The following is a 72,089-nucleotide window of genomic DNA, read 5'->3' on the forward strand; positions in this document are numbered from 1 at the left end:
AGGCACTTTTCCAAGTATTTTCGGCTTTTTTATGAGGTTTGTTAGCCATTTCTGGTAACAATCCTTATCTTGCACATACGATATACTTTATGGTACCCGAATACTGCCGTTTCTAGCGGTTTCTGCACATGCGCACTGAACATTATGGGCTGGATTCCGTCATTTTGAAAGTCACGCACAGTGTTGCAGAATCCGTCTATGGTTGCCAGAAATTTCTCCACCTTTTCATGAGAAAGACCATGTTTGGGAGCAGTTAGGTACAAGTGTGTCGAGTAGGTACTGGGAGTGAACCGTTGCGTATGTGAGATTTGGAAGCAAACATAGAATTGAGGAATTTGGTCTTGTGTGCACAATCGGCTGTAATTCTATTCAAAGTGAGGAATTGGATGGAGGAGTAGCATACACCGGATGCTTTTGAGGAAGGAGACAAGTTTATTCGGTAAACCTTGAGGTTACCCAGATGTTTTCTGGCTCTCTTACAGTTGACTGGGGCAGCTCGAGGAGGGCAGAAATTTGACGAACTGACTTGTTGGAAAGGTGGCATCCTATGACGGTGCCACGTTGAAAGTCTGAGCTGTTGAGGCAACACTCTCTCTTGTGGACACACTTGTTGCAGGCTTTGTGGAGTGATCTGTTGTTGTCTTCAGTCGGATTTGCCTTCCATGAAGAGAAGGAAAGTTGTTTGAATGTAACTGTCCCATCGCAGGATTCAGTGCACCAGGGGAGATAATGTGTATGGTAGGTAAATGCAGATAAATTGGGATAAATCTGTGCATAAAGTTTTGTGGAATAACTCCCATGCAACATGAATATCAAGTGAGGTGGAGATGGAACACCAGTCCTGAAGTGAGAGGGCAGCTTACAGTCCTTGACAGTCAGCCAAAGTGAACTGCCAGACTCTTCAGCGCTGAGGCAACACTGACAATAGCCAGAGATGTTGACTCTCACAAGCATGTGATCAGATGAACCAATTGGATCAGTGGAGGAACAAGATACGTAAAGCAGTCATGAAATTGGTTGTCATGAAATCCAGAAGAGAGGGATTTGCCAGAAGCAGAAATTCGCATATGACATAAAGATGAACTGATTCAATTTTAAATTGAACAGGTCGAAGGTCATGTGCCTTTTGAAAATCATTTTGCAGACCATAACTGGAGTTAGAAGCATCTGATGTCTCTTTCTCTCTCTTACACACACACACACACACACACACACACACACACACCACACCACACCACACCACACCACACACACACCACACACCCCTGGTGTTGGCTTAACTGCGAAGGTGGCTGGCTTAGGGGGTCCTGAGTTTGAGCCTCTGCCATGCTGTTTAATTAACACCAAGTGGGTTGACTCAGCCTGTCATCTTTCCAAGGCTTACTGGTAACGGGGGCACTGCATCAGCGGTACAACCACACCCCAGAAAATGATGCAGCCAAGCAGGCACATGCTGCATACGAAACCAACACACACACACGTAAGAAATCCAGACACATCAAAACAAGAAAACAAAAACATGAAATATTAGACATCAAAACAAGAGAACTCCTTGCCATCCACAAAATGGTTTTACAAAAACCAGTGCATCCCGAGACAAGAGGGAGGGCGTGGCCGGATGGAACTCAATCAGTTGCACAGAGCGACGAGTGTAGGACTAGCTGAGTATGTGAAATGCTCAACTATCGGATGCAATTTGTAAACAAACGAACACAGCAAACCTGAAAAAGTATCCCTAACGCACCTTGCAAAGAATTTCCAAAAACAGGTGTGAATAGAAGATGCCGCACAGGAAAATTAAACAGCAACAAATACAGCCCCAACAATTGCAAAAAAGACAAAATAAATTTAAAAAAAGAAATATCAAGAAATATACACCAACAACTGGGAGAACGATAAAAGAGCAGGAAAATCCAAAAAAGAATTGGACAAAGTGGGGATAGACAAAGAAGGCTCATTGGAATGGTGAAGACGTCAGCTCAACTGGGATGGCGAACAAATCATCGTAAATGCCCAAGATCAAGGACACTAGACCAATGGATTTAAAAAGATGGTGGGATTTAGCCAGACGGGCAAGTGTAGATTCTGCAAGACAGCAACAAAGTACTAGTCACCTGATCTCGGGATGCAAAAAACTATCAGAACTTTACACACAACAGCACAACAAAGTATGCAAACTGATTCATTGGCAAATCTGCAAAAGTTTAAACATTCCAGTACCAGAAAACTCATGGAAACACAAACCAAGGGCAATCATTGAAAATGAGGACGTCATGCTCATGTACGACCTGATGATTCCATCGAGCGTGAACATAGAAAACAAAGCATTGTGTCTGGACATTGTACTCGGGAACAAAAAGGAAAAGACAGCATTGATGATTGAGATACCAGTACCCAACGATTTTGGCCTAAACAATGCAGAAAGCAAGAAAATGACTAAATCAAATGTACCAGAATCTCAAAAATGAGGTTAAGAGATCTTGGAAGCTGAAGAACATCGAAATTGTAGCAGTGATAATTGGAGCAACAGGAATGATGAAGAAGAACCTCACTGATATATAAAAAAAACATCCCCGGGAATATTACCACAACTTAACTACAACTGGAGGCAATCCAGGGTTCGGTGATGATCCTGAAAAGAGAACTTGGAACAAAACGATGAACAAGTTGAACAGTTTGATCCATGAACCGTGATCCCTTACTGAAGAGGAGGACACTTTGGGTCCTGGGAGTACTCCGTTCCACCTCCTGAAACCCACAAATGTAGATAAAAACCAACCATACACAGACGCTCTCTCTCAAGGGAACTTTAATTGAGATCAAGCATGACAGTGGTTAGACATCTAACTTTGGCGAAGCCATGTCCATCGACGTATCTGCATCAAATTCTACTTTCTAGTTTTTTGTTCCCCTCTAGTAACTGATGGCATAATCATCAGCTATTCCAGGTGTCATTTTTTGAATGGTAATCGCTTCTTCTTCTTCTTCTTCTTCTTCTTGTGGACCTTCTTGTTGTATTGTTATTTATTTAGTATTGTTCAAATCAAATTGTTTACTATTTTTAGTACAGCAGATGTAGATGCAGATGCGCTTGCAGATGCAGATGTGCAGCAGATGTGCTTATTATCTTGCACAGCTATCCAAGGGTAAGTTTATGCACTCAAACATTATAAACTCGATGTCAATCATATGTCTCACTTGGGATTACAAAAGGGAAGCCAATGCCAATTACTGTCTCATTGAACATGACTGAAAATACAAATATCAATGTTTCTGCTGAGGCCGAGGGAACTTGTGTACAAACCATGTATTTTGAGATTGCCTGATTTTGGTGGTGAGTACAAATACCTAGGACAGGTGTGAATCTAACTTTAAAAGCTTTTTTCCCCCATACTGAATCACATATATAATTATTTTGTAATGTAAACCATGTATTATTCTTATTATTTTTTTTTGCAGCTAGTTTGTTGGTTCCTCTCTCCGTTTTGGTGCATTGGGCAGGAAATCGTCTCCGTTGAATCCGGTTCCAAACCAGCTCTTTTGCTCTGCTCTAGGTGGTTTCTCGTTCGGTCTTCTTTGAAGGTATGGCTCCAAGTCTTTTTTGGCCTCCCTCTTTCTTTTCCCGCCAGGTGAAATCCATTAGTGACTAGCAGGTCATCTCTCGGGCAGTCGTAGTACACGACCTGCCAAACTCAGGTGCCGTTGTCCACTCTGTGCCAGCACATCCTCATTGGTGGTGTGGTCTCTCCAGGTGATGCCCATGATCTTGCAGAGACATTGCTGATGATACACGTCCAGCCTCTCTGCCACATTTACTGTCCTCTTTTTGCAACCACAAATACTGATATTCTACTATCCTGGTTGTCCTCTAGTTGAAGACGGACCATTCACATATGACATGTGATAAACATGGGTACAGGGATTTGTTTATAGTGTAAGAGCTGCTGCTCAGACAAGAACCACACTGAGATGGGGACAGTAGATAAGGCTGTATTGGCAGGGTGTAAAGCAGTGTAACCTGGTGTTGAGGGATCGCTGAGAATTTCTCATTTTGTGATGGAACCCTGCACACATTCTCCATTGATGGAATGACTTAAAAGATGAATGGGGTGTCTTTCCCCTCGCTTCCACCCCACTCCCCCCCCTGCCCCACCCCCAATTTTTTTTAGTGCACTGCAGATGTCCCCAATTCATTTTCCCATACTAGGGGACCCATTGGTCCTTTGGACCAAATTTCATTTATCTTCACCGCCTTGGAGCACATCTGTCTGCCGGACTCGGGGAAGGAAGGTCTTTTGGGTCCTCAGAGTCTTTTGGGTGATCGGGGTCTTTTGGGTGCTTGGGGTCTTTTGGGTCCTCAGGGGACTTTTTGGTCTTTTGGGTCCTCTTGGTTTCTAGGTGTATTAAATATCTTCGGGGTCTTAAAGGGTCTTCAAAAGTCAAAGGGGTCTCAGCAATCTAAAGAGTTAAAAGGTACATTTCAATAGTACGTAATTAATTAACAGACGTATGTAATTAATCGCCATACAAAGTATGACACACACACACACACTCTCTTAACTTATCCATTTATAGTAGATAGTAAGGTTTAGACACTTTTCTCATTTAATTTGCATGTTGTATGGACAAGCAGGAAGGACAAAAGTTTTAATGATAATGGGTTATGATCCATTGTATCTACCATTTCTTTACAATAAAAGGGGAAAGGAATGTTACAAGACACTCCAGGACACCACGCTCCTTCCCTCTCTGCACTGCCCCACTCTCCTCCGCCCCCACACTGTCCCTTCCTCACCCCACCTTGCAAGAAGTTGTACATTATAATGTCGGTGAGAATATGAAAAACTTCAAAGTGATCAAACGACTGGTTCACTGGAGTGGTTCTACAGGAGTATGTTTGAAACGAGAGAAATAAGGATTCCACCTGTTCCTATTATTAACCATTACAGGGCTCGATATGCAAACTTTGCTTTTTTTTGTTAGTGTGTGTCCATAAAACGTCCAGGGGATTTCTTTTCATTGGTATAATAAAAACAAAGCGATGGAGGACGAAACTGTCCCTTAGAGACGCAGAGGAAGCATCGATGCTTTCAGGGCAAACATCACGCCTTTCCCACCCTTTGTCATCCGAAACAATAAGTTGCCTCGGCTCCTGTCTCGATGACGTCATTATGCATTGTCGCCCAAAGACGAATGGCGTGTTTGCCCTTTGAGGGTCATGGCCCTTAACGCTGCTCCCTCCCTGTCGTACGCACTCCGACGACTCGACGCTTTGCGTGCCTGATCTTTGTTTTCTCGGGCCTATGAATTGTTTCTATGGCTTGCTGTTCCATCAACTATTCACAACGGGCCTACAAAGTGTCACCTTGGTGCTGCACAAACGAGCAGGGTTTTGCATCATGGACAATGCAGTTTGGCAGAGGAGACGTTAAAGCTTGTTAGTCTAGTCGTTCCTTCTTCAGATGCTTTTCAAGGAGTAGACCATTTCTTGCCTCATGCAATCATATATTACTGCATGACTGTCAGTGGAAAAGCAATGGTGAGCATCCCTTCACCCTCTCCCTCATGGTGTGTTCCTTACCACAAGACCGCTTGTCCCTTCGTAAAAAGAACAGAACACTTGACCAGCAGGAGACTCCATCAGAGTTCTGGAAGATGTTTTTGTTATTCCAGAGAATTTCTCCAAAATAACCTCATAGGGTGGGTTCCGGTGCCCGTACGTCCGTTAACATTTGACTAAAACATCTTCTCACAAACTAACCGACCGATTATGGACCAAATTTGGTACGATGCATCAGTACAGCAAGGTCTCGTGGGGTTGTGCTCCCCAGCCGGATTCGCCCCCTATTAAGGGGGGTTTTGCCCCAAATATTGATATTTAACCCAAAAGTCTTCTTAGAAACTGCCAGACAGATCCAGACCAAACTCACCACGAAGCATCAGGACCATGCCATATTGCCATAACCTTAAGTTGTACTCCCCTTGACCGTATGTATCTCCCCGAGAAAGGGGGGCTATGGGCTCCCTCCCCAAATCCATTTGCACTAAAACATCTGCACAGCTATCTAAGTGATACGGACCAAATTTGGTGCCATACATCAGGACAGTAAAGTCTCATAGGGTTGTGCTCCCCAATATGATCCACTTATTTTAAGGAGGTGAAAGGGGTGGTTTGCCTCAAATATTGGTATTTCATTCAGAAATCTTCTTCTCAGAAACTACAAACCAGATCCAGACCCAACTGGGCATGCGGCATCGTGACCAGGCCCTAACCTTAAGTTTTTCTTCACGTGACCGAATCTCCCCTGGAAAGGGGGTCACGGCTCCCTTCACTAATCCCTCTGATTCACTAAAACATATTTTCCTCACAAACGACATGACCGGTATGGACCAAACTTAGTATGATACATCAGAACATTAATGTCTCATAGTTAATAGTGTTCCCCAGCCGGATTCTCAGAAAAAATGGGGGAATAAGCCTCCGTTTCGGACTAAGTCCAATGGGGGCTAATAACCGTAAGTCCCCCAAGGAGATATTTTTTTTATTTTCAACATTTCATTTTCAAGGCTCGTGGAAATTGTACGTGCAGTTAGAAATAAAACTAACTCGTCGGGTTGATTGAAATAATCTTGCAAATGGTAAATAGAAGCTCACAGGTTCAGGTCCAAATTGGACAGGCAAGTGGAAGTGCTGTGTGTGGTCATGTAGATTACCTTGAGTCTGTTGTTCATGATGTCATGGCCAGCTAGGTATGGGTGTCCACAGTTGCATGCAGAGCTATCCTCGGATTTCCACTTGTGGAGATGTGATGATGGAGAGTGGAGATGCGGTTTCGTGTGGTTCATTGTTTTTGGGGGGTTAAAGGGGAGGTTAAACCTGGGGGCTCCTCTGTGGGGTTGCTGACCAGTTCTTTGTTGGCAATGTTGGTTTTTCCCCAAATATGACGTCGCTCTTCATTGACGTTGAAACCTACATTGCTCAATATCTTGGTGTAACTCCAGAATGGTTGACATGATTTGAAAATAAACTAAATGATGATGGATGATGAAAAATATCTCTAGGTAATGAAATCACAGTTAACCACAAAACTACAAACCAAACACCACCTGATAAAAACAACCACACATTTATTACATCACATGATAATCAAGGCATGGATAAGATAGTGTGATGATTATTGTCACAAATAGACAGACAGTGATGAACATATTGTTTATAAGACTGTAATGATAGAAGCCTAATTTTAACCAATCCGTCGGGCCATGAGGTCTGCATAGATCCAGAAGGAATATTACTGGTATTTATGAATACAGGTGTGGTGCAGTATTAAATATGTTGTGGTGCGAGATACATCAGGTGTGGTGTGGTGCATGTGGTGGTGATGGGTCATGCCATAACAGGCTCACTTTGTGGGTGCTATCGTTTCTTCCTCTTGCTTTGCCCAAGATTTAAATGTAACAAGTCAGGCTTGATGTAAAAATTAATTATACTCAAGAATTGTTGTTTTTTGTAGAGGGAAATATCGGTGAGTGCAGGAGCTGGAAGGCAGATGGTTCGGACTGATACAAAGATTGACAAAAGGATCAGAGGGGGAAAAAAGACATCACACATGAGTGGCAGAAAGTTAGGGGTCAAAGGCCAGTGATGAAATAAGAGTCATGTCGTTAAATAACACTAGATGGGTTGACTCAGCCTGTCGTCCTTCTGAGGTCAGCTATACAAGTACCAGATGACTGGTTATTGAGAGGCAATCCATCAGCGGCAGCCGCACCCCAGAAAATGATGGAACCAGCACCCACAGGCTGCACAGCATCCACCACCAATTATATTTCCATAAGAGATTCATGTCATAGAGAAAACTGACATATCTGCAAAAAACATCTCCAAGAGGAAGGTGCCAAATTGAGTAAAAGAGGAAACCAAGTTACTGAGCCTTGAGTAATGGTAACAATCGAAGGCATAGGTGTGAAGTGAAAAAAACGTTTGAGCATTTATATTTACAAGAGGTCAAGGGTCAGGGAGGAGCTACATGCCAAAGGAAGACATGCCATCACACAACAGAGCAGATGGAAAGGCAAAAAGAGCAAAGGGACACACAGTCCGTCCCCTTCAAATACAAAAAGGCAGATGGACAATACGACAAATGAAAATAAGCAGCACACAGACACCTGTGACAATTCAACAGGTGAAATCCAACCCAAGATAAAGGTTACAGGTGGCCAGAGGGGAAAAAGTCAAATGAGAATAGAAGGGTCATAGGTGCAAAGATGGTGCGTGGTGCGTCACCAACTTAAAGGACCGAGGGAAGAGAGGATCAATCGATGCAAGAGATTACCCAGATGGAAATAAAAAATGAAGGTGCACAGTGAATGTAGATTTGGGAATGGTTGGGTTGAGGGGGTTACTCAAACAAGATCTGGAACTTGTGCAAACCAGTCCTGAGAGCACAAGGTGAGATGAGAGTTGTCCAAGAAGAATATCATCAACGGTATGTGTGGCAGATGGCAGATCCAAGCTGTGTGGCAGATCCAAGAAAAGAAGTAACTGGAATAGAGTTCGGGCAAACAAGGAGCGCCATTACTTAAGTGAAGAAGAGCAGTTTCAGTGCTTTGAACACGTTTAAAATCCACAAAACACATCGAGTGGCGAACGCCATTTCAGTTGTGTTAAATGTTCACCAATCCTTGTCTCGAGAATCTTGGACGGAAAAGGAAATTGCTAAAGAGAAACCAAACTGGTTTGTAATGCTGAAGGACCCTGCACTCACGTGACCATTGTGTCCCCCTGGCTGTGGAAAGCATTGCCAAATGGCAGGTGGAGAGAAAGGAGGTTATCACGAGTGGGTTTGAGAGGAAATATCCTGGAACACTATACGATGTCCAACAAACTGCCTTTTGTGGACAACGTGAGAAGTTCCAGTTTTCGAACAACCATGACTGAGGAGTTTGAAGAGTTGCATGGGCCCAAGGATGCGCAACTCACTGTTGAAGGATTTTTCCGATTACATTTTTTTAAATTTTTAACAAGTCAAAATTTGACACAGTTTGAATATGCCACTTTGCAAGTGCAACATTTTCAGGAATGGTGGCTATAGGAGAGTTATATGGGTTTTGAAAGTATTAGATCAGTTCTTAGAGATTGGAGATTGGTTGAGAGGGGCATCCAAAGAAAATGTATGGCTTAGAGGACAAGTGAGCAGGTAGGAATTTGTGAGATGCTGATGTGGTATCGTAGCACGAAGACCCTGCGCCTCCCACTTTTGAATGAAATCAAATAAATAAAAATGTAAAATACCAATGTAGAACAAGTCCAATAATGCACTCACAAAAAAAAAAAAGATGTCAACGGTCATTATGAATCCAAATGTCTTTTTGAAAGTCGACAACACCATTGTAACTGCAAGACATGCTTCAGGCATAGCAAAGGATACCACCTTCCTTCCATCCACGATGCAGCTGCCACATCTCCATATCATGGTTCTGGGCTCTTTAGGTCTTCAGCAGAGTGGCGAACAGTAACACTGCTTGAGGGCAATAGAAGGTCCTCCATAGAAGTGGATGAGCGTATCCGACTGCGGGCAGCATGGCACCGCCGCCTACGCCCAGCTAGACGTGCCAAGTCCTTTGGGGGCAAATCCAGAACTTCAAATGACTCGCAAGACAAAATACTGTCCATGCTTCCTTTCAAAAAGCCTGCTCCCTCTATCTCTACCTCGTCAACTAAATTATTAAGTGACAAAGAAGGTCTCTTGTTTTTCTTTTTAAATGACTCGCTGCTGTAAAGATCTCCGTAGCTACACCTACGGCTGCCAATAAATTTATCATCACCCTGCCCAAAATCATTTGCTGCAGTGTTCGTTTCCTTGGATTCCAAGCGCTCATCTGAAGTGGAACATCCCGACTTGGCTCCAGGTGACCCTTTCTTCAAGATACCTTTGCGTGGTGCTTTAGCTGTACTGTTTTGAAATTGTTGAGGATAAACACTTCCCCTGTGTTCTGGCACTTTGTTCTTAAGTGCTTGGTCTTTATCACATCCGTTTACACTGTTCTTGAGGATACCTTTGGGAGTTGGACCTTCACAGTCTTTCCAAAACTTCACTCGAACGTCGCTTGCCCGCTTTGATTTGCGAAGCGAGCTGTGGTTATTTAAACCTCTGGACCATGTGGCATGGCTGTTTTGTACACCTTGCCTCGATAGGTTATGCAGAAGCGGTGTACCATGCGGACGACTCTGACAGTCACAGGCTAGCTCCTTGTAGCCCTGGTTTACCCAGGGGTGATGCACCACATTCTCTGCTGTGGCACGATCCTCTGGGGAAACGCAAAGCAGCCAGCCAATGAGATCACTCGCCACTGGAGGGAGGGATGGGGTACCGAGGAGACCATTGGTTTGGCTATACATATGAATGTATATTAAAATTTTGAAAACAGTGCTCCAACCAAAATTTAAACTAAAAACAAATAGGCTTGGTAAAAAATAAGCAATTTCGATTTGTCCACATCCCAAGCTGTCATGCTGTGATCTTTTTCTTACTCGATTTGTCATCTGGTTCACTGTATTCTCCATGGGAAATTTGCTGCAAGAGGGTCCTGTAGTCTTCTGCGATGAAAGGCAGAAAACCGTACACCAGCGCATAAAGAATAACACCCAGGGACCAACAGTCAACCTGTCAAACGGCACATGGACGCTTTGAATTAGTTACCACCAGGAACCAAAACCTTCGTGAGGAACCTGATGGAGCAATGTGGAATTTTAAAATGGAGCAGCAAATGCAAACTGGGCCTACTGGTCAGGTAAAGGCCTTTCACAAAACAAAATTAGATACTTGGCTTATCTAATTACAAAATTAGATACAAAAAGCATTGGCTTGAGTCACTATCTAGTTGAGTGTGAAATAGAGGAACTTAATGTTCTAAGTCAATTGAGCACAAGCTATACAAAAAATTCAGTTGTCCTTCACAAATCCCTTCACCAAAGCATCATTTCCAGTGGAATTAGCAATTGTAATTGCCTTTTTAGTCGCTTATTTATTTATTTTAACATTCCTGAACTGAAGTTAAACTGGGAAGGTACTCTTCGACGTTGCGAGGTTGACAAACATGTCTTCCCCCCACATTATTACATCATTATAATACTTGTACCAAGTTTGATTTAAATCCTTTCAGCTGTTCTCAAGTATCACATTTTACCTGACATGACCTTTGACCTTTCTGGGTGAAATGTAATCAGTTCATCTTTGCATCATAATATATGCTTGTACCCAGTTTGGTCAAAATCCTATTACTGGTTCACAAGTTAGCACGGTAACAGTCTTTTTACCTAACTGGACCTCTGACCTCTGACTTTTGACCTCTTGACCCATAATCTAAGCAGTTCATCTTTGCATCATTAAGCATACTTGTACCAAGATTGACTTAGATTCCTTCAGCCATTCTTAAGTTATTGCGGTAAAGAAAACCTATCACGGATGCATGGACAGCCGGACGGATAACCTGAAAATATTGTTGTGTTTTGGGGTAGCGATGAAATACCTAAGTCAAGATCGAATCGTGTAGGTTTAGAATGCTCCGTATGCCGCGAAGCCACCTCGATGTAAATTATGTTAGCCCAATTGTCCGGGTAAGATCATATAGGTGTCTCCACACGGAGGAGTGGAGTTGTGCTAATAAATTATAGGGTCTGTAAGGTTAAATTCCCCTATAAGTGATTGTCTCCCTGTGGGTTTTCCCAAATGTTCTTTTTACATTCGGTCAGCCAGGAAATCAAAGGCTCAATAACGACAATGATCGCACTGTAAATGGACTCATTCGCTCACAACGCCGCCAGGTCCGACAAACCCGGCACATTTGCCGATCGGCATGCAAGCCCCGCCTCACGGCCAACGACGTCGTCCGAACATTCTGGAAGGAGATTAAACTTCGCCCTCGTGGCGGGGAGGCCACACCCCGGCCTTCATGATTGAGCAGTGCTCGGTGATTGGACAGAGTGTGACGTCATTGTGGAAGATTCGAGAGTGAAGGAAAAAGGACGCGGTCACGCCATCTTGCTCTCTCTCGTTCTGGCTCTCGTCGTGAGCGTACGCTGTGTTTTCGGGTGCGCTGGTGAGGAGACGTGTCGGGGATTTGGGACTGTTTGCAACGTGGAAGGAGGAGGTGTTGGTTGACGGTGGTGCCCTGCGGAGAAGGAGGGGTCGCGAGTGAAACAAAGAGGGATCCTGCCCGCTTGCCTCATGCCGGCGGCTGGCTGTGGGCGCCATTCTGCGCCATTTTGTGCATTTCCCGCGCGGTGGTTTGAGGCGACGACCATCAGCCTTTCCAGCCATTTGGGGACGCCTAGCTGTGTTCAGCCGATTAGAAAAGGGATTTTATTTTTACTCTCGTTTTCCCTTTGTATATGAGTCTGAATGGAGACGTCTCGATTTAGGAATTTTAGTTTTACCTCACATTTCATTGATTGTTACTTACATTTAATTTAATCAAATCGTTATTTGTCGAATCTTACTTTTCTTGTATTGTGGATTTTGCTGTCCCGTTTCTGTGTCTGTGGGGATCAGATAACCCCTGCGTGTGTTCCCGATCAGGTAAGACCTCGAACCTTCCCGTGTGTGTCACCACTGCCAAGTTGGGTATACGCCTTGGAGTTAAAGCTCGTTTTGGCCATTCGTCCTCTTGGGGTCTTAACCCCGGGGACACGACAATATAATGCTTTCATCGGTGGAGGCATCATTAAAAAAATAGAGGGTTCATGGAATACCTTATCCCACGTATTCTTGTAAAAAGGACATGAGAAGGGTTCCTCAGAGGAAACTAACCCTATTCCTCAGAGGATTGGTGGGGGCAGCAACTTTAGGATTACATTTAATTGAGCAAAGGATCACATGGCACTCAGTGAAGGCATGTCAAAGGCAGTTCCATTTCTAAGAGAGTTTGATAAACAAACCTCAGTGACAACATGCATCATAGAAGGAATTCATCAGAAGGATACTTTTATATAAGTGCATATTTTTTCCTTCAGAAACATGATTTTTTTTTTGTACACCGCTCCTTTCCTATTCCATCCCCAGGCGCTGCATGATGTCATCGCCAGGCACGGAAGGTGGCCCGGCGATGACACGTGCTGAAAGGGAGTACTCTGTTTTCACTCCGGTTGTTTGTTTGTTTGTTTGTCCGGGCGATATCTCAGCCATCCTTTGAGCTTGGAAGCTGACATTTGGGCACAATAGTGAGCAAGTACTTTGGCAAAAACTGTATTTTTGTTTATTGATTAATCAATTAATTGATGAATTAATTATTATTATCGATAAATTAAATACTTATTTATTTCCTTTCTCATCTGGCCAATATCTCAGGCACCTTTTGAGCTAGGAAGCTGATATTCGGACACAACAGTGACCAAATGATTTGGCTAGAAAGGATATTTTTGATTTATTGATTAATCGATTAATATTTATTGATTAGTCAATCAATTATCTATTTAATTTTTTTGATTAATGGTTTATTTAATTAATTTTCAAAAAGTTACAGCTTTGGATGAAACACTGGTGGGTGAGGTATGCTATTAGCCAATTGATTAAGAAATTATTTTACGGTTTTTATTTATATATTTTAATTATGCAATTAATGAATCAATTATTGTAACCTCTCTCTCCGAATACCGTCTCTATGTGCCGCACTGGAGGATGTCATTTATTTATTTGGCATGGGGGCGGTTTACTTTGAATGTATCTGTACTTGTTTGTCTTTTTCCACAAATTGGGAAAATCCAAAGAAACATGATCAACATTTACATCATCAAACATTATCAATTCCCCACCCAGCTTGTGTTCACCAAGATACCAACCCCAACTTACCAATTCACAAAATATCCCTGATTTAATAATCAGAGGGGATCTCAATGCAAAAGACCCATTTTGGTTAACACAAGAGGTACACTAATTGCAGAACGAGACCATTTAAATATACTTAATGATTGCAACTCACCCATTAGACTCCTTCTCCACACCTAGGACTATCCCACACCTCCTGATATAACTCGATGCTCTTCTATGCTCAAGACTACCACATCTTGACACACTATTTCCAAACTTCCATCTGATCACCCACCAATCATCATCATACATCAACTCAATCCCATATCCATTCCGAAAGATTACAGAAAAACTCATACCAACTTTAACAAAGCCAACAGGCCTACCTTCATGCAAAACATAAAACAAGCTTTAACAAATTCTGACTTCCTTGCATTCAATGCAATAGATGCAGCAGCAAAACATTCTAATCTCAACTTCACAAGAGGAACTAGAACTGCACTCGTTAGAGCGCATACCTCTGTCAGGCTGAACAGTTTACGTTTTGTATCCCATTGATAAGCCGGATATTACATATCGTTTTTGGCCCTATCTCTCAATTATGAATAATCACTTTAAAAATAAATAATTCCCAGCACCTCATCTTGTATTATTACCAATAACCCAGCATCAAATCGGCCCATCTCTCTCTCTTATGCAACCCAAGCATAATACTGCAAAGACTCATCCTAAATAACATCTCTCCATTTATTCCTTCAGCCCCATCGCAGCATGGCTTCCATCCGCTACAATGAACTCATCTCTCAACATTAACACAATACATTGCAGATGGCTTCAACATAAAACCCCTCACTGTGACCTGTTCTACGGCAATACACATGAATAAAGCTTTTGACACCGTACACCGCCATATTCCCATAGGGAAAATTCTCAACACGAACATGCACACCAACAATAAGAAATGATGGCAAACTTCTGTCCAGTCATCGAGCTCAAATAAACAATTACCAAACCCTCTCTTCCTTAAGACGTCTTCCGAAAGGCATCCCACAAAGCTCTATCCCATCTCCCTCACTCCTCAATGCAATCCCTCCATGACCTTCCAACCCCTCAGGTAGATCTACTACTTCTATCATATGCAGATGATCGAACCATTTCCTCACAGCATTCCAATTTTGGCCAAGGTACCAACACCCTCCAGCAATATCTCTACAATCTTGAAAATTGGTTCACACTGAATCGCATGACTTCATCTCCATCCCAATCTTTTGTAACCTTTGTCACACCAGACAGACATTAATCCAATGCACATCCAGCCATTACCCTCTTCAATCAACAACTTTCACTCAACAGACGTCAAACATTACCCAGATGGCTTTTACACAACACACAGATCAACTCACTGCCAAGGCTAACCGCAAAATCAACACACTAAAACCACTCACTGATACAACCTTTCAACACCACACAGAATCACTTTTAACAACCTACAAATGATTCATCCAGACTACCATCAATTATACCAGGCCAAGGTTGGGCCGCCACTCCTTCAGACCATCTATACGTATATCATAAAAGGAGCCGTGTCTCTCTGTCTGTCGTGTTTATTAACTTGAGAACTTATTATTATGTGTAACTTAAGAATAGATTAACGGATTTCAATGAAACCAACGACGGTGGATTCAGGGAACTCCCGGGAAGGTTTGTGACACAAAAAAAGGAAGAAAGGTTTGTGTAAGGGTACATGGGCGCACATAGCGACAATAACAACAACAACAACGACTACGACAGAGACACCGTGATGTGACGGTGTTCACAAGATCTTCTGTATCGCATGGTTGCTCAGTGCCTCCATTGCTGAACAATCCATAATTTATCTACCCTAATACTTAAGCAAAAGGACTGCAGCAACTTCCCCACTTTTCTTGGGGTGCGCAAAGTGTAGTGTAGTGTAGTGTAGTGTCGTCTCCTACTATTCCCAAACCGGTGTGATGCACTACTTCCATTCGAGACCACTCAATAACAATGTGGTACAGATTACACAAGGTATCGGTGATAATGGTCACACACAACTTACAAAAATCAGCTCAAACAACCATCTCATTGGCAAATTGCCAGGGCCAACTCCGAACACAAAGGCCACATGCAGGCCAGAGAGCATATACCAAGGCCTTGAGAAATTGGAGCAAAACGCTTCTGCTGTTTGTTTAATCAAACAAGGTCCAACCACCCAAAAGTGTAATTGACAAGTAACAGACAACTTGCACAATCACTCCCAAGGCAAACTGGGCATCCTCCGTCGTGTGAAGTCCTTCCTTGGCACACCTGAGCTCCTCACCACATACAAGGCTTTCATCCGCAGTTCAATGGAATACTGTTCTCCCCTCTGGGCCGGTGCTCCTGCCTCACACCTAGCTCGGCTTCACGCTGTTGAAACCAAAGCTTTCAGAATCATTGGAATCTCCCGTGATGAAGCTAACTCTGAGGGCCTATCACTCACTCACCACAGGCAGGCTGGTGGTCTTTCCGTCTTCTACCGACTCCTCTCTGGCCTTGCTCCCCCAGCTCTCTCTGGGCTCTGTCCCGCAAATATTCCTACAGGTCGCACAAGATCTGCCTGCAACCCTCTTATGGTTAAACTGCCAAAATCAAGACTCTCTGCTCACCTTCACTCCTTCATTCCTCTTTTCTCCCGCCTCTGGAACAAACTCCCTCACTCTCTTCAATCCCACTCCTCTCTCCAGGTCTTTAAAACAGCTGTTCACCACCATCTCTTATCTTCCCCCATCCAAAACCTTGATCTCTTCTACCCCCGTTAATTCACCCCCAGATCCACTTTTTTTTTTTTTAAATACCGACTTCTTTCCTGGAAATCCTAGCAGTGTCCATGTGTTTTATAGCTCTCCCACCTCCCTCCTCACCTTCCTCTGCCCCCTCCCACCCAAGGCCTCTCCCTCCCACAGATCTTCCGATGTCCCTGTTCTCTGCTGTTGTACTTGTGTGCTTCCCTCTCTCCCCCCATCGCTCCCTTTATTGTATGTCGTGTGTGTCCGTTTTTTGTTTTTTTGTTGGCTTAGCCTGGTGTTGGCTTAGCAGTTAGGGTGCCAGCTTGGGATCCTAGGATCCTGGGTTCGAATCCTGGTCGATCGCTGAATTAACGCCAGGGGGGGTTGACTCAGCCTGTCATCCTTCCGAGGTAGACAAATTGAGTACCAGCTTGCTGGGATGAATGATCCCGGTGTGTACCCCGGTTTAGAATAGGTACACCGTATCCCTGCGCATTGTAAGAGGCGACTCAGGGTTGGCGTCAGGAAGGGCATCCGGCCATAAAAAAAAAAACATTGCCTCAAACAGGGAACCATGATTGTCATGGGGCCCGCAAGGCTAACCCCTGCTCTAGCGGGGAAAATGGCCTCAAAACGATCATTCTATATTTTATTTTATTGTGACTGCTTTTAGCTCTTACGCGAGCCTCGATCTTGTACACAAAGAAAAAAAAAAAGGCATCTCACATCAAGTAATCAAATAAGCCTAAAATGCTCGCAAGTAAGCCAACATTCAAAACCACAGATGCAAATTGGATTTTACCCTCCGTTACGATCCACCAACCTCAGGACCGTAATAAGGCTTGCCAGCAATGATCTCAGGAGCGGCGTAGAGTGGACTTCCACAAAATGTGTGCAGTAGACTTTCCTTGCTGTATGTGCTCGAGAATCCAAAGTCGGCAATCTGCAGAAAAGCAAGAATAATATTGTTGAGCGAATTTAGCCTCTTGAGCTAATTCAAGCACTCCGAGCATCCATATTTACCGTCCCATGCAAACTACCAATTGTAAGCCGTGCAATGCTTGTTTCAAGGCCTTAAACGCACCCTTAAACATGCCCTAACCGACGTGAAAAATTATTTGTTATTTAAAACGCTTGGGATTAGGTTTTGATCACGCATTATATGAGATCGCGTAACATTCTTCGGTGATTGGCGACTAACTTTGAACGGGTGATCATCGCATGATTAGCTATTCTACACAGGTCTAACTCCAAAATGCCTTTTGTAAATGCGGCCCATGCTATGCATTGAGATACTATATGGTCTGTGACCATTGCACTATCTGCTTTTCCTGACCACATCAGCCATTTTGAGCTGTTTGACATGGTCAGTAAATAGTCATCAGGATTTCGGTGAGTGGTGGGCAGTTTGTGAACACCTTTGTGATTACGGGCAAAAACCTGGATGCCCTTCTTAAATCCAGAAACCAAAAGGCAGTCGGACACACGGGAAGCATTCAGACTTGCATCCAACAAAGAAGGTTCTTGCACAGGAATCAGGTGAGATGATGGTCATTATTTGAGGTGCTCATGGTATTTTTTGCACCAATTGTGTTCCAAAAGGAACAATTGACACTGGACCCGTGACCACATCACCCCCGTTCTTTACAAGCTTCACTGGCTCCCCATCCCCCAGAGAATCCAGTACAAAATCCTCCTCGACATACAAAGCCCTCCATAACCTGGCCCCATCCTACCTGGCTGACCTCCTCTCCAGACACACTCCCACCCGCAACCTCCGCTCTGCTGGTACCAACCTCCTGACCCCCTCCATCCGGACCAAATTCAGATCCTTGGGGGACAGGGCCTTCTCCATCGCTGCTCCCACCCTCTGGAACTCACTACCTCACACCATCAGAGACTCCTCCTCACTCACCACATTCAAAACATCACTAAAGACCCACCTGTTCAACACTGCATTCAACATTCAACCCACAGCATTTAACCCCTGACTATCTCTTCTCCTTCTCCCTCCTTTTGCTTTAAATATTTCCCTATTGATTCTTGTCTTTTTGCAATTGTGGTTTTCATGTATTGTTATGCATTATGTTTTCCACTCTGTCAAAGCGCCTTTGGGCTACTTGAAAAGCGCTATACAAAATAAATGAATTATTATTATTATTATAACAGTTACCGTGAGGTACAGTATTGGAACAACTGTTTGTCGGCGAGGCAGAATAAATAACTGGAACTTGCAGAGTCTGGTTTTCATCTCCACCATGACAATGCCCCATCACTTGGCAATGCTCAGGTGCAAAATATTATTCAAAAAGCAGAACATTGAACATTCTTCCTTCTCCACCCCCTCTATTCTGATCAAGAGCAATGTCATACAGTCTCAGGACCATGTGCCCAGCTCTTGCCCAGCAGCTGTTGGTTATTTCCAAAAATTAAACACAGTCCTCGTAGTCAGAACTTATCTTCCAGATCAGGGTTTGTTCTTGGGCTCTTCACACCCCTGAAGAAAGCTCGACTACAACCTTGTGATCATGGATGTACAGGTGCCAAAAAATCATCGGAATCCTCAGGAACTATGTTGAGAAGTAAAGTGTGTGTCAGTTTCGCAAGTCTTAAGTGCTTGTTGAATTAAATTCAGAGACCTTCATGATTTAACGGGCTTTTTAAAATGTCATGGTGATTTCCAAATTCCAAACAGTCTCTATTTAAGTCTGGCAAATGTAAACATAGGGGCAATACCCCTGGTGCTCACCTGGTAGATTAAACAGTATACTGCACTGACTAAAGGTATTTTAAACCAATTTCAATGGTTGCTAGAAGACGGGGCAGCATGTAGAATCATACAAACAGAATCATAAGACTAAACAAACAAAAAAAACTATTTTGGGGAGCAACCCCCCTCCTCCCCCAACCCCATATACCTCTTCAGACACCTATTTTTCTAATGCCTTGAACAAACATTGGTACAGCACGGGTGGTGCAGATTGTGGTGAAGTTTCATCAAAACTGCATGTGTAGTTTCTGAGAAGAAAGCAAATACCTATTTTGGGTGGGGCGAACCCCCCCCCCCCCCTCTCTCTCTGTAGGTCCCCAAAGGGGCAGATTTTTTTTTAATGCCGTGAACAAACTTTGGTATGGCATGGGTGGTGACGATTGTGGTCAAGTTTAATCGAAATAGTGTGTGTAGTTTCAGAGGAAAAAGCAAATTCCTATTTTGGGGGGCAATGTCAACCCCCCCCCCCATAGAATGACCCTCCATAGATCACCTGTACAAAAATTTGCACTATTTGTATAAAAATTTGCACTATTTGTATAAAAATTTGCACTCTGTATAAAAGTTTGCACTATTTGATTTCAAACTTGCACTATTTGTATAAAAATTTGCACTATTTGATTTAAAATTTGCACTCTTTCATTTAAAACTCGCACTATTTTTATACAAATTTGCACTCTGTATAAAAGTTTGCACTATTTGATTTAAAACTTGCACTATTTGTATAAAAATTTGCACTATTTGATTTAAAATTTGCACTCTTTCATTTAAAACTCGCACTATTTTTATACAAATTTGCACTCTGTATAAAAATTTGCACTATTTGATTTAAAATTTGCACTCTTTCATTTAAAACTCGCACTATTTTTATACAAATTTGCACTCTGTATAAAAGTTTGTACTATTTGATTTAAAATTTGCACTATTTGAATTAAAATTTGCACTATTTGTATACAAATTGCACAATTTGGTTAAAAACTTGCACTATTTGTATAAAAATTTGCACTATTTGTATAAAAATTTGCACTATTTGAATAAAAATTTGCACTATTTGTATAAAAATCTGCACTATTTGTATACAAATTGCACAATTTGGTTAAAAATTTGCACTATTTGTATAAAAATTTGCACTATTTGTTTCGTTTCAGCAATCAAAATAATAAATACCCTCTTGTACCATGGACATGGTGCGGTCGGAGAGCAACAAATTTCACTGAAATCATGCAAATTAGTGCATACCAACATGCCATTTGGCGTGAAGGGAAGTCATGATGTGTAGATTGATAGAAGTGGCTCAAACTGTGCTGTGACCACTTTGGTGTCCTTTATAGTGGCAAAATGTCAACTTGAGGTCAATTGATCAAATTTTCCAAAAATCCATATGACAAGTTCAAATTTTCCTTTTTTTCAATATAATGGTGAAACTTGATTTGGTTCAAACTTTTGGCTACCAGTCAAAAAGGTCAACAAAAGGTCGTGTAAAAGTAAAAATGTTAAAAAGTGCCAAATTTTATGATATACAATTTTAGCTTCAATCTCAATGGATACCTCATTCGCCTTTGCATAATTGCTGGGAGTGTGGCTGTGCTGCTGATGCAGTGCCCCTGTTTCCAGTAAGCTAGTACTCATTTTGCTGACCTCGGAAGGATAAATCGGGCTGAGTCAACCCACCTGATGTTATTTAACGGTCAACAGAGGCTTGAACTCAAGACTCCAATATCTTAAGCCAGCCACGTTAACTGTTAAGCCAACACCAGGCTTAGCTTTTCATGAGAAACGTAGAAAGTACATGCAAGTTTCAAGTGTGTTAAGCCATTTTGAGTGATATTCTGCATGAGAAACATTATCATCATCAATGTATTTGATGGGATGATATCCTGTGGTGAATCCCGGTCTACACTTCTGTATTGGTTGGTTTGCGTTGGTTGGTACATGATGGTTTTAAACAATGAAGGAACACATGCTGGCAGTCAGTGCAAGGTGAAGATTTCACTTTGCCAAAAAGTTATTTTTAAAGGTTATTACAGATGTGGATTCCACTGGAGAAGTTGGGAGGCTGTTCTAATCCTTGATCGCGCCTTAACTGAAGAAACCGCTTCTCAGAAGTAGCGTATAACTTGAACAGCTTCATGGGATGACTTCTGGTAGAGTTAGTAATTACAGGAGTGAAGAAGTGGTGGGAGTTGATGTGGTCCAGTCCTTTTATGATCTGGAAAACCTGCATCATGCCACCTCACCTGTGTCTGTAACTTCGTAAGTACATATACAGGTGTCTCAGTCTCTTGGTCGGGGGAGATGACGTATGGTAGGAACTAATTTGGTCGCCCTTCTCTGTACCTTCTCCAATTTGTTAGTGTCTGCTACATACCTTGCCAAGTTGGCGTACTCCAAGATAGGTCGGACCAGAGACTTGAACAGCAGTGTGACTTCATTCAAGGTTGTGAAGGTACATTTTATTAGACCAAGTGTCTGGTTTGCCTTTGTGACTGTTGTGGAGACTTGATGATGGAATGTTAGGTCTTTGTCGATTGTTATGGCAGGATATTTGTCTTTAACGACATTTCCAAGCCCAATTCCATTCAACATGTAACACTCGTTTGACAGCATCTCTGTCAAGATGAAGCGTTTTGCATTTATCTAGGTTGAAAGGACATTGCCATCGCTGAGGCCACTCTGCTACCTCGTCCCGGTCATCCTGAAGGGCCGAAGAGTCATTACTGTCATTTGCTGAGCCGTAGATTTTAGTATCATGGGCGTATATCTGTACCATGAAATGGGGTGAATAGGGACAGCAAGGTGAATAGGGACACAAACTGAAAAAAGTTCGGAAACTTTTTTCGCTGAAAATTGATAACCATACTGATTTGTTGATATTTGGGTTGAAAGTGTTCTCTTGTTTTTTAAAAAGCAACTTATAGTCCCTATTAACCCCATATATGGGTTAAATAGGAATAAATAGGATTTTTATGGCTGTCCCTATTCACCCCGTTTTACGGGTGAATAGGGACAGTCACTAATACAAAAAAATAATAATCAAGAAACAATCCTGAGTTTCCAACTTATTGCTAAATTGATAGCTCAGATGGATGCACATAATATGCACCCATAATATAAACCACGGTGCCAATGAAAAAAATATGGGATAAAAAGTTTCTCCAAACTGTCGCTATTTCTTGATTATTATTTTTTTGTATTAGTGACACGCGTTAGCGTGCTACGGCATAGACATAACACATAGACATAACTTCTAACACAGAAAACATATCCAATGATATTGCCTTGATTGATTTAGGTCCAAAGTCATACCCCACCACACACAGTATGACTGACATCGATAGTCAGCTGACACTTGTTCCTGCAAGCCTTCAGATGTTCTTGAGACCGATTGTCAAGACAGACGAAAGAGTTGCCGTTTGGGGGCAGAATTTTATTAAGGCCTGTCGACCTCGGTCTGGAGTATTGCCACACCAAATGGGGCTTGCCATACAACTTGATCATAGATTTGGGTCAAAATGGATGCTCAACAAGTTCCACCGGCTGGGATACACTGAGTCTTACACGGAGACACAAAACTACAAATACTGCTTCCTTAATAGTAGGAGTGGAGATGATGTTCCAGATACTTCTGGCACTCTTGACACCATTGTGGAGGAAACCGATGAACAGATCAATGATGAGGTTGCGGTTGATGCTGCGCTTGAGGATCAATCAGTGATGACAGCCAAAGTGCCAGCCAGTGAAAGTGAATTGTCAAGTAATGATCAGGTGGTCTTTATGGAGGTTGGGGAAACAAACAATGCAGTCACTCAGTTTGTTGGAGACAATATAGATTTAAACATTGTCTCTATTCACGGAAACACTCCCTTTCACTCAATGGGTTGGATCGAAGTCACCTCTAACAGGAAGGTAGGGGAACGGGGGAGATGGGAAAAGAGGGGGGATGGGGAGGGAGAGGGGGAGAGGACACCACCTTTGCCAGATCCACAGACAACAGCAGCTTTCCCCCGGGTGAAGTTGAAGGCACTCGACAAAGCTAAGATCCTGAGAGGAACTGAAGTAAAGATTATTCCATTTACGAACAGGAAACAGATAGGAACGAACGCGATCATGTTTCTCCCCCTCGCTGAGCTTTCCTCCTCCCTGTCTCATGATCAGCCACTCCTCACTCCAGGTGACACACACACTCTGTGAATGAGAAATAACTCTTGAGTATTATATATGTATGTGAAATAAAAGCTACTTTGTGTGTAAATGTAAAAGTGAAAATATAAATGTTAACAATCAACTCAGAATCATGAAAAACCCTTATTTGACCCCTCATAAGTTACTTAAGGGCCGATTAAAAAAAATAAAAATTCTCGAAAATAATTTTTCGGTACCCGAATTCAACAGCTTTTTTTCTGGGTTTCCCACGGGAGTTGACCTTCAACATTTTAACACATGTTATTACACACCTTTACAAACATATTGGTGAAGAAATTTTTTGGTAACAATTTAGTTAACAGATTTGTGAAATATCTCATAAAATGCCCTTACTATTGTGTCCCTATTCACCTTGCTGTCCCTATTCACCCCATTTCACGGTACTTTGTTAGTGATCGTGGTAGATAGATCATTGATAAACAACAGGAAAAGAGAAGGCCTGAGGATGCTACTTTGTAGGATTCCACTTCGTACTTTTCTCCAGTCTATCTTTTAGTTGTTTACGACTACATGCTGCACTCTGTCCAACAATAAAGCTTTAATCCATTCCAGGAAAGGGTCTCTGACTTCTAGGGTATACAATTTCTTCACAAGACTTTTGATGAGGGACCGAATTGAAGGCCTTGCAGAAGTCACGAAAGAGGACATCAACTGCCTTGCTTTCATCCAGCATTGCTGTCCAATCTTACAACTCCCAGAGAAGCTGGGTGGCACGAGAAGGGCCTTTTGTGAAGCCGTGTTGGGCATCTGTGAAGAGTTCTGAGTTGATCTTGTGGTCCGTGATGGCGTCTCTCATCATTTGACACAAGAACCTTACTCACAATGGACGTCAGGCTGATCAGTTCCTGATGATTGGTTGCTGCCCTTTTTGTGAATGGCAGTTATGTTTCCCTTCTTCCACACGGGTGGTCATACTCTGCGGATTAAGAAAGAAGTCACCAACTAATATAACCTGTGGCTTGTTCTTGCCAAATACCTGCTCGATGAATGAGTTTTAAAATGTAGTTTCTCTGATCACTGGATGGGCTGCGGTAAACACAACAGATAAACTGGTGGACATTTCTTACTAGTTTTACCACGCACCAAACAAAGTTCTCAAATTCCATATCGATTACAAATTCCATATCAATGAGATCACTTCTTGTGTAGATGGCAATGCCCCCCACATACCTTCCTTGTCCAAATTTGAGAACACCTTGTACCCCTGTAGACTAATGGGTGCTTACTGTGCTATGTTTGGGATTTGGGTGTGACTTCTACATTCATAACTACAATGTCTGAATTTTCTGCATCAACCTTCATATCTAGTTCAGCCATCTTGTTGGGGAAAGAGTCGGCATGAGTGTGGAGTATTTTTAGACAGCTTGCTTGATTTTAGTGCACGTTTTCATGGATTCCTGGTGGTTATCTAATGTTGTACTTTGATCAACTCATTGTTGACTTGATCTGCCTGATACTCCTCCGGCGCTCAGAGAGTCGCTTGTGTTATGCTGGTTGTTTGCCTCCACCTGTGGGTCAGCTGCCTTCTGGGTAACTGTGTTCATCGGTAGATCAGTCATCTCTGATTGCAGGTCAACCACCACCTCCCAATGGTCGACTGTCTTTGCCTGGTCTGCTGTTTGATCACTGGAAGCAGAGATGATGTTTTGTTTGGTTTGAGCATATACTCTGCCATGACGAATGGTTAGTTTCTACTCGTTGTCGAAACGAGTAAAAACACACATACATACAGTATGGTTAGTTGCCACTCCCTCCCCCTCATGTTGGACAAAAAGTTAATTTGTCATTCTGTCGGTGCATTTCCTTGTGTACTACACCGTTGGTACATTACGTACCAAATCGGTTTCCCCCTTCACTTTGACAATCCTGGCTGACGCTCATTATTTCCGCCACCGAAGGTGGATGGAGGTTATGTTTACACCCCTGTCTGTCTGTTTGTGAAAAGGATATCTCAAACAGTTGTGGACGGATTCGGACAAAACGTGGTGGATATGATAGGTGTGTGACAAGAAAGAATTGATTCAATTTTGGTGAAGATTCGAATCCAGATCAGATAATTTTTAAGTGATTCGTCACCATTGAGTGAAAGGGCCAAAAACGATATATAGTATGATATCTCAAAAAGTTACGGACGGATTATAACAAAACTAGGTGGATAAGTTGGTGACGCGACAATAACAAGCCGATTTGATTTTGGTTCACATCCGAATCCAGATCTGGCCTATAAGTGGGATTCGATGCATAAACTTCTCGGCCTGGTGGAGGTATGTTCCCTACTGAGTGCCGTTCTAGTTGTGACTTGTGTTACGGATCCGTCACTTCCGACTTTGTTGTTATTATATATTTGTAGGATTTTTAGTTTCAGGTAATATTGTTGTTAAGATTTTTGTGTGAAATGGAGATGACTTTAGTAAAAGGTAAAAATAAATGTTTGTGAAGGAAAACGCAGCAAAGGAACCGGAAGAGGAGAGAGATCGAGATCGGCAGGGAGAGGAGGAGACAGCCGTGAGTCATATCGAGGCTGCGAGCGGACTTTTTTGATATTGATCGCGAATGAGTTGAGGCTTCCCGGGAAAGGGATTGCCCACGACATCGTCACATATTGTGATTGCAATTAAACCTGCGTCTCAGGTTTTATCACCAAGGGTGAGTTATTGTTGGAGAGAGCCAGCGCCTCCATTACAGGTTGATCCGCCATTTTGTCTTCGAAGAGACTGTCCGCTTGGTACATCTTGTTTTGTCATTACGATTCCCATATCGACATCATCGTGTTGATTGCCACTGGTTTACATATCGGCTCAATTCTCTCACCTCGTAACTCCTCGTCTGCCGCCGTGCTGATACCTGCATGTTCTCGTCATTCTGCAAGGACTTTGGGGAATGTTACATTCCACTCATGTTTGGCGTGTCGTGAGTTTATTGATTTGAGAGCATTGGGGAATGATGGTAAAATCATATGTATTGTTCATTTGATGCAAGTGACATTTTCATTGTACTTTCTTTAAGAGTGTTATTATTGTGCATGTGAGAGTTATTAGTACAATTATTTGTTTTGTTCTACAATTGCATTGGTGTGATTTTACCATGGTTTATGAGAGCACTCAAAATAACAAATCTTTCTGCCGTGTTCCCTCTCGAGACTCTGAGGTGCACCGCAACCGGGGTTTGGGGAGGAACCCGTAACACTTGTAATACTCCCTCCCAACGAGAGCGGTGCTATATATTACACATTTATATGAAGAATTTGCATCCTGCCTCCCTCACTCTGAACTCTGGGAGGTATGAAAATGATGTATCACCCAAAACCTTCCCGGCAACACCCCGAGTACAACCACAAGTTTTCAACTCATTCTGTCGAGCTGTTTAGGGATACATAAAAGTCAACCAAACAAGGCACTTCTCAAATTATATACAGGTGTGATTTTATCTCTGAATGACCTTTTCATAACCTTTGACCTCTTAAGCTTACCAAAATTTGTTGGTGAAAATTTAAACAACACCAAATCTCCATCAACATAATTCCAAACTGGTGAAACTTCTGCTTTTAATGGATTTTTGGGGAATTTTATCAATTTGACCATTGACCCATACAAAGGTCACCAAGAAGGTCAGCCCAGAGTTGAGCCACGTTAATTCTTAATCTACACGCTCTGATCTACCTTCATGCCAAACTGCATGTTGGTAGACACGTTTGCGTGATTTTCGTGCTCTCTGACGGCACTACGATGAGGTTTTAGTGAAGACGACATATGAACACTTGCCATGGTTATGCAGAAAAAGAAATGCACATTCATTTTTCGGAATTCCCCCAAACGATTATTTGCACTCGTGAGCACTTAGACAGTGAGTATCGTCCTTTCTGGGAGGAAGAACGGATGTGCACAAAGTCTCGTACAACATGTCAAGGACAGTTCAGAAACTCATGTTACATGAATAAAACGTTTGTCAATGCTGCTATGTCTATGTAGGTTGAGTGATAACTTCCCTCGGTCACTGACTTTTCTACCCATGTCAACTTGCAACATGTATACTATAAGAGAGCCATACTGTATGTATGTGTGTGCATGCGTATTGCCATTTTCCTCAGAGATGGCCGAATGCATCTTTGTCAAACTATCAGAGGTTCATCAGTGAGTGCCAGGGAGTGTTTTTGGCAAAGGAAAATGGTTGGATTTTTTTTTTATAAAGTGCTCCATCGTGCCTAAGCCTTTTTAGCTATGTAAAAGGTAGTATTAAATGATCCCCAACCCCATTCCTTCGTGGGTGTAAGGAAGTGCTTTAGGCTCCCACAAAAAGAAAAAAAATTGATTTCTTCGAAATGCTAACATGATTAGAACAGCATCAGGCAATGCTGGGCACCCCTGCTAGTTCTCCATAAATTTGGTGTCCTTATGTGACCAATGTGCTGTAATACGGTATTCACCTGTGTCCTTTCTTGTTGCCATTCCGGTGATTGAATTAAAATTCTCAGTAACATTCTATTCAGGTTAATATTGAACTAAAGGCTATTGAAAACGTATTGTTTGGAGAAATATCAAAGCACCGTGCTTTTGGAGAATTGCACTCGTCAACCATGATCATGGTATACCATATATTGCATACTACATCTATTACTAAAAGGAGAGTCCATCACGTGTCTGTCCATCCATGTGTGTATCCATCACGCTTCATTCTGAAGAGTTCTGCTGTCGAAGAATAGTAAAAATGCTGCCATTGGAAAGCTAACAATCGATTTACTTGAAACAAAAATTTGCATCCACTTAATTATAAAATCTGTTTCAGGTGTTTGTTCCCCCTCCATCCCCTCCCTTACCTCAAACGGTCAAGGACAGTTCAAAAAAACAGCTGACTCTGCATGTGAAAAAGCCGAATGCCTAAACTCTGTGTTTGCCTCAAAATATTATGTCTCACACCCGTCTTTCTCTGTACCCACCGTACCCAGTCGTACCCAGCTGCTCCTGGACTCTGTGTCCTTCTCTCCCGACAAGGTGGAGAAGTTTCTGTCAAACCTCGACTCTGATTCTGCAACTGGACCAGACGGCACCATCAGCCCACGGACGGGTCCTAAAATCCTGCTCTGCCGCTCTTTCACACCCTCTCTTTTGCTCAAGGTCATCTGCCTTCAGCTTGGAAATCAGCCAACATTACCGCTTTATACAAAAAATGTGCAAAAACAGATCCTTGCAACTACAGACCAATCAGCCTGCTCCCAATAATCAGCAAGGTCATGGAATCAATCATCACTTCTGATATTAAATCCTTCCTTTTCTCCAATGGCTTGATCTCGGATCATCAATTTGGATTCAGACCAGGTCACTCTACTCTGGACATGCTGCTTCTGCTGTCTCAACAATGGATGGAGGTCCTCAACGCCAAACAGGAAATCAGAGCCGTCTCCCTTGGCATATCCCGTGCCTTCGATACGGTCTGGCTTCCCGCTCTGCTCACGAAACGCTCATGCTATGGTATCCATAGAAATCTCCACGCATGGCTTGTGAACTTCCTCTCTGGTCTTCATCAAGGATCTCTCTGACTCTCTGGAAAATCCTCTCTATCTCCTTGCTGATGACTCCACTCTCTGCCGCTCCATTCCTCATCCCTCAGATCGGCAGTCTGCAGCCTCCACACTCTCTGCAAACCTGGACAAAATCACAAACTGGTCAAACAAGTGGAACATGTCTTTCAATCCTGACAAATCTCACACTCTCACTATGTCTCTCCAAAAAGACCGTCTGGACAACCATCCCATCTACTTTCTCAACAATCTTCTCCAAGAAGTTGTGTCACTCAATCTTTTGGGTCTCACTATCTGCCATGATCTTTCCTGGGAAAGCCACATTTCCAAGCTAGCCTCCAAAGCCAGTCGCCGTCTGGGCATCCTCTGTCGGGCGAAATCCTTCCTTGGCACACCTGAGCTCCTCACCACATACAAGGCTTTCATCCACAGCTTGATAGAATACTGCTCGCCCATCTGGGCTGGTGCTCCTGCCTCACACCTAGCTCGGCTTCACGCTGTAGAAACCAAAGCTTTCAGAATCGTTCGTATCTTCCATGATGAAGCGGATTCTGAAGGCCTTTCACTCACTCACCGCAGGCAGGTTGGTGGTCTTTCCGTCTTCTACCGACTCCTATCCGGCCTAGATTCCGCAGCTCTCTCTGGCCTTGCCCCCCCAGCTCTCTCTGGGCTCTGTCCCCCAAATATTCCTACAGGTCGCACAAGATCTGCCAGCAACCCTCTTATGGTTAAACTGCCAAAATCAAGACTCTCTGCTCACCTTCACTCTTTCATTCCTCTTTTCTCCCGCCTCTGGAACAAACATCCTCACTCTCTTCAATCCCATTCCTCCCTCCAGGTCTTTAAAACAGCTGCCCAACACCATCTCTTATCTTCCCCCATCCAAAACCTTGATCTTTTCTACCCCCGTTAATTCACCCCCAGATCCACATTTTTTAAATACCGACTTCTTTCCTGGAAATCCTAGCAGTGTCCATGTGTTTTATAGCTCTCCCACCTCCCTCCTCACCTTCCTCTGCCCACTCCCCCCCAAGCCCTCTCCCTCCCACAGATCTCCCAATGTCCCTGTTCTTTCCCGTTTTTGTGCTTGTGTGCTTCCATCTCTCTCCCCGTTTTGTCTCCCGCTCCCTTTATTATATGTTTTATGTGTCCGTTTATCTTTTTTGTGTTTAATGTGCTGGCTCTTACACGAGGCTCGATCTTGTATATAAAAAAGCCTCTGTTTTAAAAGCCTGTGTTTCTGGGATTGAGGAAGAAGAAGAAGGATCTTGAGCTCTAATGTAGCGGTTCCTGCTGTCGTAGAATAATATAAATCGTAACGTTGGAAAGCTTATAATCGATTTACTTGGTTGGAAAGCTCAAAATATATTTACCTGGTTGGAAAGGTAATAATAGATTTTCTTGTACCAAAAATTTGTATCCGTTTAATTCTAAAGATGCCTGTTTTAAAAGCCCGTCTTTCCAGGATTGAGGAAGATGTGGGAATGCATGCTTCACGAAGCAGTTCCAACGGTAATGTTTATTCTTCTGGGACAGCAGGAATCTTTTAGGACAGTGGAGGTGAACACAAAATGATATATGGTAAATATACTACACTCTCCAAGCAATGTAAAAATATATAAAAGTACACGGATGGAGCACACAAATAACAACAACTATAGCCATGACAACAACAATTACATGTTATGAAACCTTTTATCATGTTTTACTTCATTTTACATCGTCATTGACATTCACAGATAGATATGCAATATGTTTATGAAGTGCACTTGACATGTTATCTTTTGATTATCCTCGTCAACGAAGCAACGGGTAGGCACGCCAAGTTGACACTAAAAGTAGTAGTATGGCCCCCATGCTACCCTCTTCCAGCTTTTTCACTGACCATCGTAGCATGCATGCCCAGATTTTTGCACAATGAGCCGCACAAAAATGTTCTGTTAAAATGTGTTCTTTACCTTGACGCTGAAGTTCTCATCCAGCAGAATGTTTTCTAACTTCAGGTCTCTATGCACGACCCCATTCTGCAAGATGAGCAAAGTTCTTGTTTAGAAACTCTTGCTGTTCACATTCCTTTGCAGTAGTAGGTTAAGCTAACAGTTAAAACTAATGAATATGCCCTGGGGAGTGGGGAGAGGGAAAGACAAGTGGTGTGGAGTGGATATCTGGTGCTCATAAACCAAATACAGGGGTAGAGAGGGGTGGGAGGATAAAACTGTCTGTCATTTCTGATTAGCAATAAATAAGAATATGGAAAAGAACCAAGCAAAACACAATTCTAAACAAACGTTCCAATTAATTTTGGTAATGCGGCAAGAACGAGGGTGTAGTGGGAGTGAGGACACTGGACTGGGACCACAGAGGTTGTGGGTTCAAATCCAGCTGAAGGTAGCAGTAATGGATTTGGATTACACTCTTCAGAAACTCAAGCTCGTTTTAAAGTGGACATATCACTTAAAATATCGGTAAAAAAAAACCCAGCTGCCTCATCAACAACCTTCAGGGTGGGATGATGTGCCTGCCCAACCTGGACTGGTCCACACGTGGTGCTAGTCGACTCACATAACAGTGGTTTGTTGTTCTTCCCTTCCCTTGTTAGAGGAGGTCGTTCTGAATCGAGGGAAGCGTGAAGCGCTCCTCTCTTTACATGGGATCGTTTCTCTGTGTGCAACTTTAACCCAGGGACTGAAAATCCGTTTCTCGGCTTCTACTGGACGAAATCAGCTGCAAATTTCAGAAATGCTTTGCACGTCGAGGTAATATGTTCCAAATTTCAGCAACGTCCGTTTCTGCATTCTTGAGTTTTATTTAGGAAAACTCGAATTCACGTTGTTAGTGTGTTCACTGTTACTGTTACTGTCAGTTCACTGTCACTGTCACTGTTAGTGTGTCCGTCCGTCCGTCTGCCCGAAATGTGTTGGCGCTCATATCTCAAAGGTTATACATTGAAACTAGCTGAAACTTGGAATATACATCGCCCAATGCATCTAATTAATGGCTTTCAAAACGAATTCCACCTAAATGCACAGTTTTTGCTTCTCATTCGAAATCCTTGTAACAATCATGACAACATATTGTTGCGAATATGGAATTTGGCCTCCATATCCGCTTGTAAATATTCCCCTATTTCCCCAATACTCCCCAACTATCCCCAATCCCCCATTCCCTAGTCCCATTGTCTGTAAACAACAATCAGTAGAGCCGACCTTCCCCTTTTTCCCCCATTAAATGTCGTGCCCAGGTCCACCGCACCACACGTAGACAACTTTCGGACATCTTGCTAGTTATTCTTAGTCTATGTCAGTTAAGGACTCGTTTCCATTAATTATGACTCTTCGTTGCACCAGAATGTGATTATATGGCACCAGTAGTGAGTTTAGGACCTTTCCCATACCTCCTCCCATCTTCTTCCCCAAACAACAACAACAACAACAGAGGGGCACGGCGCTGCGCGGGGGGGAGTGTGCGTCCTGACACCGGCTCGGTTAGCCGCCATTGACAATGCGCTCCAGACCATGCGCTCCACGGGGTTACCACAAAGGGGCTGGCTGTCAGCTCCTCGTCAAGGGCGGAGCCTGGTAAAACCCCCGCACGCACCCAATGAGAAGCAACGTGCCGATTCCACGAGGCGGAGCTAACGAGCCGAGGGCGTGTCACTCCCCGCCGGATATACGCGGCCACGTAGCGGACGTGACGTGAGATGCGCCCCCAGCTTGAGACGACAAGACGCCACCTCGAGCGCTGTGAAACCTCCTGCATCTACTGGACCGTACAGTACCCTGTCCTTGAGCCAAGAGTGCACCTTGAGCCATCGATTCTGCCTTTCCTAGCCATCAAACCCCGTGTGAGTCAGCCTTTTGTCCCGTTTATCTGTCGTCTGTTGGGAATAATATAAGAGTGTGTCTAAGTGCTTGTCTTTCTATGCTGTACCTCTCGTCCTTGTAATCTAACCTTCCGTAACAATATAACCTCCTCCGGAGGTCTTGAGAACTGAACCCTGGTGTCGTGTCATTTGAATCCCAGCTGTGTGTCTTTTCCTTCATTGATCTAGCGTAGCGCGATTAGTCGACGTTCGGGTATAATCGGGTAACATGTGCAGACGTGGTCATACCAAAACCGCTCGGTAAATAACATCTAAGCCACGTCTGTAACAATATATATATACACATACGTTGTACACCTTTAATGAGCGCAGATTTTGATACAGTCAATACACCTTCGTTAGACATCAGATATGCAGCTTGTGGCCAGGTTTACAGATAATGACTGAAGTGTTTGCAGACTCACTCACTGATTGACTGACTGACCTACCTACAGGCACTGCTCGATCGCATAAGCTCACCGGATTAAAGTCCAGTTGAGCTGGAAATGAAGGACCACGAAGCGATCTCCCTTCAATCCAGTTACAGTCTCTTGGTTTCAAAGGGGCCGCGATTGCAAATTTCTTCATGCAGTTGTATGAGTCAAGTGGTCCCTTCGAAACCAAGCGACTGTAACTGGATTGAAAATATATTTACTTCTTCACGCAGCTGTATGAATCAAATTGGCGCCCCTTCATATGAACTTTTCTAGAGCATTACTTTGTTCATCCTAAGAACACGAGGGTAGTCCAGCATGCACACGACATATTTTGAATGTCCCATATTTTCTATACTTTGCCATATGGCACATCTATTATAATATAAGAGAGATGTTGGTCTGTGTCGCCATTTTTCTCAGAGTTGGCTGAACGAATCTTCGCCAAACTTTCAGAGGTTCATCAGTGAGTGCCTGGGAGTGTTTTAGGCAAAAAAAAATTGAAAAACAAAAGTTCGTTTTTTTGGGAGTTAAAAAAGGAAAACCGCTTGATGGTGCTGAAGCCTTTTTAAATTAATGACAGTTATATACAAGTACACATTCGCATAAATATATACAAAACAATCACCAGACATTTGAATACAAATAAATCAAACAATTCCAGAAGTGTACAAAGTTTGTAGCAAGGCTTCTTCTTCTTTCTGATCGGCATCACACTTAACTCAGAAACATGATGAACGCCACATTCACCCACCAGCATATATATGAACCCCCTTCCTCCCCCTTTCCCCTTCCTCTTCCCCTTCCCCCCTCACTGATTGACTGACTGATATCCACCCCTTTTTATACATATACATACACATGTACATATAAACGCACCTACAGTCACGTGAAAAGGTAAGTACACCCCATGTAAAGTTTTGACTTTTTCAACATATTTCAACATACAGCTATTTGATCTTCATTTCAACAATATTGATAGATAAAGGTGATATAATATAACAACTATCATGAAACATTTACATTTTGTAGTCCATTGTATAATTTAAATAAACATAAATGCAAATTTCGCATGTGGAAAAAGTAAGTACACCCTTGGCTCTAATAGGTGGTATTGCCCCCTTTGGCAGAAACAGCCTCAAGTAGGCGTTTCTTATAACTGTCTACCAGTCTCTGACATCGACTGGGAGAAATTTTTGCCCACTCCATGCAGAATTCTTTCAGCTGTGCGATGTTTGAGGGGTTTCTTGCATGCACAGCTCGTTTCAAATCCCCCGACAACATCTCGATGGGATTTAGATCCGGGCTTTGACTTGGCAATTCCAGAACCCTCCATTTATTTCTTTTCAGCCATTCCTTGGTGGATTTACTGGTATGTTTGGGTCATTGTCATGTTGCAAGGTCCACCTTCGGTTGAGCTTCAACTTTCCGACAGATGGCCTCACATTATCCTCAAGCACCCTCTGGTACAATGAAGAATTCATAGTGGATTCTGTGATGGTGAGCTGCCCAGGCCCTGGTGCAGCAAAGCTGCCCCAAACCATAATATTTCCACCACCATGCTTTACAGTTGGTATCAGGTTCTTGTGGTCAAATGCTGCCTTTGGTTTTCGCCAAACATGTCTTCTGGTACTGTGGCCAAATACCTCTACCTTTGACTCATCTGTCCAGAGCACATTGTTCGAAAAGTGCTGGTCTTTGCCCAGGTGTTCATTGGCAAACTTTAGTCTTGCCCTGATGTTCTTTCTGGACAGTAAAGGTTTCCTCCTGGCACACCTCCCTATGTAGATCAAATTTGTGCAGCCTCTTTCTAATAGTAGACTCGTGCACTTTGACATCAACAGTGGCAAGAGCTACCTGTAGGTCACGTGATGACATTCTGGGGTTCTTAGAGACTTCTTTCAGCATCTTGCGGTCTGCTCTCGGGCTGAACTTGCTGGGGCGGCCTGGCCTGAACAAGTTGGCAGTTGTTTGGAATCTTCTCCACTTGTAGATGATCTTCCGGACAGTCGAATGATTGATTTCAAATTGTTTGGAGATCTTTTTAAATCCCTTCCCAGACTCGTGGGCATCTATAACCTTCTTTCTGAAGGCCTCAGAGAGCTCTTTTGATCTAGGCATGGTGACGCCGCACACTTCAACAACAAAGAGCAAACCAAACTAAATGTCTGAGGTTTAAATAAGACAGGTTCCTCCAAGAACCTCTATGACAATGTTCTAATCATTTGCACCTGAGCTGGTGCACCTGATTCTAATTTTAGGTATTTGTAGTGATAAATGTAGGGGTGTACTTACTTTTTCCACATGCGAAATTTGCATTTATGTTTATTTAAATTATACAATGGACTACAAAATGTAAATGTTTCATGATATTTGTGATATTATATCATCTTTATCTATCAATGTTGTTGAAATGAAGATCAAATAGCTGTATGTTGAAATATGTTGAAAAAGTCAAAACTTTACATGGGGTGTACTTACTTTTTCACTTGACTGTATACAAACACACATACATAGATATATTATGTACTTGTAAGTACATGTAAAAGCTATTTTATATTTAAAGTTATAACCTTAATCTATAAGCAATTGACTGGTTGTCCAACTGCCCGGATCATGAGCTAGGCGCCGTTTTTCATCGAGGTTTCGATCCTTTCAGCCCAGAACCTCTCCAAACAGCGGGTCCACAACCCTGACCGCACGTCTACATCAGTAGATTACTCTACATCAATGGACCCACAACCTCAAAGTTGTGTCCAGACAGTTGGTCAACACAGCAACGTCCTTATTCTTATTCAAACTTATTCAAACTTTTATAATTACTACTTTTATTTAAAAGTATCAACACAAACTAATAACTTAATCAGAAATCACTTTATATAACAATATATACTAAGCGATAAATACTCTACCAGACAGACATGTCCATTACACAGCACCTCCATCCAACCATCGACTCAAACTGCCATTCAAATATTCAAACTGTCATCCACAACCGATTCCACTACACTGCACTGCGTATCCTAGCAACCACCAACCAATCACATTAATGCTAACTTATAATACATTTTATACATATTATTTTCACCTAAATACCCCCTTATTTAATATTTCTATCAAATGCATTGCAATAGTAACTTGTTTACATGAAAACCGACCAAACTTAAACAAAAGGTGACGAATCACGGTGACATCATGGGCTGCAGGTAGCTGAATGATGCTTTAACTCCGAGGCGAATAAGCCAAAATTTGGTAGTCATGACAACAACAAAACTATTCTCTGGTCATCTTAATTATGGTTCTTATCTTAATTATTATGGTATTTATGGTTCTTTTGGTATTCTATGGTCATGCTCTCAATTTGCTTCTCGTGGATTTTCTTCATTGTTGTGCGATTGTGAAAAGGTTCAGAAAGGAATCCTCAAGCACAACTGAGATAAATGGCTCCAAAAATAACGATTTTTAGAATCGTAAATGCCACCTCTATTTGATCATCATAAGCCACAATAGTGGAAAGCCCTAAAGGCAGATCAGATACCGTGTGAACCAGTAAAACTACTTTTCGGAGTTCCCAACCCATCACAAGCAGCTGCAATGGCAATCCCTTTACTTCCCACAGTCAAACCCATTTGCTTCAGGGAAGTCTAAGGTTTTTGAAAAGCCACACCTTAAATTACCAGGAAATAAATAAATACATTTTCTGTCATTTCCACTGTTCGGTCCACAAAACCCTCACAGACATGTTTTAAATCTTTCACATACATGACATGCACACAAATTGTCCTTTACATGGCTTGATTAAAAATGGCGTTTACGTAACTCTTACGTAGAATCTGCGGAATAGCACGACTAACAACTGGACAAACCACCTCATTCTCCGCGTGCATGTACCAAATGCACGCCGATGCCAAACAATTTGACTCGTTCCCTCCGTCCCACCACAACCAAGGCCCTACTCACACTGTGACAGTGCATCGTTGCAGACAAAATCTGCCGGAAAAATCGCCGAGCCTCGCTCTCACGCAGCTTGCCCTGCTTGAGCAGGTAGTCAAACAGCTCGCCGTTGCAGGCAAACTCCATGACGATCACCAACTTGTCATTATTTTCAAAAACTGGCAAACATGGGGTCGGGATGAACAGCTCATAATGCCATAAAATCGTGAATCAATCCAGTGATATTTTATACTGAATTAATTACAACAGGAATGATCAGAAATGTGAGAGGGTTATACAAATAAATAAAGGATGCTCCAGCCTGCCGTATCAACTACAAACACAAACCAATATTTGTAAACTCTTAAAGTTAGCTTTGTTTCAATTTTACCTCCTCTTTAAATCTAATCGCGTTTGTATTTGATGTCCCATTAGGTTGACCCTTTGATGTTAATCCCAGCAAATGGTCCCGTGATGGAAACAAATGTAAACTTCATGGAACACCGTACCTCACCCAGTCTTGAGAAACAATGACATGGGCAGGGTCTGCGAGTGGTAAATTTGATTAGTTGAGATGATGTGTATATATATATATATATATATATATATATATATATATATATATATTGTCGTGTCGCCATTGATTAAGATCACGGGCGGCAGATAGCTGAACAATGCTTTCACTCCGATGTGAATAAGCCGAAATTTGGCAGTCAGTCCGCCGTGCGCGGGCGAAGGAAACCAGGGTGCGTACCTGCACGGACGAAACACGGGGCGTATTCCTTGAACCCACAAACACAGAAACGAGAAAAGGAAAAATCAACAATACAACAAATGAAATGCAACAAATAATGGTTTAATGAAATAAAGCACGGCAAAAGAAAGGTTGAGGTAAAATAAATCCTGCGGTGAGACGTCTCCATTCCGACACGAAAACAGACAAGGGGAAAGATTAAATAAAAATAAAATAACGTTCTTTTTATATCGGGTGAAACAGCTTGCTCAAGAAAGTCGTTGAATAAAGTCGGCAGTCCGATGTGGCCTGGAGCCGCCCGCGCGGGAACGCACAAGATGGCGCGAAGTTCCTCCTCACTGCACCATGAACGTAAAGCAATTCATGCGGCCAGTCCTGCCTCGCTCGATCCAACCGCCAGCACCAGAGAGAGAGAGAGAGACGCTTCTTCTTCCTCCTCTCCACAATCACACACGAGCCAGGAACAGCCAAAACTAGCATTCTGCTCAAGTCCACGAGCAAAATCGTACCAGCACGACCAAAGGAAAAAAGGCGCAGACTTCTTGTTCATGCCAAGAGACCGAGAGAGCGACAGAGACGGCCGGCCACGATAGTTTCCACACCCCTCGTCCCATTCTGGGGGTGTGGCCTTGTTCCTTAGTCGGTTGGTGGGGCAGGTTAATTGTCCGATCGGGAATGTTCGGCACTATGTTGGTTGTTGTGGTTTAATGAAGCTGATTGCGTGGATGGCCGAGTCAATGTAAAAACATAAGGGAAAATCATAGGAGGCAATTACATACTGGGAATTATCCTTAAGCCCTATCTAACACAAAACCACCCTCTGTGTGGTGACACGGAAACACTATTACGCTCACATTTTTTTTAAACTTATGTACATCGAAATGTGCTTTCCACTCACACGCTGTCCATGCTAATCTACATGGTTCTACCTCCTCTATGATATCTCATCCCTTCCACCAGGCTCACCAGTTTACGTTTTGTATCCCACTGATAGGCCGGATCTGGATTCGGACCTGAACCAAAATCTAATCGGCTTGTTCTTGTCACTGAACCATCTTATCCACCAAGTTTAGACATAACTCATCCATAACTTTTTAAAATATCATGTTATTTATCGCTTTTCGCCCGATCTCTCAATGGTGAAGAATCACTTAAAATTAAATAACTATCGTATCCAAATCCATATTCAGATCTTCACCAAATTCGAATTGATTCGTCATTGTCACACACCCAATGTCCACCAAGTTCCGTCCGAATCCGTCCATAAGTTTTTCAGATATCCTACTATCTATCGTTATTGGCCCTATCTTCCAATGGTGAAGAATCACTTTAAAAATTCCACTGGCCGTATCCGGTTCTTCACCAAAATCTAATCATTTCGTCCTTGTCACATACACTACCGCTCTCTCAAATTTCGTCCGAATCTGTCCACAACGTTTTGAGATATCCTGTTCAGAAACAGACAGACAAACAAACAGACAGACAGGGTTGAAAACATAACCTCCATCCACCTTTGTTGGCAGAGGTAATAATAACACCCAAGCCTCTAAAAAATTGACATCAAATCTTTTAGCTATTAAATAAGTGGTATTTTCACCGATAAACAAATATTCTGAGTTCCACCCTCCAACAAAATACCAAAAAGCTAAACAACTACCAAGTATATTAGTCAAAGGCAAAGTAACAATGAGCATTTAAAATTCGACATCATGTGCAGGGGTTGGGTAAAGTGCAACATGTAAACCTTTAACTTGCTATTTCAAAACCCACTCATGCGGCCAACATTCACAACATACCTTCGTCGATACGAATAATATGTGGGTGGGTAAGAGAGGATAAGATTTCCATCTCCCGGCGAATAAGGTTCAATTCTTGGTGATTCTTTATCTTCAGTTTGTTCACAGTCTTTATTGCCACCTTCAAAAAAACAAATTCAAATACAATGTGACGTACAACACCACAAAACAACAAAAGTCCCCATTTGGCACTGCAAAAAAGTTGTTTTTATCCCATCAAGAACAAAACAAAACCCACATCAGGTTAACCAAATAGGAGATCAAGAATAGATCAAGTAGAAACTGGAGTTTGGTTTGGCCTGTTCTAATCTCAACAACAGCCCGGTGAATCTGCCTGGTGATTCTGGGATCCTAGGATCAAATCCCATAATTTAACACCCCGTGTTGCTTTATCCATCCTCTCATATTTATCCTCTCATCTCATCATATAATTTAACACACAAACATTTGATTGTTAAAAATACAATTTGTCCATCGTCCGATTGGATTTTGAACATTCTGTCTTCCCTCGGAAAGACGTTAAGTCGGGGGATGCAATTGCCAGCACTGGTCTCTGGTGAATGCTGAAGACCCCTAAGTGTCTTTCGAGAAGAGTAGGAAAGTTATCACCAACACTCTGAGCAAAGTAGCATTCCTGCATCTTCAGTCGAGTACCCTGCATCAGTAGAAATTCATCCAGAATTGGTTCTCGCCTCTTAACGTTTCACAACTAACCTTGATATGCCCTGGAAATTCATAGAGTATAGGCCTCCAATTATTAAATTATTCAGGGTGGAACAGAAAAGAAACTTTTTTTGAAAAACAAGTGAAAAACAAATTCTACAAATTTCAGAAAATTAATTAAAAATACAAAACTACAATATCTTGGTTGGATAAGTGTCCAGTCCCCTGAGTTAATACTTGCTGGAAGCACCTTTGACAGCAATTACAGATGTGAGTCTGTTGGGATAGGTCTCTACCAAATTTGGACACCTTGATTGGGCAATATTTGCCCATTATTCTGTGTAAAACTGTTCAACCCCAGTCAAGTTGCATGTGGGGAGCGTTGATGGACAGCAATCTTCAAGTCATGCCACAGATCTTCGATTGATTTAGGTCGAGGCTCTGATTGGACCAGTCAAGGACATTTCTCTTTTTGTTCTTTAGCCACTCCGGTGTAGCTTTGGCTGTATGCTTCGGGTCGTCGTCATGCTGAAAGGTGAACTTCCGTCCCAATTTCCGCTTTCTTGCAGAGGGCAGCAGGTTTTCCTCTGATTTTTCTGTATTTTACTCCATCCATTTTCCCTTCGATCCTGCCAAGTGCCCCAGTCCCTGCTGATGAGAAACATCCCCATAACATGATGCTGCCACCACCATGCTTCACAGTAGGGATGGTGTTCTTTGGGTGATGTGCTGTGTTCGGTTTGTGCCCAATGTAGTGTTTTGCATTTAGGCCAAAAAGTTCCATCTTGGTTTCGTCGGACCACAAAACTTTTCCACACATGACTTCAGAATCTCCGGAGTGTTTTTTTTTGCATACCTCAAACAGGACTCAAGGTGGGCTTACCGTACATGCCCTTTGTGCCACCCTACCGTACATGCCAGACTTGCGGAGTCCTTGGAATAATGGACAGCTATATATATATATAAAACCAAGCTTGCTTGATGCAAATCTGCCCGTCTCATCAAGACGGGATGGAGCAGGAGGAAACTCACACGTGCATAGTTACACCCCTCTTTTGAATGAGATGTCGTGGAGCAACTTTCCGTAAATATGGATATGCAGTCAAGCTCCGCCCCTATCGTCAGCCGTTCCGTTTGTCTGTCTCTACAGATGCAGGTGTATTAATTACAGATGATTGAAATGGTAATGATTATGAAAACGATACAAAACAATAATGATAATGATACATAACAAAAATGAAAATTATAATGGTACCTAATGATAATGGTAATGATGATAATGATACATAATGATGATGATACATAATAAGAATGATAATGATGATAATGACAATGGTACGTCATGATAATAATGATAATGGCACAGAATGGTAATGCTACATAATGATAACAATAATAATGACAATATTGAAAATGATAATGATAATAGCAATTATAATCTATATATGATGGAGAAAGTGTATATATGTCCATCCATTCACACACATGACTGCAGTATATGTCTCTTAATTACATACTATTGGAATGTACCTTTTAAGCCTTCAGACTGCTGAGACCCTTAGACCTTTGAAGACCCTTTTGATGCCATTAGACATTGATATCCTTTTGACCCCTATATAGCTTTAGACCCCTTAGAATAAATACCAAGACCCTTAAAGTCCCTATATACCCTGTTGAACCCCTAAAACCCGATATACACCTAAGACCCTTACCCCTTTCTACCCTTTAGACCCTTAACACCTTCAAGACAATTCTGACCCCCTGGACTTTAAATTACACTCTTTAGACCGCTTCGACCTTTTTATACCCTTTCGACCTTTCGATACCCTTGACCTTTACAACTAGACCATTTCGACCTTTCATTTGCAATTGCAATTTCATTTCGACCAACAAGGAGAGATGCAGAAAATAGGGCAAAATGGAGAAGATTGTCATGGGGACCGCAAGGCTAACCCCCGCTCTAGCAGGGAAAATGGCCTTAAAATGCATGTTGTATGTTGTTGTATTTGCAATCAATGACATTTCAATTAGTACATCTTTGTACTTCCATTTATTTGCCACACAAAACAAGTCCTAACGAGGTTCTGATTGTTCTTTCTAGTTTTCTTTTTTTATTACTGGTGAACTTTACTGACCAAGATTTACATACCCTTATAATACAATATCTACAATATACAGTTCCCTCCGCAAGTATTGGAACAGTGAAGTCAAATGTGTTATTATTGCTGTGTACCGTACCAATAGATTTGGATTTGAGAATATTTGAGAATACAGAAAGTCACATGATGATTTGAGGTACATGAAGGTCAGCTCTGATTTCCTGGTATTTCTATATATATATGTATATATGTTTCACCATTGTAGAATATTAACACTTTTTATGTTCAGTCTCCCTATTTTAGGTGAGCATAAGTATTGGAACAGATTAACTTAAAGTAAATTAAAGCAATATCATAGTTAGTATTTGGTTCCATATCCCTTGCATGCAATAAATTAATCAAGCATGTGACCCATCGACATTAGCAATCTTTTGGTATCTTCCTTTAAGATGCTTCGCCAGCCTTTACTGCAGCCATTCTCAGTTGTTGTTTGTTTCGGGGGTTTCTCACTTTAGTCTCCTCTTCAGCAAGTGAAATGCTCCATTTGATTTAAATCAGGAGATTGACTTGGCCAGTCTGAAACCTTCCATGGTTTTCCCCCAATGAAGTCCTTGGTTGTGTTTGCAGTGTGTTTTGAGTCATTGTCTTTCTGCATAGTAAAGCACCGCCGAATGAGTTTGGAGATATTTTCTTGTACATAAGCAGACAAAATGTTTCTGTACACGTCCAAATTAGTTCTGCTGCTGCCATCATTAGTTACCTCATCAATAAAGGTTAGTGCGCCAGTTCCAGAGGTAGACATGCAAGCCCAAGCCATGACACTACCTCCACATGCTTCACAGATGAGGTAGTATGTTTTGGATCAGATGCAGTTCCTTCCTTTCTCCACACTTTCACCTTTTCACTTTCACCGTCCATAAGGTTTGGTAAAGGTTTATCTTGGTCTCATCTGTCCATAGAACTTTGTTTGAGAAGTCACTGTCTCACCTCTGTACTTCTTGGCAAATTCTAATCTTCCTTTCTATTTTTGGTGCTGATGAGAGGTTTGCATCTTCCAATGTAGCCTTTGTAATTCTGTTGTGAAAGTCTTCTGGGAAAGATAGATTGTAATACCTTCACCTCTGCACTCTGGAGGTTGTTAGTGATGTCACTGGCAGGGGTTTTTCTTCACAGCTCTGATGATGTTTCCATCAACTGCAGTTGTTTTTCTTGGCAGACCTGGCCGTTGTCTATTGCTAAGTACAGACTTGGCATTTAATATGAAATATTTTTTTGGTGGGGGTGAACTTACTTTTCAAGATGACTTAGAACCAAAAGTTCATTGTAATTATGTTGAAATTATTCTAGATTTTGTTAATGTGACCTTTAAAAGAAACAAAAACCACATTTGACATTTCGAAGCAAGTAAATTGATCCTTGAAAGTGATGTAAAGTGATATTTTACAAGGGAAAATGGCCTTAAAAAAAAAAAGGGGGGGGGGGGAATAGGAATAGAAATAATAAAGTTGACCACTGTTCCAATACTTATGGAGGGCACTGTAAGTGAAAATAGCCATTCCATCCTGTTGGCGGCACATAGGCCTACAATTTCTGGAAGAGCAGATCATGCATACACTGCAACAGGTATAGTGAGTGTATAACGAATTACATTTTCACTACAGATTTCAAAAATAAAAAAGACAACGTACAAAGAGATCACGAGGCACAGCACCAAGATAAACCAAAAGTTTATTTGCCAAAGCTCATCTTTCGCTGTGTGTGTTGTCTATTAAGAACTTGTTATTGGATACCTGCCATGGTTGTTCTCATTACTTAATTATTCTTGAAATATCAGTTATTCATCAAATTGTAGCACATGTAGAGGATGCAGAATACACACACACACACACACACACACACACACACACACACACAATATATTTATAAGCACAACAACAACGAAATACCCTGCTCACTTCCCTCACCTGCATCCATTAGCAGGGCTTACAATTTCTGGGGATGCAGATCATGCATACACTAATGCTGGCAAATGGGACAGCTAGTTTAACGTCCATCTGAGGGATGGCACACATACACAATAATGGATCACCCTGCACAATTATCACCATTCAGTGGGTATTATCAATTAATTAATTTTTAATTGTCAATTTTCACCTAACCTGCCACCCCGACGATGGCATGATGGGCCATATTAAAAGGTGTTGTCCAAAACTTTTACATCATGGCTGCTCATTCAACATTCGGCTTGAAAATCTTTGTAACTGTTGTAACAATTATTCCCCAATTAGAGTGAAAAAAGTTTCACCATTCAAGTTCCACCACATTCCACACCAAAGAAAGATGTACCTACCCCTCGTACCAAATACAAGTTATACAGGACTGTACAAAGAAGGACCAATTAGAATGCAATTTCATATTTTACATTCTGGTTTTGAGCACAAGTTTTAAGCATGTAAATTAAATAAATACAGCATCTTATTTATTATTACAAAGAGAGAATCCCCTCATAACTATAAAAGTCAAATCCATAGAGTCAATGCACATACAAAAGTTTCACTTCTACATTTCAGTGGAGCAACAGAAACACACCTGCATTTAAATACTGTATTTTATGGAATAAAGGCTTTGCACGCCATCAGTTCCTTGTGAGGAAATCTTTGCCCGTCCTCAGAACCTCGTGGGGCAATCCTTGCCCCTCCTCCGAACTTTGCGGGGGAATTCTCGGCCCTCCGCAGAACCTTGCGGGGAAACCCTCGCCTGTCCTCCAAGCCTAGTGGGGGAATCCTCGCCCGACCTCGGAACCTCGCGAGAGAATCCTCGCCCGTCCTCGGAACCTCATGGGATAATCCTCGCCCGTCCTCAGAACCTCGTGGGAAAATGCTCGCCCATCCTCAGAACCTCGTGGGAGGATCCTCGCCCGTCCTTGGAACCTTGTGGGAGGATCCTCGCCCGTCCACAGAACCTCATGGGAGAATTCTCGCCCGTCCCCCAGAACCTCATCGGAGAATCCTCGCCCGTCCTTGGAACCTTGTGGGAGGATCCTCGCCCGTCCACAGAACCTCATGGGAGAATTCTCGCCCGTCCCCGGAACCTCGTGGGAGAATCCTCACCAAACCTTGGAACCTCGTGGGAGAATCCTCGCCCATTCACGGAACATTGTGGGAGATTCCTTGCCCGTCCTCAGAACCTGGTGGGAGAATCCTCGCCCGTCCTCGGAACCTCGTGGGAGAATCCTCGCCCATCTGTGGAACCTCGTGGGAGAATCCTCACCAAACCTTGGAACCTCGTGGGAGAATCCTCGCCCATCTGTGGAACCTCGTGGGAGAATCCTCACCAAACCTTGGAACCTCGTGGGAGAATCCTCGCCCATCTGTGGAACCTCGTGGGAGAATCCTCACCAAACCTTGGAACCTCGTGGGAGAATCCTCGCCCATTCACGGAACATTGTGGGAGATTCCTTGCCCGTCCTCAGAACCTGGTGGGAGAATCCTCGCCCGTCCTCGGAACCTCGTGGGAGAATCCTCGCCCGTCCTCGGAACCTCGTGGGAGAATCCTCGCCCATCCACGGAACCTGGTGGGAGAATCCTCGCCCGTCCTCGGAACCTCGTGGGAGAATCCTCGCCCATCTGTGGAACCTCGTGGGAGAATCCTCGCCCATCCACGGAACCTGGTGGGAGAATCCTCGCCCGTCCTCGGAACCTCGCGGGAGAATCCTCGCCCGTCCTCGGAACCTCGCGGTTGAACCCTCGCCCATCTTCAGTACCTCGTGGGAGAATCCTCGCCAGACCATGGATCCTCGCGGGAGAATCCTCGCCCGTCCTCGGAACCTCGCGGTTGAACCCTCGCCCATCTTCAGAACATCGTGGGAGAATCCTCGCCAGACCATGGATCCTCGCGGGAGAATCCTCGCCAGACCATGGATCCTCGCCCGTCCTCGGAACCTCGCGGTTGAACCCTCGCCCATCTTCAGAACATCGTGCGAGAATCCTCGCCAGACCATGGATCCTCGCGGGAGAGTCCTTGCCTGTTGGCAGACCCATGTGAAGGAATCCTCGTCCGTCCTCAGAACTTCCTGGGGGAATCCTCGTCGGTCCTCGGATCCTCACGCGGAACCCTTGTCCCTCTGCCCTACAGGTCATCGTGAGCGCCCTTCGGCCATAAGGTGAGGCTTAACACCACCACAGCAAGGATTACACTGGGTGGTTTGCCATTTATCATTTGTTCAGGGTGCAGGCAATACCTCGCTTACTTGGACTCTCTAATTGAATATACACGTCAGCACTAACCGCGGGAAATGTGAGCGAGGACAGCGGTATGATGAACCACCTTTACCTGGCTTTAAACACCTTGTGATTACAGCATACAACATTCTAATAATAATATTTCATAGAACATTCACCTGTTAGCAGACTTCTGATGCCTCCCCGTTAACTCACCCTCTGCCGATTCCTGTGAACTCACCTTCTTCCCCGTGATCTTCTCCACGCCCCTGTTCACCTTCCCGTAGGTCCCTTTACCTACACACTCGAGGATATCATAGCGCCGCTTCACGCGTCCCCTCTGAGCCTTCGGGGCCAGCCGACCTGGACCGGCTCCTTCCTCGGGTCCCTTTACAGAAGGCCGGCTCGTTCGGAGGGCCAAGGAGTTAATGAACGCCATCGCCATGGTTACGCGTCAGCGGAGGAGCCAAAGGTACGCGAACGGAACAGTTCCAATCTGGGTGGAGGAGATTCCTTGGACTCCAACGGAACACCAAGAACGCTGTCAATCCGACAACTCGAACGAGCTCAATGTAAACATGGTATGGCGGAGTACGGGACAGCACTTTTAAATGCTGTATCGCGCGTTTCCCCGCCCTGGAAGGGTGGAGCTGGATTGTTCTATCATGCGTTTCCCGCCCTGGAGGGGTGGATCTAGATTGCTGTATTGCGCGTTTCCCCGCCCTGGAGGGGTGGAGCTAGATTGTTCTATCATGCGTTTCCCCGCCCTGGAGGGGTGGAGCTAGATTGTTGTATTGTGTGTTTCCCCACCCTGGAGGGGTGGATCTAGATTGCTGTATTGCGCGTTTCCCCACCCTGGAGGGGTGGATCTAGATTGCTGTATTGTGCGTTTCCCCACCCTGGAGGGGTGGATCTAGATTGCTGTATTGCGCGTTTCCCGCCCTGGAGGGGTGGAGCTAGATTGTTCTATCATGCGTTTCCCCGCCCTGGAGGGGTGGAGCTAGATTGTTGTATTGTGTGTTTCCCCACCCTGGAGGGGTGGATCTAGATTGCTGTATTGCGCGTTTCCCCACCCTGGAGGGGTGGATCTAGATTGCTGTATTGTGCGTTTCCCCACCCTGGAGGGGTGGATCTAGATTGCTGTATTGCGCGTTTCCCCGCCCTGGAGGGGTGGAGCTAGATTGTTCTATCATGCGTTTCCCCGTCCTGGAGGGGTGGAGCTAGATTGTTGTATTGTGCGTTTCCCCACCCTGGAGGGGTGGATCTAGATTGCTGTATCGCGCGTTTCCCCGCCCTGGAGGGGTGGAGCTAGATTGCTGTATCGGGCATTTCCCCGCCCTTGAGGGGTGGAGCTAGATTGCTGTATCGCGCGTTTCCCCGCCCTGGAGGGTTGGATCTAGATTGTTGTATTGCGCATTTCCCCGCACTGGAGGGGTGGAGCTAGATTGCTGTATCACGCGTTTCCCCGCCCTCGAGGGGTGGAACTAGATTGTTGTATTGCGCGTTTCCCCGCCCCGGAGGGATGGAGCTAGATTGCTGTGTCATGCGTTTCCCCGCCCTCGAGGGGTGGAGCTAGATTGCTGTATCGCGCGTTTCCTCGCCCTGGAGGGGTGGAGCTAGATTGCTGTATCGTGTGTTTCCCCGCCCTGGAGGGGTGTAGCCTGATTGTTGTATTGCGCGTTTCCCCACCCTCGAGGGGTGGAGCTAGATTTCTGTATCGCGCGTTTCCCCGCCCTGGAGAGGTGGAGCTAGATGGCTGTATCGTGCGTTTCCCCGCCCTTGAGGGTGGAGCTAGATTGCTGTATCGCGCGTTTCTCCGTCCTGGAGAGGTGGAGCTAGAATGCTCTATCATGCGTTCCCCGCCCTGGAGCTAGATTGTTGTATTGCGCATTTCCCCGCACTTGGGGGGTGGAGCTAGATTGCTGTATCACGCGTTTCCCCACCCTGGAGGGGTGGATCGAGATTGCTGTATCGCGCGTTCCCCACCCTGGAGGGCTGGATCGAGATTGCTGTATCGCGCGTTCCCCACCCTGGAGGGGTGGATCGAGATTGCTGTATCACGCGTTTCCCCACCCTGGAGGGGTGGATCGAGATTGCTGTATCGCGCGCCCCCACCCTGGAGCTAGATTGTTGTATTGTACGTTTCCCCACCCTGGAGGGGTGGATCGAGATTGCTGTATCGCGCGTTTCCCCGCCCTGGAGCTAGATTGTTGTATTGTACGTTTCCCCACCCTGGAGGGGTGGATCGAGATTGCTGTATCGCGCGCCCCCACCCTGGAGCTAGATTGCTGTATCGCGCGTTTCCCCGCCCTGGAGCTAGATTGCTATATTGCGCGTTTCCCCACCCATGAGGGGTGGATCGACATTGTTGTATCACGCGTTTCCCCGCCCCGGAGGGGTGGAGCTTGATTGCTTTATCATGCGTTTCCCCGCCCATGAGGGGTGGATCTAGATTGCTGTATCACGCGTTTCCCCGTCCCGGAGGGTGGAGCTAGACTGCTGCATCACACGTTTCCCCGCCCCGGAGGGGTGGAGCTAGATTGCTGTATCACGCGTTTCCCCGCCCTCGAGGGGTGGAGCTAGATTACTGTATCGCGCGTTTCCCCGCCCTCGAGGGGTGGAGCTATATTGCTGCAACGCACATTTACCCGCCCTCGAGGAATGGAGCTGGATATCCCTCCATCCTCTCCTCTCCCCGACACTCTCTGTTCAAATTCCCGGCACAAAGCGACTCTGCGTTGCCCAGGACCCCCAAGTACTTTTGCTGGTTTGAAATGAATCATCAGGCATTAATGGAAGGAAATGGGGTTTATCAGGTAATGGTGAAGATTGAGAAAGAAATGGGGTTCATCTGGTAATGGTGGAGATTGAGAAGGAAATGGGGTTTATCAGGTAATGGTGAAGATTGAGAAGGAAATGGGGTTTATCAGGTCATGGTGAAGATTGAGAAGGAAATGGGGTTTATCAGGTAATGGTGAAGATTGAGAAGGAAATGGGGTTCATCTGGTAATGGTGAAGATTGAGAAGGAAATGGGGTTTATCAGGTAATGGTGAAGATTGAGAAGGAAATGGGGTTTATCAGGTAATTGCTGTAATTCCCACCCCCCCCCCTTCACATGCCTCCCCCCCTTCACATGCCTCCCCCCTTCACATGCCTCCCCCCCAAAGCCCTCTCCCTCCCACAGATCTCTCGATGTCTCCATGTCTCTCGATCCCTGCTCTCAAATGTTGTGTTTGTGTCCTTCCCCCTCTCTCCCCATCTTGTCTACCGCTCCCGATGTTATTTGTTTTATGTGTCTGTTTGTCTTTCTGTGTGATTAATTTTCGCTCTTTCACGAGCCTCGATCTTGTATACAAAAAAAAAAAAAAAAAAAAAAAAAAAATTGTTAAGATTGAGAAGGAAATGGGGTTCATCAGGTAATTGTGAAGATTGAGAAGGAAATGGGGTTCATCAGATAATGGTGAAGTTGAGAAGGAAATGGAGTTTATCAGGCAATGGTGAAGGTTGAGAAGGAAATGGGGTTCATCAGGCAATGGTGGAGATTGAGAAGGAAATGGGGTTTATCGGGTAATGGTGAAGATTGAGATGGAAATGGGATTTATCAGGTAATGGTGGAGATTGAGAAGGAAATGGGGTTTATCAGGTAATGGTGAAGGTTGAGAAGGAAATGGGGTTCATCTGGTAATGGTGAAGATTGAGAAGGAAATGGGGTTTATCAGGTAATGGTGAAGATTGAGAAGGAAATGGGGTTTATCAGGTAATTGTGAAGATTGAGAAGGAAATGGGGTTCATCAGGTAATGGTGAAGATTGAGAAGGAAATGGGGTTCATCAGGTAATTGTGAAGATTGAGAAGGAAATGGGGTTTATCGGGTAATGGTGAAGATTGAGATGGAAATGGGGTTTATCAGGTAATGGTAGAGATTGAGAAGGAAATGGGGTTTATCAGGTAATGGTGAAGATTGAGAAGGAAATGGGGCTTATCAGGTAATGGTGAAGGTTGAGAAGGAAATGGGGTTCATCAGGAAATGGTGAAGATTGAGAAGGAAATGGAGTTTATCAGGTAATGGTGAAGATTGAGAAGGAAATGGGGTTTATCAGGTAATGGTGAAGATTGAGAAGGAAATGGGGTTCATCAGGTAATGGTGAAGATTGAGAAGGAAATGGGGTTTATCAGGTAATGGTGAAGGTTGAGAAGGAAATGGGGTTCATCAGGTAATGGTGGAGATTGAGAAGGAAATGGGGTTTATCGGGTAATGGTGAAGATTGAGATGGAAATGGGATTTATCAGGTAATGGTGGAGATTGAGAAGGAAATGGGGTTTATCAGGTAATGGTGAAGGTTGAGAAGGAAATGGGGTTCATCAGGTAATGGTGAAGATTGAGAAGGAAATGGGGTTCGCCTTTGGGCTTCTGGAAAAGCGCTATACAAAATAAATGAATTATTATTATTGTAATGGTGAAGATTGAGAAGGAAATGGGGTTCATCAGGTAATTGTGAAGATTGAGAAGGAAATGGTGTTTATCGGGTAATGGTGAAGATTGAGAAGGAAATGGTGTTAATCTGGTGATGGTGAAGATTGAGAAGGAAATGGGGTTCATCAGGTAATTGTGAAGATTGAGAAGGAAATGGTGTTTATCGGGTAATGGTGAAGATTGAGAAGGAAATGGGGTTTATCAGGTAATGGTGAAGATTGAGATGGAAATGGGGTTTATCAGGTAATGGTGGAGATTGAGAAGGAAATGGGGTTTATCAGGTAATGGTGAAGATTGAGAAGGAAATGGGGTTAATCTGGTGATGGTGAAGATTGAGAAGGAAATGGGGTTTATCAGGTAATGGTGAAGATTGAGAAGGAAATGGGGTTCATCAGGTAATTGTGAAGATTGAGAAGGAAATGGGGTTTGTCAGGTAATGGTGAAGATTGAGAAGGAAATGGGGTTAATCTGGTGATGGTGAAGATTGAGAAGGAAATGGGGTTTATCAGGTAATTGTGAAGATTGAGAAGGAAATGGGGTTCATCTGGTAATGGTGAAGATTGAGAAGGAAATGGGGTTCATCAGGTAATGGTGAAGATTGAGAAGCAAATGGGGTTCATCAGGTAATTGTGAAGATTGAGAAGGAAATGGGGTTTGTCAGGTAATGGTGAAGATTGAGAAGGAAATGGGGTTCATCAGGTAATTGTGAAGATTGAGAAGGAAATGGGGTTCATCTGGTAATGGTGAAGATTGAGAAGGAAATGGGGTTTATCAGGTAATGGTGAAGACTGAGAAGGAAATGGGGTTAATCTGGTAATGGTGAAGATTGAGAAGGAAATGGGGTTTATCAGGTAATTGTGAAGATTGAGAAGGAAATGGGGTTTATCAGGTAATGGTGAAGATTGAGAAGGAAATGGGGTTCATCAGTTAATTGTGAAGATTGAGAAGGAAATGGGGTTCATCAGGTAATTGTGAAGATTGAGAAGGAAATGGGGTTCATCAGGTAATTGTGAAGATTGAGAAGGAAATGGGGTTCATCAGGTAATGGTGAAGATTGAGAAGGAAATGGGGTTTATCAAGTAATGGTGAAGGTTGAGAAGGAAATGGGGTTCATCAGGTAATGGTGGAGATTGAGAAGGAAATGGGGTTTATCGGGTAATGGTGAATATTGAGATGGAAATGGGATTTATCAGGTAATGGTGGAGATTGAGAAGGAAATGGGGCTTATCAGGTAATGGTGAAGGTTGAGAAGGAAATGGGGTTCATCAGGTAATGGTGAAGATTGAGAAGGAAATGGGGTTTATCAGGTAATTGTGAAGATTGAGAAGGAAATGGTGTTTATCGGGTAATGGTGAAGATTGAGAAGGAAATGGGGTTAATCTGGTGATGGTGAAGATTGAGAAGGAAATGGGGTTTATCAGGTAATTGTGAAGATTGAGAAGGAAATGGGATTCATCAGGTAATTGTGAAGATTGAGAAGGAAATGGGGTTTATCAGGTAATGGTGGAGATTGAGAAGGAAATGGGGTTTATCAGGTAATGGTGAAGATTGAGAAGGAAATGGGGTTAATCTGGTGATGGTGAAGATTGAGAAGGAAATGGGGTTTATCAGGTAATTGTGAAGATTGAGAAGGAAATGGGGTTCATCAGGTAATTGTGAAGATTGAGAAGGAAATGGGGTTTATCAGGTAATGGTGAAGATTGAGAAGGAAATGAGGTTCATCAGGTAATTGTGAAGATTGAGAAGGAAATGGGGTTTGTCAGGTAATGGTGAAGATTGAGAAGGAAATGGGGTTAATCTGGTGATGGTGAAGATTGAGAAGGAAATGGGGTTTATCAGGTAATTGTGAAGATTGAGAAGGAAATGGGGTTCATCTGGTAATGGTGAAGATTGAGAAGGAAATGGGGTTCATCAGGTAATGGTGAAGATTGAGAAGGAAATGGGGTTCATCAGGTAATTGTGAAGATTGAGAAGGAAATGGGGTTTGTCAGGTAATGGTGAAGATTGAGAAGGAAATGGGTTTCATCAGGTAATTGTGAAGATTGAGAAGGAAATGGGGTTAATCTGGTGATGGTGAAGATTGAGAAGGAAATGGGGTTCATCAGGTAATGGTGAAGATTGAGAAGGAAATGGGGTTCATCTGGTAATGGTGAAGATTGAGAAGGAAATGGGGTTCATCAGGTAATTGTGAAGATTGAGAAGGAAATGGGGTTTATCAGCTAATGGTGGAGATTGAGAAGGAAATGGGGTTTATCAGGTAATTGTGAAGATTGAGAAGGAAATGGGGTTCATCAGGTAATTGTGAAGATTGAGAAGGAAATGGGGTTTATCAGGTAATGGTGAAGATTGAGAAGGAAATGGGGTTCATCAGGTAATTGTGAAGATTGAGAAGGAAATGGGGTTTGTCAGGTAATGGTGAAGATTGAGAAGGAAATGGGGTTAATCTGGTGATGGTGAAGATTGAGAAGGAAATGGGGTTTATCAGGTAATTGTGAAGATTGAGAAGGAAATGGGGTTCATCTGGTAATGGTGAAGATTGAGAAGGAAATGGGGTTCATCAGGTAATGGTGAAGATTGAGAAGGAAATGGGGTTCATCAGGTAATTGTGAAGATTGAGAAGGAAATGGGGTTTGTCAGGTAATGGTGAAGATTGAGAAGGAAATGGGGTTCATCAGGTAATTGTGAAGATTGAGAAGGAAATGGGGTTAATCTGGTGATGGTGAAGATTGAGAAGGAAATGGGGTTTATCAGGTAATGGTGAAGACTGAGAAGGAAATGGGGTTAATCTGGTAATGGTGAAGATTGAGAAGGAAATGGGGTTCATCAGGTAATTGTGAAGATTGAGAAGGAAATGGGGTTCATCAGGTAATGGTGAAGATTGAGAAGGAAATGGGGTTCATCAGGTAATTGTGAAGATTGAGAAGGAAATGGGGTTCATCAGGTAATTATGAAGATTGAGAAGGAAATGGGGTTCATCAGGTAATGGTCCTCTCTCTATCTCTATCTCTTCCTCTCTATCTCTTTGCTGATGACCACTATCTGCCGCTCCATTCCTCATCCCTCAGATCGGCAGGCTGCAGCCTCCTCACTCTCTGCAGACTTGGAAAAAATCACAGACTGGTCAAACAAGTGGAACATGTCTTTCAATCCTGACAAATCTCACACTCTTACAATGTCTCTCCGAAAGGACCGACTGGAAAACCCTCCCATCTACTTTCTCAACAATCCTCTCCAAGAAGTTCTGTCGCTCAAGCTTCTGGGTCTCACTATCTGCCATCATCTTTCTTGGGAAAACCACATTTCCAAGCTGGCCGCCAAAGCCAGTCGCCGACTGGGAAATGGGCATCCTCCGTCGTGCGAAGTCCTTCCTTGGCACACCTGAGCTCCTCACCACATACAAGGCTTTCATCCGCAGCTCAATGGAATACTGTTCCCCCCTCTGGGCTGGTGCTCCTGCCTCACACCTAGCTCGGCTTCACGCTGTTGAAACCAAAGCTTTCAGAATCATTTGAATCTCCTGCGATGAATTCAACTACGAGGGCCTTTCACTCACTCACCGCAGGCAGGTTGGTGGTCTTTCTGTCTTCTACCGACTCCTCTCCGGCCTTGCTCCCCCAGCTCTCTCTGTGCTCTGTCCCCCCAATATTCCTGCAGGTCGCACAAGATCTGCCTGCAACCCTCTTATGGTTAAACTGCCAAAATCTAGGCTCTCTGCTCACCTTCACTCTTTCATTCCCTTTTTCTCCCGCCTCTGGAACAAACTCCGCCACTCCCTTCAATCCCACTCCTCCCTCCAGGTCTTTAAAACAGCTGTTCACCACCATCTCTTATCTTCCCCCATCCAAAACCTTGATCTTTTCTACCCCCGCTAATTCACCCCAGATACACTTTTTTTTGAAATTCCAACTTCTTTCCTGGAAGTCCTTGCAGTGTTCATATGTTTTATACCTCTCCCACCTCCCCCAAAGCCCTCCCCCTCCTACATTTCTCCCGATGTCCCTGCTCTCAAATGTTGTGTTTGTGTCCTTCCCCCTCTCTCCCCATCTTGTCTGCCACTCCCCTTATTTTTTGTGTTTTGTGTGTCGGTTTGACTTTTTGTGTGATTAATGTTAGCTCTTTCACGAGCCTCGATCTTGTATACAAAAAAAAATAAAAAATGGTGGAGATTGAGAAGGAAATGGGGTTTATCAGGTAATGGTGAAGGTTGAGAAGGAAATGGGGTTCATCAGGTAATTGTGAAGATTGAGAAGGAAATGGGGTTTATCAGGTAATGGTGAAGATTGAGAAGGAAATGGGGTTCATCAGGTAATGGTGAAGATTGAGAAGGAAATGGGGTTCATCAGGTAAAGGTGAAGATTGAGAAGGAAATGGGGTTTATCAGGTAATGGTGAAGATTGAGAAGGAAATGGGGTTTATCAGGTAATGGTGAAGATTGAGAAGGAAATGGGGTTCATCAGGTAATGGTGAAGATTGAGAAGGAAATGGGGTTTATCAGGTAATGGTGAAGATTGAGAAGGAAATGGGGTTCATCAGATAATTGTGAAGATTGAGAAGGAAATGGGGTTTATCAGGTAATGGTGAAGATTGAGAAGGAAACGGGGTTCATCAGATAATTGTGAAGATTGAGAAGGAAATGGGGTTTATCAGGTAAGGCTCTCACATCGAGACCTCCTCGAGGGAATGGTGCGCCCATGTTTTTTGTGTTCATGGTCAAGGCTTGTGGAAGAGTAAGATCAGAATGGGAAGGGGAAACACCAGCAGTGGAGTAGAAGTGAGGGTGAGATCAAAGGAGGGGAAGAAGGAGATATTGGAATGAACATGCTGCAGAGAGGCTCAATGAACCCCGGGAAGTAGAGGCAGTGGAAGCCGGGAATGAAGGAAAAAAAAGGAATAATCCAACCGACATCTAACAAATGAAAAGAGGGGAAGGAGAAGGGGAAAAATCTCAACAACTTGGAAAAAAGGGGATGCTTGGGAATAGGTTAATTTGGAGTAGAAGAGGGATTGGGGATGACCTGAGGTAGTCGTAAAACAATTGTCTTGATCGATCGAGCCCTGGAGGGAAGAATGGGGCTGAATCGACTGGGGAAGATTTTATTTTGTATTCTTAGTCGAGGCTCGTGTAAAAGCTAACACATAGAACATATAATAGGCCTAAAGGGAGCGGGAGACAAGAGGGGGTACAGAGGGGGAAGCACAACAGCAGAGAACAGGGACACCGGTAGATCTATGTAAGGGAGAGGGCTGGGGTGGGGTACACGGGATAAACAAGATGGACACCACAAGGAATTTCAGGAAAGAAATCGGAATTTGAAGGAGGTGTATCTGCGGTGAATTAGCGGGGGTAGAAAAGATCAAGGTTTTGGATGGGGGAAGATAAGAGATGGTGGTGAACAGCTGTTTTAAAGACCTGGAGGGTGGAGTGGGATTGAAGGGAGTGGGGGAGTTTGTTCCAGAGGTGGGAGAAAAGAGGTATGAAGGAGTGAAGGTGAGCAGAAAGTCTTGATTTTGGCAGTTTAACCATAAGAGGGTTGCATGCAGATCTTGTGCGACCTGTAGGAATATTTGGGGGACAGAGCACAGATAGAGCTGGGGGAGCAAGGCCGGAGAGGAGCCGGTGGAAGACAGAAAGACCACCAACCTGCCTGCGGTGAGTGAGTGCAAGGCCCTCACAATCGGCTTCATCGCAGGAGATTCCAATGATTCTGAACGCTTTGGTTTCAACAGCGTGAAGACGAGCTAGGTGTGAGGCAGGAGCACCAGACCAGAGGGGGGAGCAGTACTCCATTGAGCTGCGGATGAAAGCCTTGTATGTGGTGAGGAGCTCAGGTGTGCCAAGGAAGGACTTCGCACGATGGAGGATGCCCAGTCGGCGACTGGCTTTGGGGGCTAGCTTGGAAATGTGGTTTTCCCAGGAAAGATCATGGCAGATAGTGAGACCCAAGAGATTGAGTTGTTGTTTTTGTTTAGTGTGTGGCCTGTGGCTGCTGCACGGCTGCATCATTTTCTGAAAACGCGACTGTGTGGTTGATGCAGTGTCCCTCTCTGTTACCAGGAGGCTGGTACTCAATTTGCCGACCTCAGAAGGATGACAGGCTGAGTCAACCCACCTGGTGTTATTTAAACAGCACAACAGCACGGATAATACCTTTAATTGAAGAGTCTGAAGATCCACCAAAAGGTGGCCTGGCTCAAAAACCAAAAAGAGTAACCATTAATGTCGTTTATGTAAATGCAAACTCACAGCGTGGACGTGCTCAGAATAACGAACAGAGCAGGCCATCCATAAGAAATTACCTAAATTATTTCATAAACTAGGCCTACTACACACCTTAGGTCGACAAAATAAGTGACAGCTTCATGGGAACAGTGGGCAATGCATCAGCAGCATAGCCGAGCTCCCAGCAATGATGCAACCAACAGGCACGGGCTGCACACGTTACTTACAGTCACGAAGCCACAGCTTATATTATTTTGAAGGTAGAATGATTATCATGTGGTGTGATGTGCTGTTATTACCTGCCGAGCGCGCGCCCGAAGCCAATAGTGGGGTTCGGCAATCGGTTCACTTTGTCTGTCTGTTGATCTGTCTATCTACTGACGTCAATCTGTGATGGAGGAACTACTTAATTTCTATTGAATTTTTAATTTTCAACACTGTGGACCACGAATTGAAGCATGAATCACAACTCGAACCTGCGTTTTACTAGTACTTTGGCAAATTGGACGAAACTCGTCCTTACCATGAATGCTCAAAGAGGAAAGAGTAAGGTTTTTTTTTACTCTGTCTGCATGTCTGGAGTAAATAACTAGAACGGGATTCGGTAGAGCGCAAACCTCCACTAGGCTGAACAGTCTATGTTTTGTATCCCACTGATAGGCCAGATCTGGATTCAGACCTGAACCAAAATCTAATCGGGTTGTACTTGTCACCTAACCAACTCGTCCACCAAGTTTAGTCGTAACTCGTCCATAACTTTTTTTAAATATCATGTTATATGTATCGCTTTTCACCCGATCTCTCAATGGTGAAGAATGACTTGAAAATTAAATAATTCTTGAAGCAGAATCCTTATTCAGATCTTCACCAAAATTGAATATATTAGTCCTTTTCGCACATACAATATGTCCACCAAGTTTCGTCCAAATCCGTCCAGAACTTTTTGAGATATCCTGCTGTATATCGTTTTTGGCCCGATCTCCCAATGGTGAAGAAGCACTTTAAAAATTTTTTTTATCATATCCGAATCCATATTCAGATCTTCACCAAAATCGAATGTATTTGTTCTTGTCAGACACACAACCGGTCCACCAAGTTTCGTCCAAATCCGTCCAGAACTTTTTGAGATATCCTGCTGTATATCGTTTTTGGCCCTATCTCGCAATGGTGAAGAAGCACTTAAAAAATTATACTAGCCGGATCCGGATCTTCTCCAAAATTGAATATAGTAGTCCTTTTCACACACACAACCGGTCCACCAAGTTTCGCCCAAATCCGTCCATGAGATATCTGCTATATATTGGTTTTGGCCCTGTCTCCCAATGGTGAAGAAGCACTTCAAAAAAAAAAAATTCTCATATCGGAATCCATATTCAGATCTTCACCAAAATCGGATCTGTTTGTCCTTGTCAGACACCCGACCGGTCCACCAAGTTTCGCCCAAATCCGTCCATGAGATATCTGCTATATATTGGTTTTGGCCCTATCTCCCAATGGTGAAGAAGCACTTAAAAAAAAAAAATTCTCATATTGGAATCCATATTCAGATCTTCACCAAAATCGAATCTGTTTGTCCTTGTCAGACACCCGACCGGTCCACCAAGTTTCGTCCAAATCCGTCCATAACTTTTTCAGATATCTTGCTATGTATAGTTTTTGGCCCGATCTCCCAATGGTGAAGAATCACTTTAAAATTCTCGTAGCCGGATCCGAATCCGGATCTTCACCTAAATCTCATCGTTTCGTCTTTGTCACATACGCTACCTCTCCGTCAAATTTCGTACGAATCCGTCCATAACTTTTTGAGATATCTTGTTCACAAACGGACAGACCAACAAACAGACAGACAGGGTTGAAAACATAACCTCCATCCACCTTTGGTGGCAGAGGTAATAATTAGAACAATAATTCATATCTTTTGTTGTCCTAATTTGGAATCTTCTTTGAAGGTAGATCTTTAAAAAGTAAAAAAAATGAGAGGAGAGAGAGAGAAAGAGAGAGAGAGAGAGAGAGAGAGAGAGAGAGAGAGAGAGAGAGAGAGAGAGAGAGAGAGAGAAAGAAAAAAAAAGAAAAAAAAAAAGAAGAAAGCAAGCAAGCTAGCTGGGCGAGGTTGTTTGCCCCAGGCCCGTGCCAGCTCTCGATGCCCATGCTCGTACAAATCAAAGGGGGTGAGGGGAGGTTAAGAGGTCAGATTTTATATGTTTGACCTGATTTACTGCTTTGTATGTAGACAAAGCCTTTGCTTTATAAAATTTGTCTCATGTGTGCACCTCATAAGATTTTCGTGTACTTTTGTCTCGCCTGTATTGTCTTTTGTCCCTATGTTAACGGTGCAGTGAATCAAAGGTACTCAAGACTTCGATGCTGGAGACGTCATTCATTGTCTTGAAGCAGCTGGCCAAACACTTGTTTGAGATGAAATCAGCATTATCTCATTTATGACGCAATAATCACACGTGCTGCAGTCTCCCCGTCTCTCCCCAACCGAGACAATCCAAGGGAATTCCAAACACATTGAATGTTAAAAAGGATTTCTACAAGAATAAAAAACAACTCTCAAAATATCATTGATGTTAACCTTGAAACAAACTTTACATGTACAATGTCTGCATTTCATTTATATCGACGCACTTCTGCCATTAAAAATCGATAGATGATCAGTAAAAGACACAGAATGCATTTGCTAAAAGCTTTTATGTCAAAAACGCTTCTCAAATCAAAATAGGATCGTTTGTTGAAGAGTAGTAGTGTTACTACTACTACTCTTCAATAAACGAAGTAACCCTCAATACACTTCAATAAGTATTCTTCTTCAATAATACTGTCCTGTGGACGACTCTATTAAGACAGAGCGTCCACGAATGGAATCGAGCTTAACGAGGTGACGATCAATGGCAGATTTCCCATACACGCATGGGTGGAAGGGAGGAAGAAGAAGCGGGAGGCTTTTACCTGACACGATCTCGCCGGCAGCTCCGATCATGTAGGAAATGAACTCAAACGGGAAACGGCTGAAAACAATGTACAATGAAAATAAATGAGGCTTTATTGCCACGGATGCCAATAACGATGAACCGCGCCGGTAACTAAATATAATCCTAAATTGGGATCCCACGCACCTGATTTCAACAAGACAGACGAAAGGATGAAAGGAACTGTAAAATAAAATGCGTGTGGTTATTGTACGTATCGCAACCAGCTCGTGTGTCAGGGATCGTCTGGCTTGAGGCAGAGGAATGTCCTCCCGAATTCGGCACGAAGCTGCGATGCACCCAACGTTCGGGTCGCAAAGGAGAGAGTCGAGGTGAAGGAAGGCGTGAGGGCAAGAACAGCGATGTCCAGACACCAACGTCTACCTCAACGAGCAGGGACGAGAGAGACAAAATGTCGGTCTCTTCTTCTTTTTGTCAATCCCTCGTTACGTCACCTCCCTCTCTCTGCCAATCCCTGCCGGCCAACATCACAGGCTCAATTCTCCACCAATGGCCGCGTCACGTCTCTCTCATCCCATTCGTCGGTGGCCAATCAGTATGCCGCTTTCTTTGCTCTTGCTTCACCAATCCCAGCGAGCTGCTTCTTGCTTTTGACCTGACCAATCACCAGTCCTCTCCCACTCCGCCAATCGGCGGCCCTCGTCCGGTGATGTCTTCCTTCTACCAATTATTCGCAAGGTGGGCGTGGCCTCAGCCTGCCTTGTTTGGCAATTGTTTTGTATTTATTTATGCGAATGTGTACTTGTATATAACTGTCATTAATTTAAAAAGGCTTCGGCACTATCGAGCGATATTTTTGTTTTTTAACTCCAAAAAATGAACTTTTTTTTTTCAATTTTTTTTCTTTTACCTACAACACTCCCAGGCACTCACTGATGAACCTCTGAAAGTTTGATGAAGATCCGTTCCGCCATCTCTGAATAAAACGCGGACACAAAAACTGGACACACACACACAGACAACTCGGTTTATACGTATATATAGAAGAAGATAGCAGAAGTACCCGGCGTTGCCAGGCGGGGGAAGGGGGCGGAGGGTGGATAGGGGGGGATGGGGAGGGGGAAGGGGGGCAGGGGATGAGGGGGAATGGGGGGGAGATGGGAGGGGGAAGGGGAGGGAGGCAGGGGAGGAAGGGGGTTCATCACCTTTTCGTTAAATATATGCTGGTGAATGTGGCGTTCATCCCGTTTCTGCATTAAGTTTCAACGTTTCTGCGTTGGAATCTCCTGCGATGAATTCAACTATGAGGGCCTTTCACTCACTCACCGCAGGCAGGTTGGTGGGCTTTCTGTCTTCTACCGACTCTTCTCCGGCCTTGCTCCCCCAGCTCTCTCTGGGCTCTGTCCCCCAAATATTCCTACAGGTCGTACAAGATCTGCCAGCAACCCTCTTATGGTTAAACTGCCAAAATCAAGACTATCTGCTCAACTTCACTCCTTCATTCCTCTTTTTCCCCACCTCTGGAACAAATTCCCCCACTCTCTTCAATCCCACTCCTCCCTCCAGGTCTTTAAAACAGCTGTTCACCACCATCTCTTATCTTCCCCCATCCAAAACCTTGATCTTTTCTACCCCCGCTAATTTCACCCCAGATCACTTTTTTGAAATAACAACTTCCTTCCTGGAAGTCTAACGTCTTTGTGAAGTCTTTGTCTGACGTTGTAACCCCCTCCCCCCCCCCCCCCCCCCCCCAAAAAGAAAAGAAAAAAAAAGCAAACAAAAAAAACTTTTATTTCCCTTTCCCCTCGTGTGCTTTTGTTCCATCGTGCGCCTCTGTCCATGTGCGCTGTCCCACCCTGCCCCCATTATCTCCTTGCCTTCCACCTTTTGCCTTGTTCAAGTGACTCGTGGTGTCCCTCTCGGCTACCTCTCCCCGTTGGTATTTTTGTGAATATAAGATTGTTCTTCACGGTTCTGTTTAAATATGTTTCAACTTTCCCCTTCAGTGTTTTATTCAGTGGTTTATTACAACACGCTGTTTTTCTTCCTATTTAAAAGGCTCCTTTCAATTTCCTCTTCAACTCATTCCATTTCAAAAAAATATTCAATCTCTTATAATTCTTTCTCACTACATGCTCTAAATTCTCATTCATTCCACCCCTACTCCATCGTTCTTAAACGGATCGCTAACTTGAAAATCACAACAAACACAATTTGTTATAAATGTTCATCTTTCATTAATCATCCACTTTCTAAACTCCCCCCTTGCCCCTCCCCTCCAAATCTCCCCCCTTGCCCCTCCCCTCCAAATCTCCCCCCTTGCCCCTCCCCTACTAAACTCCCCCCTTGCTCCTCCCCTCCTAAACTCCCCCCTTGCCCCTCCCCTCCAAATCTCCCCCCTTGCCCCTCCCCTCCAAATCTCCCCCCTGCCCCTCCCCACCTAAACTCCTCCCTTGCCCCTCCCCTCCTAAACTCCCCCCTTGCCCTTCCCCTCCTAAACTCCCCCCTTGCTCCTCCCATTCAAAACTCCCCCCCAACCCCTCCCCTTCAAATCTACCCCCCAACCATCCCTCCCAAATTCTCCCTCCTCCCACCTCCTTCTCAAAGCTGCCTCCTCCCCACTTCATCTCCCTTCTATCTCATACCTCCACCTCCCCCAACCTTCGACCTTCCTCTGCCCCCCCTCAAACAACCCCTCACTGTGCCTCATCCCATCACCATCAAACCTTTCGTCCTCCTCATCCTTCCCTTTCTTGTAACTCTTCTGTAATCTCTGCCACACTATCAACTGCTCTTCCTACCTCCCCCTCTCATCCTTCATCTGACCCTGCCCCTCCCTTCCCTTGTCCTGCACCTGATGCTCCCCCTCTCTCCTCATTAACGGTATGGACCTCAAACATCCAGGGCCTTCGCTCAAACCTGATTGATCTCTCCATTCAGGTTGCTTCTGACAATCCAGACTTGATCTGCTTAACAGAAACTTTCCTCCTTCAAGATGTCTCTGATTCCTTAATATATCTTCCTGGTTACACCCTCCTCCGGTATGATAGACCTGAGCCTCGTCCTGGTGGTGGGGTGGCTATATTTATCAAAAACTCTCTTCCTCACTCTCCTTGCACTGCCCTCTCTTCACCCCACACCCAGGAGTACCTCTGGCTACGGCTTCTCTCCACTCCCACCTTTTGTTCATATGTGTTCTGTACGTACCGTCCTCCAAACAGTGAATATGAATGAATGAATGAACACTCAAGATTGAACTCTCAAACCTGTCTCCTTCCTCCAAATCCTGGTGGCGTCTGGTCAAATCCGTTTCTGGTGTTTGTTCCCCCTCCACCCCCTCCCTTACCTCCAAACAGTGATGACGCCATTTACATTTCGCTGTCGGACAACATGGACCAACTTCTATCAACTCATCAAAATACTCTCTCTTCCTCATATGTGGCGACTTGAACTGTCATCATGCCAGCTGGCTGGGTGTGGGTTCATCTCTCACCAGCCATGGCACCTCAGCAAAGGACTTCTGCGACTCATTGGGACTGACACAATCTGTCAATTTCCCGACCCATATCTCAGTCAATGGAGTATCTTCTCTTCTGGACTTGGTTATGACTAACTTCCCTGCAAATGTCTGCTGCTCTTCTTCTGCTCCAATCGGTTCTTCTGATCATGTGCTTGTTAAAGTGGACATCTCTCTGGCCATTCTCAGAGAGCCTCCTCAGCACCGACGAGTCTGGCATTTCACTCAGGCTGACTGGCATGGTCTGCAAGCAGCCATCAATCTTCTGGACTGGTCTCCCATCTCTACTGCCTCTGACATAAATTCTTCCTGGGAATTCTTCCAAAGCAAACTGCTCTCTCTCATGCACAGATTTATCCCATCTCGTCTTCAGTTGTCTTACCCTTCCTCCCGTCCATGGTACATTGAATCTTGTGGTGAGGCAATTGCCCTGAAACAACTTGCCTTTGCCTCTTGGAAGGCAAATCCAACTGAAGGCAATCTCAGTTCCTTCCACCAAGCTCGGAACAAGTGTGTGTCTACCCTCAGGAGTGCCAGGAAGCACTATCTCTCCACACTCAAGATTGAACTCTCAAACCTGTCTCCTTCCTCCAAATCCTGGTGGCGTCTGGTCAAATCCGTTTCTAGTGTTTGTTCCCCCTCCATCCCCTCCCTTACCTCAAATGTCGACACAGTTGACACCGCACGTGACAAAGCCGAATGCCTCAACTCTGTGTTTGCCTCAAAATCTTGTGTCCCAAACCCATCTCTCTCTGTTCCCACCTTACCCAGTCGAACCCAACTGCTCCTGAGCTCTGTGTCCTTTTCTCCTGAGAAGGTGGAGAAGTTTTTGTCAAACCTCGACTCGGATTCTGCAACTGGACCAGACGGCATCAGCCCACGGGTCCTAAAATCCTGCTCTGCCGCTCTATCTCACCCTCTCTCTGTTCTTTTCACCCTCTCTTTTGCTCAAGGTCATCTGCCAGCATCTTGGAAATCAGCAAACATTACCGCTTTACACAAAAAAGGTGCAAAAACAGATCCTTGCAACTACAGACCAATCAGCCTGCTTCCAATTATCAGCAAAGTCATGGAATCCATCATTGCTTCGGATATAAAATCCTTCCTCTTCTCCAATGGCTTGATCTCTGATCATCAATTTGGATTCAGACCAGGCCATTCTACTCTGGACATGTTGCTTCTGCTGTCTCAACAATGGATGGAGGTCATCAATGCCAAACAGGAAATCAGAGCTGTCTCACTTGACATATCACGTGCCTTTGATATGGTCTGGCACCCAGCTCTGCTCACCAAACTGTCCTCCTATGGTATCCATGGAAATCTCCACTCATGGCTTGCGGACTTCCTCTCTGGTCGTAGGCAACGTGTGGCCCTGAATGGATTTCTCTCATCTCCCCTTCCTGTTCTGGCTGGAGTTCCCCAAGGTAGTGTTCTGGGCCCTGTGCTATTTCTGGTCTTCATCAATGATCTCTCCGACTCTCTGGAAAATCCTCTCTATCTCTTTGCTGATGACTCCACCATCTGCCACTCCATTCCTCATCCCTCAGATCGGCAGTCTGCAGCCCCCTCACTCTCTGCAGACCTGGACAAAATCACAGACTGGTCAAACAAGTGGAACATGTCTTTCAATCCTGACAAATCTCACACTCTTACAATGTCTCTCCGAAAGGACCGACTGGAAAACCCTCCCATCTACTTTCTCAACAATCCTCTCCAAGAAGTTCTGTCGCTCAAGCTTTTGGGTCTCACAATCTGTCATGATCTTTCTTGGGAAAACCACATTTCCAAGCTGGCCTCCAAAGCCAGTCGCCGACTGGGCATCCTCCGTCGTGCGAAGTCCTTCCTTGGCACACCTGAGCTACTCACCACATACAATGCTTTCATCCGCAGCTCGATGGAATACTGTTCCCCCCTCTGGGCTGGTGCTCCTGCCTCACACCTAGCTCGGCTTCACGCTGTTGAAACCCAAGCTTTCAGAATCATTGGAATCTCCTGCGATGAAGTTAACTCTGAGGGCCTTTCACTCACTCACCGCAGGCAGGTTGGTGGTCTTTCTGTCTTCTACCGACTCCTCTCCGGCCTTGGTCCCCCAGCTCTCTCTGTGCTCTGTCCCCCCAATATTCCTTCAGGTCACACAAGATCTGCCTGCAACCCTCTTATGGTTAAACTGCCAAAATCTAGGCTCTCTGCTCACCTTCACTCTTTCATTCCCCTTTTCTCCCACCTCTGGAACAAACTCCCCCACTCCCTTCAATCCCACTCCCCCCTCTAGGTCTTTAAAACAGCTGTTCACCACCATCTCTTATCTTCTCCCATCCAAAACCTTGATCTTTTCTACCCCCGCTAATTCATCCCAGATAGACTTTTTTTTTTTTTTGGAAATTCCATCTTCTCTCCTGGAAGTCCTTGCAGTGTTCCTATGTTTTATACCTCTCCCACCTTCCCCCAAGCCGTCCCCCTCCCACATTTTCCCGATGTCCCTGCTCTCAAATGTTGTGTTTGTATCCTTCACCCTCTCTCCCCATCTTGTCTACTGCTCCCCTTATTTTTGTGTTTTATGTGTCGGTTTGACTTTTTGTGTGATTAATGTTAGCTCTTTCACGAGCCTCGATCTTGTATACAAAAAAAGAAAAGTCCTTGCAGTGTCCTTGTGTTTTATACTTCTCCCACCCCTCACCCCCCCACCCCCATCCCACGCCTCCTCCCCCCCCCCCCATCCCACGCCTCCTCCCCCCCCCCATCCCACGCCTCCTCCCCCCCCCCCCATCCCACGCCTCCTCCCCCCCCCCATCCCACGCCTCCTCCCCCCAAGCCCTCCCGATGTCCCTGCTCTCAAATGTTGTGTTTGTGTGCTTCCCCTTCTATCCCCATCATGTCTACCTCTACCCTTATTATGTTTTGTGTGTCTGTTTGATTTTTTTTTGTGTCATAAATGTTCGCTCTTTCACGAGCCTCGATCCTGTATACAAAAAAAAAAGGAAAAAAAAGTGTGATGCCGAACAGGATTAAGAGGAAGAAGAAGAAGCCGTACTTCCAACTTTGTACACTTCCGGAATTGATTGATTTATTTGTATTCAAATGTCTGGTGATTGTTTTGTATTTATTTATGCGAATGTGTACTTGTATATAACTCATTAATTTTAAAAGGCCTTTTTTTTAACTCCAAAAAAACGAACTTTTTTTTTTCAATTTTTTTTCTTTTGCCGAAAACATTCCCAGGCACTCACTGATATGAACCTCTGAAGGTTTGATGAAGATCCGTTCAGCCATCTCTGAATAAAACGCGGATACACACACACACAGACAACTCGTATTTGTATATATCAGTGTCCTTGTGTTTATATATATATATATATATATATATATATATAGTGCGTATCAAAAAAAAGGTAATCCGAATTCAAGGGGTTAATATGCAAAGGTTATTTAGTTTGACAATTTACATGTGGTTTACCAATTATGAGGAGATCCTCAGCTTTCCATTGATGCCTTTCATGCATCATTGGTGTCACACATGACCGAGTACATGTTCATTGAAAATGACAAGTTCAAATCGCATTTTTACAAGTGTGGCTAATCGGTGCAAGACAGTTTTAAATGGACGCATTACTTGTCGACTGCCAAGTTGATTATGTAAAATTGTTAAGCTGGTCTGGTAATCGTCGGTTGCGTCATCCTTTGTTTAAGATGGGTATTTAAGATGGGCCTACAGTGTATGGGTTCAGAGACAGTCTGAGTCATTCAAAAGATGGTTCAACTTACGACTGAACAGCGGACCTTCGTGGTTACAACCTTTCACCAAACTGGAAGTTTGCAGCGAACTCATGAGGCGTTCAGGGAAAGTTTCCCAGAACGGGAGCCTCCAGCAGCCAAAACCATCTGGGCGAATGTTAGAAAATACCAAGAGCATGGCACTAGCCTCAACCGCAACAAGGGGAATTCTGGTAGGAGGCGCACTGGGCGATCGGAAATGAACATTGCAGCAGTAAGGCAGAAAGTTTTGGAGCATCCTCGGGATACCAGCGCAAGACGAAATGGGACGGGATTGCCTTCGGCAACATTCAACCGAATCACAAGACTGGACCTCCACCAACATCCAGATGGGATTCACATCCGGCATCAACCTACACCAGGGGATTTTGCCAGGAGGCTGGTGCTTGCCAGATGGTTGATAGCACGTTGTGAAGCAGATGTCAATTTCCTGCGGTATCTCGTTATCGGCGACGAAGCTGCTTTCGCTAAGGGCGGCAAGGTCAATACCCATAATGTTCTTGAATATGCACCGACAGGACAACCCCCGGAATTTAATTTTGACACCAACATGAATCGACAAAAGTGGACTGTTTGGTTGGGACTTTGTGGAAGTGGTCAGGTGATCGGACCATTTTTCTTTCAAAGGAATGTCAATGGTAACAGGTATCTGCATTTGATCAATGATTAAGTTTTACCGCAGCTGGAGAAAAACTTTGAGCGACAGGTTTGTGGTGTCTTCAGATATCTCTGGTGGGCCCAAGACGGCGCCCCAACACATCGTCTTATCGCTGTCCGAGATCGACTGAGGGAACTCTTTGGAGACCGAGTCATCGCCCTCAACCATGCAGTGGAATGGCTGCCAAGATCACCTGACCTCACACCATGTGATTATTTACTTAGGGGACATTTAAAGAACAAGGTGTTCGTAACTCCTCCCCATGATCTTGACGAATTGCAGGGCCGTTTTCGACATGAAGGGGATGCTTTGCGCAATGACCCGGCTATGGTGAGACGAGCAGTTCAGGGCATGCTCCGCCGCTGTGAGCTTTGTGTTGAAAGGGGAGGTGGACATGTTGAAGGTGTGGGTGCATAAAGGCCAATTATTCCTGAGAAAAGTTCACATCTGACGTTCATTTTGCACCAATTATCCTGACTTGCATCGATTAGCCAAACTTGTTAAAATGCGATTTGAACTTGTCATTTTCAATGAACATGTACTCGGTCATCTGTGCAAGCAATGATGCATGGAAGGTATCAATGGAAAGCTGAGGATCTCCTCTTAATTAGTAAACCACATGTAAATTGTCAAAAGAAATAACCTTTGCATATTAACCCCTTGAATTCGGATTACCTTTTTTTTGATACGCACTGTATATATATATATAATATACGTATATATAATATATATATATATATATATATATATATATATATATATATATATATATATATATATATATAATATATGTATGCAGTCGTGGCCAAAAATATATTGGCACCCTTGCACTTTTTTCAAATAACTCGCAATTTTCTCGAAAAATAAGTTGAAATTGACAAAAGTATTTGGTCTCCGCAATTCTTTATTTCACTGTTAATATTACAGAACCTTTGTTTTTGATTCAGAACTTAATATATCCTTTAAAATAAAAAAAGAAAAAGAAATGGCATTGACAACATTATTGACACCCTCGACTTAATATTTGGTCGCACAACCTTTGGACAAAATAACTGCAGTCAAGCACTTCCTCTCGCCATGAATGAGCTTCCTACACTTCTCTACTGGCAGTTTGGTCCACTCTTGTTGTGCAAACTGCTCCAGTTCTCCCAGATTTGAAGGGTGCCTTCTCCCACCTGCTGCTTTTAGATCTCCCCACAGGTGTTCAACGGGATTTAGATCTGGACTCATTGCTGGACACTTTAGAACAGTCCAGCGTTTTGTATTGAACCATTCCTGGGTGCTTTTTTAAGTGTTTGGGGCCATTGACCTGCTGCAAGACCCATGACCTTCGACAGAGACCCAGCTTTCTGACATTGGGTTGAACATTGTGCTCCAAAATGCCTTGATAATCTCCTGATTTCATGATGCCATGCACACATTCAAGGCACCAAGTGCCAGAGGATCAAGGAAGCACAGCAACCCCAAAACATCACTGAACCTCCTCCATGTTTGACTGTAGGGAAGGTGTTCTTTTCTTTGAAGGCTTCATTTTGTTTTCTGTAAGCATAGAGATGATGTGCTTTCCCAAAAAGCTCTAATTTGGTCTCATCTGTCCAAAGGACATTCTCCCAGAAGGATTTTGGCTTGTTCAGGTGTGTTTTGGCAAACTCCAGTCGGGCTTTCTTGGCTTTCTTATCTATCTATATATTGTTACTGATCGCGGTTTAGATGTTATGATGGGCCGAGCGGATGGTCCAACCGCGACCGAACAGTTACTCCCCGATTAGAACCCAAACGTTGACCAGATCGCACCACAGATATTCAATCGGGAAACCTCGAAAACGACCGAAAGAGAATGAAAAAGAAGAAGAAGACAGAGTACGGAGGAAGAACAGATTTATTATACACACACAAGCAAAAAGAAAGAGCGACCAAAATTATTTACAGCAATGGATGGAAGAAGCAGTCACACAGTGCATTGTTAGCTTAAACTATTCATTTTACTTAACCCCAAGACAATGAGTAGGACAGACGACGTTCACACTTACACGGGGGATATTGCAGGCAGGTAGGGCTTGAGGTGGATTGCTGGAGAGGGGGGCAGGGTCGGAGGCAGCAGCTCTCAATTCCTCGCGGTTTTTGGCGGGAAAACCCTTCGTCGCGTATCCGCTGCCGATGCTTTAGACGTCACGCGCTGGCTCGGGCACACCTGCTCCTCTCCTTCTGGTGGAGCCGTCTCCCTTCTTTCAGCGCGTCTCTCCTTAGCTGGTTTCCCCTCCGAGTACCTCTCCTCTTTGGCTTAGAGCGTTTCGCATCTCACCGCTCCTCTTGGTGTCGCCTCTTCGCTCATCTCCCAGGTCATCTGATCTCTCATCTCATCTCTCATCTGATGAAGCAGTCCCTTCCAGTCCCTTTTATTACCCCGGGCGGAATCAAGCCGCCGGCTGCGAGGGCACGCCTACCGGGTCGCTAACCGCGGTGCTGGTTGGCCAAGTGGGGTTGGCTCACTCCTCCCCTCTATGACGAGGTGGAGACACGCCTTTCTTCTCCGAGATGAGCACATGGGCAATGGCGGCTTGCGGGATTGAACGCCACTCGCACCCCTTTTTAAAGGAACTTTGGAGAGCGGAGATGTTTGGGGAAATTGAAAGGGCCTACGCTTATTTTGTTTGATACAATGCAAAGTCAATCTAGTGGGAAACACATATTTAGCCTACATAGAATAAGGAAATACACTATTTAAAAAGATATATCATGGCCTACGTGTAAGTTTCATGGAATTAACTAGGAGGACGGCTGCGACCATTATTTACATTACGAGGGTGTCACACATAACAAAACCATACTTTTCACATTCGTTACACTTCCTCCAAAATTGTTACACTTCTCAAAAACCGTTACACTTCTCAAATTCGTTACACTTCTCAACACCGTTACACTGCACCCTCCTTTCTTCAGGTCGGGTCTCGGGCCTACAAAACTTTAACTTAGTGTGACACGTAGGTGTAATTCCCTCTACTTTTAACCTGACCCTGAGTGTGACAATCTTAAAACACAAATAAGTATGTCCCCCTATTGCATTGTACCCTGTCTAACAGACTCAAGCCCACAGCTAACCGAATTACGGAATTATTCTCAAACTATACATTTACGGTGGGGAGCATTATTTACAATGACGTTATTTCTTATTTACAACGCAACCCAGGACCTGTGTTTTTTTTCTTTTTTTTCTTTTTAGGGAACAAGAAAAAAAGAAATTCCTGTTGGGAGGGAGGAGACAGCATGCATTGCATCGATGCACCAGTACCAATACCACCAAAGCACCCAAAAGCACCAAAAGCACCACAAGCACCACAAAGCACCAAAAGCACCACTCGGTGCGCAGTCACCATGGTTCATAATAAACACAACAAAACAACTGGTGGTGGTCTTCTCTTTCTCTGCTGGGCCGATGTTCTTCCTGACGTCTTCTGGCTTCATGCGGCCTACTTGGAAATATAAAAAGCACAAACCGTGTCCATTTTTATTTAGGGCAACAGGGGCCAACTAAGGGTGGTCCACCTGTTTGGCATAGGTGCCACCTTACCGAGGTCCGCAAGCAAGATTCCCTGGCCACTATGGCCGGTCTCCAACAGAGGTGCCCTGCCCCAGAACCTGGGGTCCATCAAGTGGTACTTGGCCGCAGAACAGC

General features: G+C 44.0%; 1 protein-coding gene across 4 annotated transcripts; it reads right to left on the reverse strand.

The window, feature by feature from the left end:
• Positions 1-7,111: 7,111 nt before the first annotated feature.
• On the reverse strand, positions 7,112-47,489 carry LOC137416802 (NUAK family SNF1-like kinase 1). Of its 4 annotated transcripts, XM_068102447.2 has the most exons (8): positions 47,085-47,489; positions 39,862-39,982; positions 37,339-37,490; positions 31,041-31,106; positions 17,418-17,537; positions 10,535-10,667; positions 9,435-10,353; positions 7,112-8,545 (listed from the first exon to the last, which is right to left on the reverse strand). In XM_068102447.2, exons 1-7 carry the CDS (start codon positions 47,286-47,288, stop codon positions 9,473-9,475), a joined length of 1,677 nt encoding a protein of 558 aa, XP_067958548.1. In that variant the 5' UTR covers positions 47,289-47,489; the 3' UTR covers positions 7,112-8,545; positions 9,435-9,472. The 4 variants fall into 4 exon arrangements, with proteins under 4 accessions (XP_067958548.1, XP_067959849.2, XP_067958547.1 ...); XM_068103748.2 differs by lacking the exon at positions 9,435-10,353; XM_068102446.2 differs by having other exon boundaries at positions 7,112-10,353.
• Between the last annotated feature and the right edge of the window lie 24,600 nt (positions 47,490-72,089).

Source organism: Myxine glutinosa, chromosome 11, assembly GCF_964187855.1.
Source record: "Myxine glutinosa chromosome 11, kmMyxGlut1.1, whole genome shotgun sequence".
Taxonomy (NCBI): Eukaryota; Metazoa; Chordata; class Myxini; order Myxiniformes; family Myxinidae; genus Myxine; species Myxine glutinosa.

Bases quoted from the DNA above. Each gene is read 5' to 3' on its own strand.
- LOC137416802 (XM_068102447.2), bottom strand. From the start codon at position 47,288: ATGGCGATGGCGTTCATTAACTCCTTGGCCCTCCGAACGAGCCGGCCT. The intron at 39,983-47,084 runs GTGAGTTCACAG...GTTTTTTTGAAG, and splicing joins AGAAGATCACGGGGAAGAAG to GTGGCAATAAAGACTGTGAA. The intron at 37,491-39,861 runs GTATGTTGTGAA...CATGTTTGCCAG, and splicing joins TATTATTCGTATCGACGAAG to TTTTTGAAAATAATGACAAG.